Source organism: Nicotiana tabacum, chromosome 12 (assembly GCF_000715075.1).
Source record: "Nicotiana tabacum cultivar K326 chromosome 12, ASM71507v2, whole genome shotgun sequence".
In the NCBI taxonomy this organism is placed as follows: Eukaryota; Viridiplantae; Streptophyta; class Magnoliopsida; order Solanales; family Solanaceae; genus Nicotiana; species Nicotiana tabacum.
In genome coordinates, this window is record NC_134091.1 from 5665528 (window position 1) to 5737616 (window position 72089).

Sequence of the window (72089 nt, forward strand, 5' to 3'; positions counted from 1 at the left end):
TATGATATTATGGGATCGTGTGGCACGCCATCCACTTATATATGATATTATGGGATCGTGTGGCACGCCATCCACTTATATGTGATATTATGGGATCGTGTGGCACGTTGTCCAATTATATATGATATTATGGGATCGTGTGGCACGCCGACCACTTATATATGATATTATGGGACCGGAAAGGTCTTTTAGCGACCAGAATGGGCTTTATTAGTGTTGTTCTGTTTTTTAGCTCATTTTCACGTTTTTCTTGTGAATGAACACGGCTTGGGGCGATTTTTGAGCAAGAAATCATGGGAAATCTTGAGGTAAGTCACTTGTGATCATTTCTACTCCATAATATTGAATTATCATCGAATAATCCGACTAGATTACATGTTTTTGAGGAGTAAATTGGGGATTTAGGCCTAGGGATTTGAAAATTTGAGGGTCGAGTTGATGTCCGATTTTGGTAAATTTTATATGTATAGACTCGTGGCGAGATAAGGAATCCGTTGATGTTAATTTTTCTGAATTTCGAGAAGTGGGCCTGGGGCTCGGATTTTGCCAAATTTTGGGATTTTGATGTTTTTCAGTTATTTTCGATTGGGTATTGTTCCTACAGCACAATGTGACATATTCGTTCTGATTTTGGATAGATTCGATGCATGAAGAGGCCAATTCGAGAGGCAAGGGCATAGCGAGCTAGACTTTTGGCCGTTTTGAGGTGAGTAATTGATGTAAATGTGTCACGACCCCAACCCCGGCCGTGATGGCGCCCAACACAATGCTAGGCAAGCCCGACCAACTAACATCCCACAATCTCTTTCCTTATAATTCAATACCAATTTTTGATATTTAATACCAATTTAATATAAATAGAAGTATGAATTTAACAGATGAAATGTGCGAAAACCATAATCATGAAAAATCTCTGTAAAACAGCCCACTGATCCAGTGTCACAAGTCTGAGCCTCTAATACAAGGTTTCAATAATCTAATACAGAAATATGCCTAAAATACGGAATAATAAGTGGAGATAGAAGGAGAAATCGGGTCTGCGAACGCCATGCAGCTACCTCAATAACTCTGATGAAACCAGAACGGCAGGAAAGCTTGCTCTATGCCTCAGGAATACCTATACCTGCACACATGGTGCAGGGAGTAATCTGAGTACTCCGACCCAGTGAGTAATAACAATAAATAATGACTGACAGTATGAAATCACGTAAAGACACTAAGCAGTTCTATATCAAAACAGTAAAATCATTTAAACATCAGTGAATAAGGAAATCATGTGAAATTCTTTTAACCAGGTAAAACAGATATAATCAGTATAAATCGCCTCCACAAGCATTTTAGTTCATCTATTCGTTCTTATCCTCAGTTCTCAATTCATATACTTCTCACGATAACCGAGTGAATAAATATATATACCGTTGTGGCGTGCAGCCCGATCCATATATCGCTGTGGCGTACAACCCGATCCATAATAATAACAGTCGATTGCTCTCACTAGAGGTGTGCAGACTCCGGAGGGGCTCCTTCAACCCAAGCGCTTTATAATTATTGCGGTGTGCAGCCCAATCCATATAAGTAGTTATTGCGGCGTGCATCCCGATCCATAATATATAATATATATATATATATATATATATATATATATATATATATATATATATATATATATATATGTTACGGCGCGCAACCCGATCCATATCAAATAAAATATCCTCACTATTGGGTCCTCGACCCCTCTCAGTCATTTAAAAATCACAGCCTCCCGGGCATAATGTACGGTCGGGATCTCGGCCCTCATATCTCTTCCTATTTATGGTTAACATTTCAAAATTTTGGTTCATATCATTCTTAAACAATTGGAAACATGATTGAGGATATAAATTCTTTAACAAAGTAAGTGAGGAAAACCAGTCAAAAATCCCCTAAGGGTTCTATAGGTCGGCACAAGGCCCCAAGCATGGCAACAAGCCCAATTCACAACAATAAAGTATATGTCTCAATCAAAAATGTAGTAAAATATCATTCGGGATGGACCAAGTCCCAATCCCCATAGCATTGAACCTCATGCTCGTCACACAACGTGTATCTCAACCTAGTATAGAACTACGTTGTGCAAATCCGGGGTTTCAAACCCTCAGGACATCATTTAAAATCATTACTCAACTCAAACTGGCCAAAACTCTAGCTCGCTATGCCCTTGCCTCTCAAATTGGCATCCACGCGCGTCGAATCTATCCAAAATCAGAACGAATAGGTCACAATATGCTAAGGGAACATAGCTCAAGCGAAAACATTCGAAAAAATATCAAAATCTCGAATTTAGCAAAACCCGAGCGTCGGGCCCATGTCTCGGAATTGGGTAAAATTTACATTTTCAGAATCCTCGTACCTTCACGAGTCTAACCATACCAAAATTATCCAATTCCGATACCATTTGGTCCTTCAAATCATCATTTTACATTTTTGAAAGGTTTCACAATATTCTTCCCAAATTCCATCTCAAATCACGAATAAAATGATCAATTCAGTGATAGATTCATATATTCTAGCCAAATCTGAGTTAAAATCACTTACCCCGATGAATTTCTTGAAAAACCTTCGAAAAATCGCCAAAATCCGAGCTCTCTGGGTCAAAATATTAAATAAAACCCAAAACCTCATATTTATAGGTACCCCTCAGGTATCAGCTACCGCGGGCCGCGCCACAACTCACGCGGTCCACGCAAGCCAGTGCGGGCCGCGCAAAGGCAACATGCGGCCGAACAGGCCTCCCTTTGCAGTGACAGGCTTTATTTTTTTGGCCATAACTTTTGCTACAGATGTCCAAATTGCGATATCTTTATCTTTCTGAAACTAGACACGAAGGGCTACAACTTTCATTTTTGGATTATCTCAAAATTCCTTGTAGATTAAAAGATATGAGCTTCCGAAGTAGGACCAATGGATCGTTCCCCACCGCGACGGCACACCATTTTGTGCGGTCCGCATGACACCTACCGCGGCCGCACACCACTTTGTGTGGTCCGCACATCACTCAACGCGGGCGCACATATTTTTGTGCAGACCGCGTGAGTGAGTTCCGGGGCCTGCAACCCCTGTAGACCTGCTACAGCTATGATTTTTGTACTAAAACATCCCGGAACCTACCCGGAACTCCTAGAACTTCGAACCAATTGCACCAACACATCCCATGACATCGTTCAAACCAGAATTTGTGAAAATATCAATTTCTCCAATTCAAGCCTAAATCTTCTCTACAACTCCAAAATCCATTCCGATCACGCTCATAAGTCACAAATCACCTCCCAAAGCTAATCGAACCCTCGGAACTCACTTCCAAGACTTCTAACACATAAGTCAACATCCGGTTGACTTTTCCAACTTAAGCTTTCTTAAAAGAGACTACGTGTCTCATTTCTTACCATATCCTCTCCAAACTCGAACTAATAAACTCGATAACATAAAACACGGACAACGAAGCGTAAAGAAGCTGAAATGGAGCGGTAACTCATGAGACAACTGGCCAGGTCGTCACAAAATGATATCCTGAGGGTTTGAAACCCCGGAATTTCACATCATAACGCTATATTGAGGTGACTTGCACGCCGGATAACGGGCGTGGGGTAGAGCACCATTGGGAATTGTGACTTGGTCCGTTCTGAGAGATGTTTTTACCGTGTTTTCTACTTGAACTAAATTGAGAATCATCCCTACTTAGATTTGATTGTTACATTTGGGCTTCTTGCCAATAATTTGAATCCTTCAGGGATTGATATTACTCTTTTCGCATATTTTGCATATCATTTTATCTCAGTCCAAGGTTTTAAATACTGTTTTGCAAACTCAGCCATCTTTCTAAGATTTGAAAACTTAAATGATATATCTAAATGATATTTTGGGTTGAGAACTATTATTTTAAAAATGCCCAAGGGGCTTATGATGATTTCTGGACTGAGCATGGATCGAGCTGCGCGCTGCAACAATGTTACATTGATATTGAGGCCGAGAGCCTGGTTTATTACATTGATATTGAGGTCGAGAGCCTGGGTGATTATACTGATATTGATATGAGGCCGAGGGCCTAGATTTGATGCCAAGAGATGGCCTGATGTTGCGCTTGGGCTGTAGGAGCCCCTCCGGAGTCTGTACACACCCCCAGTGAGCGCCGTCGACAATAAATAAATATGGATGGCTCGGGCTGCATGCCGCAGTGGGTACCAGAGTGTACCGTCAAATGCATTGCATTGCACTCATGCATTTATTCCTTATCTGCATTATCTGCCATAATAATTATGTGCTCTTATTTCATTGATTGGTTGCTTCATACTGTTCTGAGCCTGAGGGGATGATACTGTTCTGAGATATTGAGCCCGAGGGGCAGATTTCTACTTATTATTTTGATACTGAGCCCGAGGGGCAGATTTCTAATTACTATTTTGATACTGAGCCCGAGGGGCAGATTTCTACTTATTATTTTGATATTGAGCCCGAGGGGCAGATTTCTACTTGTTATTTTGATACTGAGCCCAAGGGGCAGATTTCTACTTGTCGTTTTGATATTGAGCCCGAGGGGCCAATTTCTACTCGTCATTTTACTGCCAAATTACCTGTTTTACTAGTTTAAAAGAAATTTCACATGATGTTTCACTGAATTGTTATTTTAAATGATTTCACTGCTTCTGTATATAATGTTGTGTGCCTTAACGTATTTTCTTACCTTCAGTCATTATTTATAATTATTACTCACTAGGTCGGAGTACTCACATTACTCTCTGCACCATGTGTGCAGGTACAGGTATTCCTAAGGCATAGAGAGAGTTTTCTGCTGTTCAGTTTTCATCGGAGTTATCGAGGTAGCTGTATGGCGTTCGCAGACCCGTTTTCTCCCTTATCTTCTGTTATTTATGATATCTTCAGACTTTGTTCCTTATTCCATACTTTGTATAATTCTAGTAAACTCTGTAGTAGCTCATGACTTGTGACACTCCGGTTAGGGCTGAGTTGGGTTGAATTTCCGTATTTTATCTATACTTTTTGCTATTGGATATTATTAAACCAGTTTATACTATAATTGTATTAACTAATTGTCTTAAAAGGATGAATTGGGTTGAATGGTTGGTCTTGTCTTCATGAGAGGCGTCATCACGACCAGGTTCGGGATTTGGGTCGTGACAAAACTTTGGAGAAAAAACTCAGGAAAATAATAAAAACATAATAAGAACACTAGAACTAGTGGAAGCATTACAAACTAAACAAAGGAAGACTCTAGAAAAATTATAACAAAATTTAGATTTCCTAAAATCACAAGAACTAGAAATAGACAGAAAAATACAATTTCTGAACAATAAGTTTAATCTAGAAAAAATACCTACAAAAAACGAAATAGAAAAATTAATTAAAACTATTACAGAAAAGCCTAAAGAATTAGAAATACAAACAACCAGATTAGTAGAAAAAATAACACATCAAGTAGAAGTATTAAAAAGTGAGATAAGTACCTTAAAATAAAAGATAGACACAATAAAAGAAAGCTCTTTCATGAGTGATTTACAACTAGAACTAGATCCAGTATATGAGGAAGCATTAAAATTCACAGAAAGAATTCAACCCAATCGAGAAAGACTGACTAGTTATACTCCTCAAGGGAAAGCGGATCAAACAATAATAAAATAGAATAATACTTTAATAATATTACTTTTAGAAATTAATAGAAAGCTAGATAAAATTATTAAAGAAAAGGAGATAAAAACTGAAATTCCAAAAGTAGACGATTTAATAGAACAATTAAAAAGAGTTGAAATTACACCACAAAAAGATAAAACAAAAATAACAAAATCACAAAAATGGACCTTTTTCCAGGTGGGTCAAGAACAACAAACGAAGAAAGAACACGAATAAATTTTTCAGATAATAGAATAAGTAATAATATGTTAGCAAGAATTTTAACTAGAAAAAGACAAGAAGAAAATCAGAAATTAGACGAAATAATTGATATAGACAAAGACATACAAATTTTTCAACAAAATCAACTAAGGTTACTTAATCCGAAAATATTATATAATACGGGTTATTTTTCAAATAATTCTCAATTATATAGGCATTACAGAGAAGAGCAATTATCAACCATAGGAAATAAAGTGGCAACATTGAATTTAATTAACCCAGAATCAGTACGACAAATAAAAAATTATAAAAAGAATTTAATGCATATAGGATTAATAGTAATAGGATTAAAAGGACTAATTAGAAAAAAATTAGGAACTAAAGTACTAGTAGTAGTATATGATGACAGATGGTCAGATCAAAAGAAATCTATAATAGGTTTAACAGAAGTAGACATGACCAATAATGGAGGAATATTTTATATTAGCCCAGACTTCATGATAAATTTAGCAGAATTTGAAAAAAATATTAAAATAGGAATACAAACTAAAGGATATGAGGAAATGAATAATGGAAATAATCTACTGATATGTGTAGGTTTCATAGGAAAAATGGCAACTAATAGTAATACAAAATTTAAAATTAAGGTAGACGATGTAGTTGAAGTAATGGAAAATAAGGGGATAAAATTAATAAAACTTATTAAGATAAACCCAGAAGAATATGCTGGATTAGAATGGAACCTAGAAGATTTTGCAAAGCCAAAAATATTTAAACCAGAATCTCATTAAATGTATACAAACTCAAAAGGAGAAACCTCAATTAGATTTACTGATTATAATTATTCTGCCCAAAAAGAAACAGATGATGGAACTGAAAGTACGGTAGAAAATAATGATACTGAATTTATGAATGTCGAAATAGTACAAGATGAATTTGAAGTAGATATAGCATTAGAAAAAGCAAGGAGACTAGTTAAAGAAAATAAAAATAAGACTTTCCAATGTAAAGAATGTAAAATTGGAAAGTTAACCTTAAGCAAAGTAGAAGAACATTTTAAGAAATGCGAATTAAGAATAGATAACTGGGGATATAGAAAGGAAAGTATTTCACAGAAAAAATCGGATAAATTCGACCAAAGTTTTGAAGAAATACAAGATAGTCATGAAGAAACAGAAACAAAATCTCTAATAAGTCTAAAAGAATTAATGGAATTAACTAGTTCTAGTCCAAGCCCATTTCAGAGAACAACTCATCAAAGTACAATAGATACCAGCACGGGAAATGTACCTAGAAAAAGAGTATATAGAGTAGATCATGTGACAGAGATAGAAAATGTAAAACCATCAGGAAAAATGATGGTCATAGAAGAACCTATAAGATTACAGGAAGGAGGAAGTAAGGGTAAAATACTAAATATAGCAGCTCATGACCCACAAATGTGGAACTCAGTAATAGACCTATGGAAACGAATAGTAGTGGCAAACTTTATAAAAACTTATAATGACACAGACGCAGAAACAATGTATAAATATATGAAGACTTTCTTATGATAATTAACAAAGGGCTTATGGGAAGCCTATAAGTCAGAATTTCCACGGACTTTCAAACCTTAATAGCAATTGGGCCAAATCCTTATAATTTTATAAATAAAATACATAGCTTAATCACAGGCGAAGATCAAAATAGTGGATTACTAGTATTACAGAAGAATGCTTTAATAAAATTAGAACAATTAAGTAAAAGCAGTTGGTTTCATATAGAAAAAAATTTAAATGATTATTTTTATTATTGTACTATTAGTGGAAATGCTTTTGATCAAGACTTAGGTAAAAAATTATTTAATAAACTACCAGGAGTCTTAGGAAGAGAAATAGAAGAACGATGGTATAAAAGAGAGGGAGTAATACAAAATCCTTATGCAAAATGGTCTATATGACACAAAGTACAACATATAATGGAAATACTACAAGAAAAATGTACTCATATACAAATACAAAAATAACTAAAACAGAGCAATATGAGTTTCTGTAGATCAACTGTGTATACAACACAAAGTTATGACAAAAATGAATATAAAAGGAAGAAATATAGAAAGTATAAACCTCAATACAATAAGGGATATTATAGAAAAAGTTATTATCTTAGAAAATCATCAGCTAGAAAACCATACCTAGATAGAGATAGACATGTTAGAAAGTATAGAACAGATAGAAACTATAAAATAAACTAGAATGCTTTACTTGTGGTAGTGTAGAACACTTAGCAAATACGTGCCCAAAAAGAATTAATAATAAAACAAGAAGTTTACAGTTAATAGAAGATTTTCAAGAAACTCTAATAAATGTAGACGAATATATGTCAGATAATGAAAGCATATACTCTGTAGTAAGTGTAGATATAGAAGAAAAAACTCAAATAGATACTTTAGAATCGAAGGAAGAAGAATTAACAAATGAAATAGGATTAGAAAAATTAGATTTAGAAGAAAATACATTTGTAAACATATCAGAAGAATGTACCCATAATTTTGAAAGAAATAAAGGATTAGATAGTAACCAGTATTTTTTATATGCAAATGGTACCCTAGTAGAAATAAAAGAGCTAAATGTAAACTATGCTATCTAGAAGGATGTATTGCATGTATAGAAAAAGATTTTGAAACAAAAATAAATAAAGAAGAAAAATACCAAGAAATAAATGATTCAACCATGAATTTGAGAATAATGATGTTAGAAGCTAGAATAAATGAATTAGAAAAAAGAATACAAAAAATGGAAAAGGGAAAAGAGAAATTGGAAGATATAAAAGAAACAACAGTAGAGGAAGAACTAATGAGTACAGAAAATTATGATGCGCTTGTGACGACCCGGCCAGTCGTCTCATGAGTTACCGCTCAGTTTCCCCCATTTCAGCTTCTTTACGCTTCGTTGTCCGTATTTTATGTGATCGAGTTGACTAGTTCAAGTTCGGAGAGGATTTGGTAAGAAATGAGACACTTAGTCTTTTTTAAGAAGGCTTAAGTAGGAAAAGTCAACCAGGTGTTGACTTATGTGTTAGAAGGCTCAGAAGTGAGTTTCGATGGTTCGGTTAACTTCGGGAGGTGATTTGTGACCTAGGAGCGCGATCGGAATGGGTTTTGGAGTTGTAGAGAAGATTTAGACTTGAATTGGCGAAATTGATATTTCGGCAAATTCCGGTTGATAGGCGAGATTTTGATATTGGGGTCGGAATAGAATTCCAAGAGTTGCAGTAACTTCATTTTGTCATTTGGGATGTGTGTGCAAAATTTCAGGTCATTCGGACGAGATTTGATAGACCTTTTGAACGAAAGCATAATTTAAGAGTTCTTGGAGTTCTTAGGCTTGAATCCTATGTTAAATTGGTGATTTGATGTTGTTGTGAATGTTCCGAAGTTTTGAGCAAGTTTGAACGATGTCATGGAATGTGTTGGTGCAATTGGTTCAAAGTTCTGGGAGTTTCGGGTAGGTTCCGGGATGTTTTAGTGCAAAAATCATAGCTGTAGCAGGTCTATAGGGGTTGCAGGCCCCGGAACTCACTCACGCGGTCTGCAAAAAAATAAGTGCGCCCGTGTTGAGTGCTGTGCAGACCGCACAAAAGTGGGCGCTGTAGGCGTCGCGCAGACCGCACAAAAGCGGGCACGGCCGCGGTAGGCGTCGCGCAGATCGCACAAAAGTGGGCGCGGCCGCGGTAGCTGAAACCTGAGGGGTACCTATAAATACGAGGTCTTGGGTTTTATTTAATATTTTAACCTAGAGAGCTCGGATTTTGGCGATTTTTCGAAGGTTTTTCAAGAAATTCATCGGAGTAAGTGATTTTAACTCAGATTTGGCTAGAATACATGAATCTATCACTGAATTCATCATTTAATTCGTTATTTGAGATGGAATTTGGGAAGAAAATTGTGAAACCTTTCAAAAATGTAAAATGATGATTTGAAGGACCAAATGGTATCGGAATTGGATAATTTTGGTATGGTTAGACTCGTGAGGGTATGAGGATTCTGAAAATATAAATTTTACCCGATTCTGAGACGTGGGCCTGGGGCTCGGGTTTTGCTAATTTCGAGATTTTTGATATTTTTCGAAAGTTTTCGCCCGGGCTTTGTTCCCTTAGCATATTGTGTCATATTCGTTCTGATTTTGGATAGATTCGACGTGCATCGAGGCCAATTCGAGGGGCAAAGGCGTCGCGAGCTAGAGAAATAGCTAGTTCGAGGTGAGTAATGGTTGTAAATGATGTCCTGAGGGTTTGAAACCCCGAATTGCACAACGTAGTGCTATATTGAGGCAAGATACACGCTGGATGATGAGCGTGGGGTCTGTCACTACTGAGGATTGTGACTTGGTCCATCCCGATTGATGATTTTACCGAATATTTGACTGAAATTCATTTGTTATCATCATGATTTGGGTTGATTGGCATATTTGGGCTTCGTACCAACTATTTGAACCCTTCGGGGATTTTTATCACTGTTTTCCTCACTACTTGACTTATTATTTGAACTCAGTCCTATTGATATCTACTATTTTACAAACTCAGCCACTTTTACTCAAATTTGAAACTTAAATGATATTTCTACATCATGTTTTGGGCTGAGAACTACTATTTTACTAATGCCCAAGGGGCTTGTGTTGATTTTGGATTGAGTGAGGCCGAGGGCCATATGTAAGGATATGCTGAGTGATATGAGGTCGAGGTCCTGAGATACTTTATATGCCACGAGGTGGCTTGCGTGATGTGAGGCCGAGTGCCGAGTGATGATGCCACGAGGTGGCTTGATATAGCGCTTAGGCCGTAAGGGGCCCCTCCGGAGTCTGCACACCCATAGTGAGCGCGGGTACCCATTGTTCTGAGTGATTGATGCTATGCCTAAGGGGCTGATATGAGTGATTGTGAGGTAGCCTGAGGGGCTGATACTATTCCGAGAGTGAGCCCGAGGGGCTGATACTGTACTGAGAGTGAGCCCGAGGGGCTGATACTATGCTGAGCGATTGATATTGTGCCCGAGGAGTGGATTTCTACTTGTTATTTACCTGTTAAATTACCTGTTTTACTTGTTTTAAAAAGGAATATCATTTGATTCTTCACTGATTTACTGCTTAAAGTGATTTTACTGCTTAATATGGAATTGCTTTATGTCTTTACGTGTTTTCATACTTTCAGCCATTATTTATAATTGTTACTCACTAAGTCGGAGTACTCACATTACTCCCTGCACCATGTGTGCAGATTCAAGCATCGCGGAGTCCGCTCCTGAGTGCTAATTTCTCCCAGTCCAGGCAGTGATTTGGAGACTATGAGGTAGTTGTTGGTGTTCGTAGCCCCGTGCCTCCCTTATCCTATTATTTCCATGTTTTTTTTGAACTATTGTATTGGATTTTGTGTTCAGTAGACTTGTATCCGGACTTCTAGTTGCTCATGACTTGTGACACCCCAGTTTGGGCTGTGTCAGGATGGTTCTTGCTGTTGTTAATGTTAAAATTCCGCAATTTATGAGTGTTATATTATATGTTGTTACTGTTTATGATGATTAACTGTTTAAAAGAGGTATTCCGTTTTGGTCTGGCTGGCCTTGTCTTTACGAGAGGCGCCATCACGACCGGATTCGGGGATTGGGTCATGATAAGTTGGTATCAGAGCCTAGGTTACTTAGGTCTCACGATTCATGAGCAGGTTTAGTAGAGTCTCGCGAATCGGTACGGAAACATTTGTATTTATCCTCGAGAGGCTGCAGAACCTTTAGGAAAACTTTGTATTCTTGAATTCTTATCGTGCGTCCTTGATTCAGCTTGAAAAAGTAACTCTTGAAATTCCTTTCACGCGTTCGTATGTGCGTATGAGCGCTTAGTATCAGATATGCCTTGATGGCTTGTGATTCCCTGGTCGAAGGGCGAGATATGATCTTTGTGAGTTTGATGTTGGACCAGTCTAGAGGACTTGAGGCCGGATCTTTGCCTACGGCTTGAGCACCGAGGTGCTGATTGTGTGAGCAAGTGTTCTGAACTTATATGTGCGGTATTATCCATGTTAGTAGAAGTGATGGCTGACAACTATGTGATGAGTATGTTGGTATTGCGAGAGGTATCTATATGATTTGGAAGTGACAAGGAAGGTCTGATAGATGATAGATGAACTATTAAGCGTTTGATTTCCATTGTGGTTGGATGCGTAGCCCCGAGTTATGGGCACGTGAAGAATCTTTTCATGTCTCCTAGTTGGAGTGAAGTAAATTTCATGTTGCGGTATGAGTTCAGATTCAGGAAAAAAAAATAATTAAGTGACTGCGTAATGTGTATGACGGTGGAAGGTATATAGAAATGTTATATTGAGGCGAAACAAGCGGGTTGTCTCCTGCGGTGTTCTGAGATTGTATTATCCTTATGCTGCTTGTTAGAAGATCTCATTCACAAGTGAAACATATGTGTTGAAATTTAAATTTGGGTCACTTGGTAGAGTGGGCTTAACTGTTACGAGAGTGAATGCGAGATTTGCATAGAGTTAAAGTACCCGATTGTCGGTGTTTCAAGAGCTTATGAAGGACTGAGTCTAATCTCACTATGGTATTATGGAAGCAACAAAGTATACGCGTTATAAGTTATGGTGCGTGTTTTGATCTATGGCTTTGAGCCCAGAGGGGGAGGTCGACCAGAGGGCAGTCAGGCCCATTTCTATGTACTTCCTGGCAGGCCAGATGCTATTGCTTCAGATGTTGTCATTACAGGTATTGTTTCAAGCTGCCAGAGAGATGCCTTTGTATTATTTGATCCCGGTTCCACCTTTTCTTATGTGTCATCATACTTTGCTCATTATTTGGGTACGCCCCGTGAGTTTCTTGCTTTACCTATTCATGTATCCACCCCAGTGGGCAATACTGTTGTTGTAGACCGTGTATACCGGTCATGTGTGGTGACTATTGGGGGTCTGGAGACCCGAGTGGATCTATTGCTATTGAGCATGGTGGATTTTGATGTCATTTTGAGCATGGATTGGCTATCCCCATGTCGTGCTATTCTAGACTGTCATGCTAAGACAGTCATTTTGGCTATGCCAGGTGTACCGCGGATCGAGTGGCGTGGTATGACTGATTATATCCCTAGTAGAGTGATCTCTTTCTTGAAGGCCCAGTGTATGGTTGGGAAGGGTTGCCTTTCATATCTAGCATTTGTAATTGATGTTAGAGCTAAGACTCCTAGTATCGATTCTGTCCTAGTTGTGAAGGATTTTCCCGATGTGTTTCCTGCAGACCTGCCGGGCATGCCACCGGATAGGGACATTGATTTTTGTATTGGCATGGTGCTGGGCACTCAGCCCTTTTCTATTCCGCCATATTGTATGGCACCAGCAGAGTTGAAAGAATTGAAAGAACAACTTCAAGAACTCCTAGATAAGGGGTTCATTCGGCCTAGTGTGTCCCCTTGGGGTGCACCGATTTTATTTGTGAAGAAGAAGGATGGCACGATGAGAATGTGCATTGATTATAGGCAATTAAACAAAGTAACAATTAAGAACAAGTATCCTTTGCCTCGCATTGATGATTTATTTGATCAGCTTAAGAGAGCGAGGGTATTCTCCAAAATTGATCTCCGTTCGGGTTATCACCAGTTGAAGATCAGGGATTCAGATATTCTTAAGACTGCTTTCAGGACCAGATATGGTCATTGAGTTTCATATTATGTCTTTCGGGCTAACCAATGCCCCAGCAACATTCATGCATTTGATGAACAGCGTGTTCCGGCCTTATCTTAATTCGTTCGTGATAGTATTCATTGATGATATCCTTGTGTACTCGCGTAGTCAGGAGGAGCACGCGGAGCATTTTAGAGTTGTGTTGCAGAGATTGAGGGAGGAGAAGCTTTATGCAAAGTTCTCCAAGTATGAGGTTTGGCTCAGTATAGTGGCTTTCTTGGGACACGTGGTGTCCAGCGAGGGTATTCAGGTTGACCCAAAGAAGATAGAGGCTATTCAGAGTTGGCCTAGACCGTCCTCAACCACAGAGATTCGTAGCTTTCTTGGGTTTGTAGGCTATTATCTCTGTTTTGTTCAGGGATTTTCATACATTGCATCGCCCTTGACCAAGTTGACTCAGAAGGGTGCTCCATTTGTATGGTCGGACGAGTGTGAGGAGAGCTTTCAGAAGCTCAAAACAATCTTGACCACAACTCTAGTGTTGGTTTTGCCATCAGCTTCAGGTTCATATACTATGTATTGTGTTGCTTCGAGAGTTGGGATTGGTTGTGTGTTGATGTAAGAGGGTAGAGTTATTGCTTATGCTTCTCGTCAGTTGAAGCCCCATGAGAAGAACTACCCCGTTTATGATTTGGAGTTGGCTGCCATAGTTCATGCATTGAAGATTTGGAGGCATTACTTATATGGCGTATCTTGTGAGGTGTTCACTGATCATTGCAGTCTTCAGCATTTGTTCAAGCAAAAAGATCTTAATTTGAGGCAGCGGAGATGGTTAGAGTTGCTTAAGGATTATGATATCACTATTCTGTACCATCCGGGAAAGGCCAATGTGGTGGCCAATGTATTGAGCCGAAAGACAGTGAGTATGGGGAGTTTGGCATATATTCTAGTTGGGGAGAGACCCCTTGCAGTTGATGTTCAGGCCTTGGCCAATCGGTTTGTGAGATAGGATATTTCGGAGCCCAGTCGGGTGTTGGCATGTGTGGTTTCTCGGTCTTCCTTATATTATCGTATCAGAGAGCGCCAGTATGATGATCCACATTTGCTTGTCCTTAAGGACAGAGTCCAGCATGATGATGCCAGAGATGTGACCGTCGGTGATGATGGTGTGTTGAGGATGCAGGGCTGGATTTGTGTGCCCAATGTGGATGGGCTTAGAGAGTTGATTCTGGAGAAGGCCCATAGCTCGCGGTATTCCATTCATCCGGGTGCCGCTAAGATGTATCAGGATTTGAGGCAACACTATTGGTGGAGAAGAATGAAGAAAGATATCGTGGGATTTGTTGCTCGGTGTCTCAATTGTCAGCAAGTGAAATATGAGCATCAGAGACCGGGTGGCTTGCTTCAACAGATGGTTATTCCCGAGTGGAAGTGGGAGAGGGTCACCATGGATTTTGTGAGTGGTCTTTCTCGGACTTTGAAGAAGTTCGATGCTATTTGGGTGATTGTGGATCGGCTGACCAAGTTTGTGCACTTCATCCCTGTGTGTACTACCTATTCTTCAGAGCGGTGGGCAGGGATTTATATCCGGGAGATTGTTCAGTTGCATGGTGTTCCGGTCTCCATCATCTCAGATAGAGGTACTCAGTTTACTTCGCAGTTTTGGAGAGCCGTGCAGAGAGAGTTGGGTACTCAGGTAGAGTTGAGCACAGCGTTTCATCCTTAGATGGACGGACAGTCCGAGCGTACTATTTAGATATTGGAGGACATGTTTCGTGCTTATGTTATTGACTTTGGAGGTTCATGGGATAAGTTTCTACCGCTTGCAGAGTTTGCTTACAACAACAGCTACCAGTCGAGTATTCAGATGGCTCCATATGAGGCTTTGTACGGGAGGCGATGTAGATCTCCGGTTGGTTGGTTCGAGCCCGACGAGGCTAGACTATTGGGGACAGATTTGGTTCAGGATGCCTTAGAGAAGGTGAAGGTGATTCAGGAGAGGCTTCGTACATCGCAATCACTTCAGAAGAGTTACGCAGACCGGAAGGTTCGAGATGTGTCCTACATGGTCGGTGAGAAGGTCTTGCTGAAGGTTTCGCCCATGAAGGGTGTTATGAGGTTTGGGAAGAAAGGCAAGTTGAGTCCTCGGTTCATTGGGCCTTTTGAGGTGCTTCGGAGGATTGGGGAGGTGGCTTATGAGCTTGCTTTGCCACCTAGCCTGTCGAGTGTGCATCCGGTATTTCATGTTTCTATGCTCCGGAAGTATATTGGGGATCCGTCTCATAATTTGGACTTCAGCAAGGTTCAGTTGGATGATGATTTGACCTTTGATGTGGAGCTAGTATCTATTTTGGGTCGCCAGGTTCGGAAGTTGAGGTCAAAGGATATAACTTCACTGAAAGTGCAGTGGAGAGGTCGGCCCGTGGAGGAGGCTACCTGGGAGACCGAGCGGGAGATACAGAGCATGTATCCTCATCTGTTTGAGGCTTCAGGTATGTTTGTTGACTCATTCGAGGACGAACGTTTGTTTAAGTTGGGGAGGATGTGACGACCCGACCAGTCGTTTCATGAGTTACCGCTCCGTTTCGCCCATTTCAGCTTCTTTATGCTTCGTTATCCATTTTTTATGTGATCGAGTTGATTAGTTCGAGTTCGGAGAGGATTTGGTAAGAAATGAAACACTTAGTCTCTTTTAAGAAGGCTTAAGTTAGAAAAGTCAACCGGGTGTTGACTTATGTGTTAGTAGGCTCGGAAGTGAGTTCTGATGGTTCGGTTAGCTTCGGGAGGTGATTTGTGACCTAGGAGCGCGATCGGAATGGGTTTTGGAGTTGTAGTGAAGATTTAGGCTTGAATTCGCGAAATTGATATTTCGGCAAATTTTAGTTGATAGGCGAGATTTTGATATTAGGGTCGGAATAGAATTTCGAGAGTTGCAGTAGCTTCATTTTGTCATTTGGGATGTGTGTACAAAATTTCAGGCCATTCGGACGAGATTTGATAGACCTTTTGATCGAAAGCATAATTTAAGAGTTCTTAGGCTTGAATCCTATGTTAAATTGGTGATTTGATGTTGTTGTGAGCGTTCCGAAGTTTTGAGCAAGTTTGAACGATGTTATGGGATGTGTTGGTGCAATTGGTTCAAAGTTCTAGGAGTTTCGGGTAGGTTCCGGGATGTTTTAGTACAAAAATCATAGTTGTAGCAGGTCTATAGGGGTTGCAGGCCCCGGAACTCACTCACGCGGTCCGCACAAAAATAAGTGCGCCCGCGTTGAGTGCTGTGCAGACCGCACAAAAGCGGGCGCGGCCACGGTAGGCATCGCGCGGCCTGCACAAAAGCGGTCGCGGCCGCGGTAGGCATCGCGCGGACCGTACAAAAGTTGGTGCGACCGCGGTAGCTGAAACCTGAGGGGTACCTATAAATATGAGGTCTTGGGTTTTATTTAATATATTAACCTAGAGAGCTCGGATTTTGGCGATTTTTCGAAGATTTTTCAAGAAATTCATCGGGGTAAGTGATTTTAACTCAGATTTGGCTAGAATACATGAATCTATCACTGAATTCATCATTTAATTTGTGATTTGAGATGGAATTTGGGAAGAAAATTGTGAAACCTTTCAAAAATATAAAATGATGATTTGAAGGACCAAATGGTATCAGAGTTGGATAATTTTTGTATGGTCAGACTCGTGAGGGTATGAGGATTCTGAAAATATAAATTTTACTCGATTTCAAGACGTGGGCCCGGGGCTCGGGTTTTGCTAATTTCGAGATTTTTGATATTTTTCGAATGTTTTTGCTTGGGCTTTATTCCCTTAGCATATTGTGACGTATTCGTTCTGATTTTGGATAGATTCGACGCGCGTGGAGGCCAATTTGATGGGCAAAGGCGTCGCGAGCTAGAGAATTAGCCAGTTCGAGGTGAGTAATGGTTGTAAATGATGTCCTGAGGGTTTGAAATCCCGGATTGCACAACGTAGTGCTATATTGATGCAAGATACGCACTGGATGATGAGCGTGTGATCTTTCACTACTGGGTATTGTGACTTGGTCCATCCCGATTGATGATTTTACCGAATATTTGACTGAAATTCATTTGTTATCATCATTATTTGGGCTGATTGCCATATTTGGGCTTCGTGCCATCTATTTGAACCCTTCGGGGATTTTTATCACTGTTTCCCTCACTACTTGACTTATTATTTGAACTCAGTCCTATTGATATCTACTGTTTTACAAACTCAACCACTTTTACTCAGATTTGAAACTTAAATGATATTTTTACATCATGTTTTGGGTTGAGAACTACTATTTTACTAATGCCCAATGGGCTTGTGATGATTTTGGACTGAATGAGGCCGAGGGCCTGAGATACTTTATATGCCACGAGGTGGCTTGAGTGATGTGAGGCCGAGTGCCGAGTGATGATGCCACGAGGTGGCTTGATATAGCGCTTGGGCTGTAAGGGGCCCCTCTGGAGTCTGTACACCCATAGTGAGCGCGGGTACCCATTGTTCTGAGTGATTGATGCTATGCCCGAGGGGCTGATATGAGTGATTGTGAGGTAGCCCGAGGGGCTGATACTATTCCGAGAGTGAGCCCGAGGGGCTGATACTGTACTGAGAGTGAGCCCGAGGGGCTGATACTATGCTGAGCGATTGATATTCCTTCTTGCTGTAACACCACAATTTCCTTAGCTTAGGCTTATCACACGAAACCCAAGCATAAAGCTACATCGTCTAAGGCTCCTAAGCCGCTGAATACTCTTTAAGTGTTCCCCAAATCCATTACCTTCACCTTTCCGATACTGATATATAGAATCCCATAATTAATATAGAAAATACCACAAGTCTTACCATCTTCCACTGAAAACTCAGTTTCTATCCATAAGTACAACTTAGAAGCCTCCAATTATTGCATGTAGAGTTTTGAACACAATAGGACCATTCTCTAGAGTCATCCACACTACTCAAACCGTAGTTAGATTGATTAAATGAATCGAACAACCTGTGCTTCATTAGCACTCCGACACTGTAGAATGTGACCTCATTCCAATGTAACCAATAAACTTCTTGCCCTATGCACCGAGCATTCCTTACCAACCACAACTCAAGTCATTCCCCGATTCTCGTACACCCATAAAGCATAACATAGCCTTTATTGAAATTTCCTTTACTCGAGCCATAGCTGATTCACAAATGTGCCTCGAACTGGGACCATTAGAGCATATAACCGTGCAATCAACTATTCAATAGCGGACTCCCCCACTTGGCTCAAAGCCATAGGTAAAACACGCACCATAACTCATAACACATATGCTTTATTACTGCCATAATACCATAGTGAGATTAACTCAATCCTTCATAAGCTCGTAGAACACATACCATTTGGTACTTCATATCTTCTACAAATCTCGTATTTACTCTCATAACAATTAAACCCACTCTCTTAAGCGACCCAAATTAAATTCACATATATATATTTCACTTGTAAATGGAATCTTATAACGGACAACATAAAGATCACACAACTCCAGAACACTTTGCAGGAGATAACCCACCTGCTCCGCCTTAACTAACATTTATGTATACCTTCCACCATCATAAACTGTACGCAGTCACTTAGTCTTCTTGAGTCTGAACTCATACTGCTACATGGATTTTTTTTAATTCACTCACAACTGGGAAACATGAAAAGATTCTTCACACGCCTATAACTTGGGGCTATACCTCAAATCAAGATGGAATTCAAGCACCTAATAGTTCTTTTATCCTCCAGCAGACCCCTCTTGTCGTTTCCAAATCATATGAATACATCTCGCAGTACTAACATACTCATCACATAATTACTCAACCGTCACTTCCACTAATAGGGACAATACCGAATATATAAGTTTAAAATACTTGCTCACACAATCAGCACCTCGGTGCTCAAGCCATAGGGTCTGGCCTCAAGTCCTTCAGACTGGCCCAACATCAACTTACAGAGATCACACCTCGCCCCTCGATCGGGAAATCACAAACCATCAAGGCACATATGATACTGAGCGATCATGCGCGCATACGAACGCGTAGAAGGAATTCAAAGAGTTATATTTCAAGCTGAATCAAAGGACGCACGATAAGAATTCAAGAATGTGAAGTTTTCCTAAAGGTTCTGCAGCCTCTCGAGGATAAATATAGACGTCTCCGTACCGATCCGCAAGACTCTACTAAACCTGCTCATGACTCGTGAGACCTATGTAACCTAGGCTCTGATACCAACTTGTCACGACCCCAAACCGGCCTAGTTGTGATGACGCCTCTCGTGAAGACAAGGCCAGCCGACACAACACTCACCTTAACCCTTCAAGCATTAAGAGTCATTTTTAAGTCTTTAAATTAAACAATGTTTCATAATAAAATCCTAGAATAATAGTGCGGAATAAAATACCAGCCTGACATCGGGGTGTCACTAGTCATGAGCAACTATCAAGGTCTGAATACAACAAAAGTCTAAAAATGTACTAAATACAGTAACAACAATGAGGGGAAGGAAGCGGTGCTGCGAACGTCATGCAGCCACCTTGCTAACTCTGATGACTCCACGGCTGAGCTATCAACACTCGCTACCGGGTTCCGATATACCTAAATTTGCATACGAGATGCAGGGAGTAATGTGAGTACTCCAACTCAGTAAGTAATAAGAGTAAGTAAAGGCTGAGCAGTAGGAAACAATGAATCCACATTTACGCTGGGTTCAATAAACACAACATACTTTCAAATCATAATACGAGTCAATATTCCCTTTTAAAATCCAGCTTTTAGTAAAAATCATCTTGAAATACTTTTCTCTCCTTACTTTCCCTCCTATATTTTTATTTTTATTAAAAACATTGACCCCACTAATAATTTAATAACTCTTTAATATTTGACGTAGAAGGTTCTGTCACTCTCTCTAAACTCTCAGTCTCAAAATTAAACCTTGAACACCGTCTCTCTCAACCTCAACCTAGAACACATCGACCTCACCATCAATGGACTCTGTCGGCCAGCTCCGGTGACGGACGGCAACTGCCGGTGATTGACGACCAGTTTCGGCTAACATACGAGCAATCTCCGAGGTAGGCTATCGATTTTCCCCTGTTTGATGTTTGTATAACTATTCAATTTTCTCTTTCTTTTTTCCCTTATGTTTTCTTTAATTTGGCGTTTGGATTTCTTCTCCTTAAGAATAGGAGCGCCTTTGGCCTCAGTTGCATCGTCGTTTTCGACTCCAATGGCGTTGTTGTTATTGTTGTTGTTTGAAGGTCTTTGCTTCTGCTTTGTTTGTATTACATGATACATTTGTGATTCTAGTTTGCAAAATTGGGGGATTTATTTGTTAGGTTTTGATTTTCTGTTTGAAACCATGAGATTTTCTTTATTCGATGTTTGCTATCGATGTTTGCTTTCTTGGTTATTCAATAACATTGTTTCGCTGCTCTTTTTTTGCTTTCTCTGGTAATATTTTGGGGGCTTTTTTCTTTCTCGAGTAATTTTTTCTTTCGCTGCTCCTATTTTTGCTGCTCCTTTTTCTTTCTCCGGTAATATTCAGAAAAATCATTTCGCTGCCCCAATTTCTTTATTCGATGTTTGCTGTCGATGTTCGATCTTTGCTGTGATTTCTAGTTTGTAAAATTGGGGGATTTATTTGTTAGGTTTTGATGTTCTGTTTGAAACCATGAGATTTTTGTTCGATGTTTGCTATCGATGTTCGATCTTCCCTGTTCGCTTTCTTGGTTATTCAGAAAAATCTTTTCGCTGCTCCTTTTTTCTTTCTCTGGTAATATTTTTGATAAACATATTCTTTTACTTCTGTTCAATTATGCTTGTGTTGCTTTCACTTAAAATTGTGAGATTCGTTCATGTCTGTGCTTTAGTCTAATGGGTAAGTGTTTGCCTTCACGTCTATTAGACATTGGGGTTATTCTTCTCAGACAAATTGCTTGCCTTTCTGAATATACAGATTCAAGAAAAATTGATACAGATTGAAGAAAAATTGCTATTTGAATGATGATGCAATTTTTATTTGTAAAAAGAAAAGGAATTATATATTGATGTCCTTTCGTCATTTCAAGAGTGTTTCTACCTTTTCTGGTTCTTTAATTTATGAACCTTATTTCCAAAATCACTTAGTCAAAGCTTCACTTAAATAGTATCGAAAACTTTTACAAAATTATTTTACTACATACCTTATGATACACATGCAACGCACGTGCCGAGAGACTAGTCATACTATTCTAAAAGTGGGAAGGTCCTAAAATCAAAGTTGAATTATCAAAATATCCATCAAAAACTAAATGGCTATTTTACCCTTCTCTTAATTTTATCCAACAAATTATTAATAAGGCTGTTATCAGCCAAATAGTCTGAATGAGGGTACTAAAGAGTTGTAACAGATAAGGGTAACGAAGAGTTGCATCATAGCTAAGAATCCAATAATTGTCCCCTTGTTCACTTCTGTACATCGAGTCTCTGATTTCTTTTACCAGAATTCTGTCTTTCTAGCTTATTTTGCTTGCTAAGTTTCACCTGTTGCTTTCTTAATTTGTCTCATCTTCATTGCATATTCTTTCTTATTCAGTGAAGAATTGATAAAATCATAATTGCTCAATAGCTTGCATGACTGCATAACCAACAGTAGCATGGAAAGCATATAAATTTTCATGCATTTTCCCTTGATGACATTGCCTCTAAGGAATTATAAACTTACTGGAGTATCTCCAACGACAACAATGTTCACTCTTTGACCAGTGACCTCACAAAGTGATTATGTTCTCTTCTTTTTTTATCCTTAATGTCTATATCAATTGAATCATTTGGTTCAAGATTCTCAGGAGTTCCTTTATATGATCTCTGCAGTTTTAATTAATTTAAATTGTTAATATAATGGGGCATGATCTTACAATTATTTGTCTTAAAATAGAAATAGTAAGGTTTGAATATTGTAGAAAAGAGTAATCAACCTTAAGAAGACAATTATACCAAGCTAACTGATATCAGAATGTATAAAGGATATGGAAAGATCACAAATAGCTAGAAGAACAGACATAGAGTTGGTCGAAAAATCTATTTTTTTTATTTTATTCAGAAAATATCTGAAGATTACACGAGAATACTAGCTTTTGGTACATTTATGTCTTTCCTCTCTTGGACATCATCAAACCTTTGCCTTCTTATTTTTTCTCAGGGTGCTGCTCGCAAATTAGCTACATCATCAAACCTTTGCCTTCTCTTGGACATCGTTCATGTCTGTGCTTTAGTCTAATGGGTAAGTGTTTGCCTTCACGTCTATTAGACATTGGGGTTATTCTTCTCAGACAAATTGCTTGCCTTTTCTGAATATACAGATTCAAGAAAAATTGATACAGATTGAAGAAAAATTGCTATTTGAATGATGATGCAATTTTTATTTGTAAAAAGAAAAGGAATTATATATTGATGTCCTTTCGTCATTTCAAGAGTGTTTCTACCTTTTCTGGTTCTTTAATTTATGAACCTTATTTCCAAAATCACTTAGTCAAAGCTTCACTTAAATAGTATCGAAAACTTTTACAAAATTATTTTACTACATACCTTATGATACACATGCAACGCACGTGCCGAGAGACTAGTCATACTATTCTAAAAGTGGGAAGGTCCTAAAGTCAAAGTTGAATTATCAAAATATCCATCAAAAACTAAATGGCTATTTTACCCTTCTCTTAATTTTATCCAACAAATTATTAATAAGGCTGTTATCAGCCAAATAGTCTGAATGAGGGTACTAAAGAGTTGTAACAGATAAGGGTAACGAAGAGTTGCATCATAGCTAAGAATCCAATAATTGTCCCCTTGTTCACTTCTGTACATCGAGTCTCTGATTTCTTTTACCAGAATTCTGTCTTTCTAGCTTATTTTGCTTGCTAAGTTTCACCTGTTGCTTTCTTAATTTGTCTCATCTTCATTGCATATTCTTTCTTATTCAGTGAAGAATTGATAAAATCATAATTGCTCAATAGCTTGCATGACTGCACAACCAACAGAAGCATGGAAAGCATATAAATTTTCATGCATTTTCCCTTGATGACATTGCCTCTAAGGAATTATAAACTTACTGGAGTATCTCCAACGACAACAATGTTCACTCTTTGACCAGTGACCTCACAAAGTGATTATGTTCTCTTCTTTTTTTATCCTTAATGTCTATATCAATTGAATCATTTGGTTCAAGATTCTCATGAGTTCCTTTATATGATCTCTGCAGTTTTAATTAATTTAAATTGTTAATATAATGGGGCATGATCTTACAATTATTTGTCTTAAAATAGAAATAGTAAGGTTTGAATATTGTAGAAAAGAGTAATCAACCTTAAGAAGACAATTATACCAAGCTAGCTGATATCAGAATGTATAAAGGATATGGAAAGATCACAAATAGCTAGAAGAACAGACATAGAGTTGGTCGAAAAATCTATTTTTTTTATTTTATTCAGAAAATATCTGAAGATTACACGAGAATACTAGCTTTTGGTACATTTATGTCTTTCCTCTCTTGGACATCATCAAACCTTTGCCTTCTTATTTTTTCTCAGGGTGCTGCTCGCAAATTAGCTACATCATCAAACCTTTGCCTTCTCTTGGACATCGTTCATGTCTGTGCTTTAGTCTAATGGGTAAGTGTTTGCCTTCACGTCTATTAGACATTGGGGTTATTCTTCTCAGACAAATTGCTTGCCTTTCTAAATATACAGATTCAAGAAAAATTGATACAGATTGAAGAAAAATTGCTATTTGAATGATGATGCAATTTTTATTTGTAAAAAGAAAAGGAATTATATATTGATGTCCTTTCGTCATTTCAAGAGTGTTTCTACCTTTTCTGGTTCTTTAATTTATGAACCTTATTTCCAAAATCACTTAGTCAAAGCTTCACTTAAATAGTATCGAAAACTTTTACAAAATTATTTTACTACATACCTTATGATACACATGCAACGCACGTGCCGAGAGACTAGTCATACTATTCTAAAAGTGGGAAGGTCCTAAAGTCAAAGTTGAATTATCAAAATATCCATCAAAAACTAAATGGCTATTTTACCCTTCTCTTAATTTTATCCAACAAATTATTAATAAGGCTGTTATCAGCCAAATAGTCTGAATGAGGGTACTAAAGAGTTGTAACAGATAAGGGTAACAAAGAGTTGCATCATAGCTAAGAATCCAATAATTGTCCCCTTGTTCACTTCTGTACATCGAGTCTCTGATTTCTTTTACCAGAATTCTGTCTTTCTAGCTTATTTTGCTTGCTAAGTTTCACCTGTTGCTTTCTTAATTTGTCTCATCTTCATTGCATATTCTTTCTTATTCAGTGAAGAATTGATAAAATCATAATTGCTCAATAGCTTGCATGACTGCATAACCAACAGAAGCATGGAAAGCATATAAATTTTCATGCATTTTCCCTTGATGACATTGCCTCTAAGGAATTATAAACTTACTGGAGTATCTCCAACGACAACAATGTTCACTCTTTGACCAGTGACCTCACAAAGTGATTATGTTCTCTTCTTTTTTTATCCTTAATGTCTATATCAATTGAATCATTTGGTTCAAGATTCTCAGGAGTTCCTTTATATGATCACTGCAGTTTTAATTAATTTAAATTGTTAATATAATGGGGCATGATCTTACAATTATTTGTCTTAAAATAGAAATAGTAAGGTTTGAATATTGTAGAAAAGAGTAATCAACCTTAAGAAGACAATTATACCAAGCTAACTGATATCAGAATGTATAAAGGATATGGAAAGATCACAAATAGCTAGAAGAACAGACATAGAGTTGGTCGAAAAATCTATTTTTTTTATTTTATTCAGAAAATATCTGAAGATTACACGTGAATACTAGCTTTTGGTACATTTATGTCTTTCCTCTCTTGGACATCATCAAACCTTTGCCTTCTTATTTTTTCTCAGGGTGCTGCTCGCAAATTAGCTACACAGAGAAAGAATATAGAGGTCGTTGAATCTGTTGGTGTAGCAGCGAAGCGAGTGAAGCTGCCAGCCTATTTAATTAAAAAAGAAGGGATCTTTGCACTTTTATTAAAACACGACCAGCAGCAACAGCGACTAGCGTTCCCTTTTCAACTTCAACAGAGATTCAGTGGCAACAGGTATGTGATGATTTCTTCCTCCTCCTTCTTCTTCTTCTTCTTATTCTTCTTCAGCGTCCAAATAGCAGTGAAATACTGGCGAATTTTTTTTTACCTTCGATTCTTCTTTCTAAGTCTTCTCCTCTTCGCTAAAATGCTGCCTAGTTCTTCTTTCATTGTTTTTATGCCGCCCAGTTTTAACAGAATGGTATATTGCCCTTCCTCTGAATATCATAAGGAGGTTCAACTTCGGAATTCATGGTTAGGAGCAGTTTTCTAAGTATTTCCCACTGATGATATGTATCTATTAAGTTATTATTTTCTGGGGGTGAACTGGGGTGCAAAAGACACTATTCATTACTAACTAGTAAAGGGCTGCAAGATGAACTAGGGTGCAAAAGGCACAATTTCTCAGTTGAAAAGGCTACCTAAATGCACAACCACAGGGCCTTTGAGCTTACTAATCCCAAAAGCTGGTGTACATATCAGAAAGGTGAAAAAGCTACAAGTATGCTTAAAAAAAGTGGCTTTTAAGTATAAGGGCTTAAAAGCACTTTTTAAGTGCTGGAGCTTGTTTTATAAATAAGCAGTTAAATGTTTGGATAAAAGTGCCGATACTTAAAAAAAGTTATTGAAGTGTTTGGTAAATAAGTGCTGGTAAGCACTTGTTTCTATAAAATGACTGAAATATCCTTAAAGCTGTTAACACTATAAAGAAAATGATTATGATAATATTTTATTCTAAATTAATACATATACAAAAAAATTATAATTTAGTTCATTTTCAATTTAAACTGATTGCCTAAATATAAATTATTTATTTAAATAATATGCAATAATCTATTATTTCACCAAAATATATTTTTTCGTCTCATAGCTTCAAATTCTTTGTTAACATGTAGACTCATTGAAAATTTTGATTTAGAATATAGTTTCACCAATTTAAAAAAATGAGGGATTCAACAACAATCTTTTTAAAAAAAATGTTATGGAACCAAAAAACAAAACGAAAACAAAACAAATAGTTCGGCGGTGATGGAATTTGGAAGGCACAAATTGGAAATGGCAAAGGAAAGGAGAAAAAGAAAAGATTATGGAATTTGGAAGACAGGGATTGAAAATGGCGGAGGAAAGGAGAAAAAGAAATGATTGGGTATTTTGGAAATTATACATAAGTATCAGGGACAGTAGTGTAAAATACTTGGTTAAAGAGGGGTGGCTTTTAAGCTAGAAAAAAAAAAGTTGGGATTACCCAACTCATCACTTTTGGCTTAATTTGGACCTTTTGACTTAAAAGCATTTGACCTTTAAGCTGATTTTAAGTTTGCCAAACATCTCAACCAGCTTTTAAGCCCATCCAAACAGGCTCTATATTTGGGTAAATTTCGACCCATTTAACCGATCCGACCCTCTTTTTTATGTGGATTAACTCTCAGTACAGTGCGACTGCCGTGAACAGTAACGCAGTCGTGCTTTAATGCACACTGCTCCGCCGTCCGTCGGTGACAAGCCACCGGACCACCACCAAAAGATGCGCCTTCCAAATGCGCACTATCCTCAGCAAACCATTTCCCAAAAACATTCCCCAGCTGCTACAGATTTGCAAAATGGTGTTGGGATTACTGTAGCACAAAATCGCCTGGTCACTCGTTTCTGGGTCAAATTGAGCCATTCCAAGCACTGGGGATTCTTCTCCAGGTCCATGAGCCCGTTTGGATTGGCTTAAAAAAGTGGCTTTTAAGTATAAGGGCTTAAAAGCACTTTTTAAGTGCTGAAGCTTGTTTTATAAATAAGCAGTTAAATGTTTGGATAAAAATGCTGAAACTTAAAAAAATTTATTGAAGTGTTTGGTAAATAAGTGCTGGTAAGCACTTATTTCTATAAAATGACTGAAATATCCTTAAAGCTGTTAACACTATAAAGAAAATGATTAATATTTTATTCTAAATTAATACATATACAAAAAAATTATAATTTAGTTCATTTTCAATTTAAACTGATTGCCTAAATATAAATTATTTATTTAAATAACATGCAATAATCTATTATTTCACCAAAATATATTTTTTCGTCTCATAGCTTCAAATTCTTTGTTAACATGTAAGACTCATTGAAGATTTTGATTTAGAATATAGTTTCACCAATTTAAAAAAATGAGGGATTCAACAGCAATCTTTTTAAAAAAAATGTTATGGAACCAAAAAAAAAACTAAAACAAAACAAATAGTTCGGCGGTGATGGAATTTGGAAGGCACAAATTGGAAATGGCAAAGGAAAGGAGAAAAAGAAAAGATTATGGAATTTGGAAGGCAGGGATTGAAAATGGCGGAGGAAAGGAGAAAAAGAAATGATTGGGTATTTTGGAAATTATACATAAGTATCAGGGATAGTAGTGTAAAATACTTGGTTAAAGAGGGGTGACTTTTAAGCTAGAAAAAAAAAGTTGGGATTACCCAACTTATCACTTTTGGCTTAATTTGGACCTTTTGACTTAAAAGCATTTGACCTTTAAGCTGATTTTAAGTTTGCCAAACACCTCAATAAGCTAAAAAATGACTTAAAAGCTGGTTTGACCAGCTTTTAAACCCATCCAAACAGGCTCTATATTTGGGTAAATTTCGACCCATTTAACCGATCCGACCCTCTTTTTTATGTGGGTCAACTCTCCGTACAGTGCGACTGCCGTGAACAGTAACGCAGTCGTGCTTTAATGCACACTGCTCCGCCGTTCGTCGGTGAAAAGCCACCGGACCACCACCAAAAGTTGCACCTTAGAAATGCGCACTATCCTCAGCAAACCATTTCCCCAAAAAATTCCCCAGCTGCTACAGATTTGCAAAATGGTGTTGGGATTACTGTAGCACAAAATCGCCTGGTCACTCGTTTCTGGGTCAAATTGAGCCATTCCAAGCACTGGGGATTCTTCTCCAGGTCCATGAGCCCGTTTGGATTGGCTTAAAAAAAGTGGCTTTTAAGTATAGGGGCTTAAAACACTTTTTAAGTGCTGGAGCTTGTTTTATAAATAAGCAGTTAAATGTTTGGATAAAAATGCTGAAACTTAAAAAAAGTTATTGAAGTGTTTGGTAAATAAGTGCTGGTAAGCACTTATTTCTACAAAATGACTGAAATATCCTTAAAGTTGTTAACACTATAAATAAAATGATTAATATTTTATTCTAAATTAATACATATACAAAAAAATTATAATTTAGTTCATTTTCAATTTAAACTGATTGCCTAAATATAAATTATTTATTTAAATAACATGCAATAATCTATTATTTCACCAAAATATATTTTTTCGTCTCATAGCTTCAAATTCTTTGTTAACATGTAGACTCATTGAAAATTTTGATTTAGAATATAGTTTCACCAATTTTAAAAAATGAGGGATTCAACAACAATCTTTTAAAAAAAAATGATATGGAACCAAAAAACAAACTAAAACAAAACAAATAGTTTGGCGGTGATGGAATTTGGAAGGCACAAATTGGAAATGGCAAAGGAAAGGAGAAAAAGAAAAGATTATGGAATTTGGAAGGCAGGGATTGAAAATGGCGGAGGAAAGGAGAAAAAGAAATGATTGGGTATTTTGGAAATTATACATAAGTATCAGGGATAGTAGTGTAAAATACTTGGTCAAAGAGGGATGACTTTTAAGCTAGAAAAAAAAAAGTTGGGATTACCCAACTCATCATTTTTGGCTTAATTTGGACCTTTTGATTTAAAAGCATTTGACCTTTAAGCTGATTTTAAGTTTGCCAAACACCTCAATAAGCTAAAAAATGACTTAAAAGCTGGTCAAACCAGCTTTTAAGCCCATCCAAACAGGCTCATAATTTCATCCCCACTGAGCTACGTAGACAAATGAAAGAATGCCACATCATTTAATGAGAGGCCCACATGAAGTGCCATTAGTCGCGGTGTAATTTTGACAATAGAATTAACGTCATATATATTTTCAGATGAATAGATGGACGGGATTTTTATAAACCATTTAGCATACGATAGGGCTACTTTAAGCTGTTTTTCAAATAAAGAAATTAGTACTCCCTACTACTGTTTCAACAAGAATTAAATGTACATGTTTTCTATATTAGCTACAATTCCCTATCGCAATTTTGGAACTATTACTAAATAAATCATGAGAAGTCGACAAAAATATCTGTCACGAAAATTTTAAATTCGCAAATCGCAACCATGTAAAATTCCATAAGATTTCAAATATACGATTATTTCATGCATTCTGCGACATATTCTTCCCTTGCTAATCCTGAATATTTTTGTTAATTATAGAAATAATCTGCTCTCATGCAACCAAGTGAAGCAATGTCCGCTGAGCCTGTGCATCACTTCGCGCGCCTCCTTTCAAACTGCATCCGAACTAATGATCTCAAGCTTGGGAGACTCATACACTCTCGTCTGATCAAGACGGCATTAACCTTTAACACATTCCTCGCCAACCGTCTGATATACATGTACTCTAAATGCTGTTCCATAGAGTATGCGCAACAGGCCTTTAATGAACTGTCAGACAAGAACACCCAATCTTGGAACACAATGCTGTCAGCTTACTCTCAAAAGGGTCTTTTTGAGAAAACCTTCCAGATGCTCGATGTAATGCCTGATCCAAATGCTGTGAGCTATAACTCAATCATTTCAAGCTTAACTCATCACGGGTTCCCTAGAAAAGCTATGGGGTTTTTCAAAAGAATGCAAACTCGGTGTGGGAGTGGGTTTTTGATTGACGAGTTCACGGTTGTTAGCGTGGTAAATACTTGTGCAGGTTTGGGTGCATTGAACTTGTTGCGTGAATTGCATGGGTTAGCAACTGTGATTGGTGTGAGGTTTAATCTTGTGGTTTGCAATGCACTTATTGATGCTTATGGGAAATGTGGCAAACCCGGGTACTCTTATTCTATTTTCTGTCAAATGCGCGAGACTGATGTATTCTCGTGGACTTCGCTGTTGGTTGCTTATATACGTGCGTCTAGAATGCCAGATGCGTGCTCACTTTTTGATCATATGCTGATCAGAAATGTGGTGGCTTGGACTGCTCTGATCACAGGGTTTGCACAAAATGGAGAAGGAGATAAGGCTTTGTGTACTTTCAAGGAAATGCTGGAAGAAGGTATTGTACCGCGTGCATCCACTTACGTTGGTGTCCTAAGTTCTTGTGCAGGCATACCTCTTATTGAAAAAGGTAAGCAAGTTCATGGACACATTTTTAGATGTACATGTTTAATTGATTTGCATAATGTTTTTGTAGTTAATGCTTTGGTTGACATGTATTCTAAATGTGGAGACATGATATCTGCTGTGAGATTGTTTGAGAGGTTAGATGGGAAGGATCGAGTTACTTGGAACTCGATAATAAATGGATTTGCTCAAAATGGGAATGGAGTGATGTCTTTGTTCATGTTTGAGAAAATGATTGAAACAGATACAACACCAAATCATGTAACTTTTCTTGGGGTTTTATCGGCCTGTAGCCACTGTGGTTTATTACCTGAAGGATTTCAATATATCCATTCAATGGAGAGGAAATACGGTATAGTACCCCAGTTGGATCACTATGCCATCTTGATTGATTTACTTGGACGGAAGAATATGCTTGGAGAAGCTGCGGATTTGATCAAGAGAGCTCCTTGGGGAAGAGACAATATTGGAATGTGGGGCGCACTTTTGGGTGCTTGCAGGGTACATGGGAACTTGAAACTTGCTAGAAGGGTGGCAAAAAATCTATTTGAGCTGGAACCTGATAATGCTGCCAGGTATATTATGTTATCCAACATCTATGCAGCAGCAGGAATGTGGGGTGATGCCCGCACTCTGCGAAGGTACATCTATGACAGAGGATTGGTGAAAGAAACATCTTATAGTTGGATTGAGATAAACAATATCAGACATAAGTTTATCGCTAAAGACAAGTCCCACAGTCAGTTAGAAGAAATAAAAGAGTTGCTGCTTAAACTCGTAGATCCAATGAAGGATGCTGGATACATATTTCAAATTGAATGCTCATACTTTCTTGTAGATGATGCATTTTGTTGACATAATTAAAACAGGTAGTAACCATGTATAACAGTTTCTAATTTAACAATTAATATGAGCTTTGGTGGTTGGTTACCTGCTTTGCTGAACATTTGGGAAAGGAAAAGTGAGGGAGAAATTTTGTTTTTCAAGATATTACTCCATCAATTACACTAAAGATAAGAAACATGATCATAAAATGTGAGGCACTGTAATTCATGTTGCTTGAAGCTTCAGAGATATTAATGTTACGAGCAACAGATAGATCCATCATTAACGTGCCTGTACTCACCTCTTTGGTGCACAGGTAATGTTTCTGTGCCTTGATTTAGTGCTTTTCATTTTGGTAAGAAAAATCTGAATGTTCTTTCACATGGACCTGTTAACTATCACAACCTATCATATTTTATGAACAACTGGCTTTATGTTGTTCATTCGAAGATCCCATTCCCACCATCCAAATGTTTCTTAAGGGAAAAATGGTATCGATGCCATTCCTACACTTCTCCTCAATCATGAGCTATTTAAAATTCTTAATGTTGTTAAGTGCCTCAACATATCTATATTATTAGAACTATATTCTTTTTGACAACTAATTTTCTCTCAGTCATTGCTATTGATGGCAGGTTACTGAATAGGCATTCCTTGAGTTAAGTGCAAAACCAGTCTGCTCGAAGTTCACTGCAGCAATATTAAGAAGCTGGGATAGCCTAACAGGGAAAATATAAATCATGGGCTAGAATATTCAGAAGGTACGACATGCCACAGAGACAGCTCTGAGGTATACTACCATCTCTGTTTAAATTTTTACTATGACAGTTTCTGAAGTTCTGGTTGATCCTGATCCATCATGCCTCTAACCTTTGCATTTAACATTGAGAGGGAATATCCATTGTGTGGTTCACAATTTTTATAACACTTGAAGCTACTTATCTTCCAGACGTGCAGTTAAAAATCTTCAACTATTAAATACTCATTCTTCAAATGCAAAAAATAACGGCTTGTTAGGTTCTCCAAGCAAGGCAAATTTGGTTCTTAGAGAATTGAGATGAGGATTCTGTAGCAAATAAGGGACGATTTGCTGAAGCTTGAGTAATTTAATAGTAGTTTACCTCTATTAACATTACCTTTAAGACTTGCAATTGCAGAAGTTCCATCACTTTTTAATATTCATTCTTCAAATGCATAAAATATTGGCTGCTAGGTTCTCCATAAAGTGAGGAAAAAAGGTTTTTAGGGATTTGATATGAGGATCTTTTAAGGCATAGGACCATTTGCTGAAGGTGGGTAATTTTAATCATGGTTGAAGAAATTGAGGCATCAAAAACTTATGTTATGTTCCCAAAAGCCGCCCTTGCGTTATCCCCAGTCAAGCATCAATTTGAAGGAAAAAAATCTAAATGTTTGCAATTCTTTAATGTTGCTCCTCTCCTCCATTGCTCTTCACCTCCTACAAAATCTACAGCTCCGATCTCTGAGAACTAGCAGTGGTTCATGACATGCTTGTTCCATTTTAATGGTTTTTATCCATATCATCATTTATGATCCGAATGTGAACCATTGGCCATTGACGCCGACCATTTAATCAAATTGTCTAGGAGATTTTTCTCTACCCATATACTTTAGAAGAATTAATATTAGACATAGAAATCGGATTCTATTCGATAGTAGATTTGGCCGTACATTTTATCTACCTACAACATAATAGTAGTATCTGTTCAGATATATATAGAAAACAACTGCATCTAATATTGTTAATATTATCATACCATCAATCATATCATCTATACCATCTAAGTAGAAGATTTTAACCCCACTAAAGACATACACTAGCATTTTATACTTTAAGACTTTAACTTTAATCCAAAATCCCCTCTTATATTGGTATCAGAGCAAGAAGATTTTCGGACCAAAAAGTTTATGAAACAATATATTTTTGCTAAATACATAAGTTACCATCACCACCTAATATATATTAGTTTTGAGAGCATTAGAAATAACAGAGAATATAGAGAAACATTAGAATCACAACAAAGGCTTTTTGAAAACCCAGAACTAGATATTTTAAATACTGAAAATTTTCAAAATTTCCTTCATTTTGAAATAGAAAGAACTAATATTGAAATACAACAAGAAAAGTATTATATCCGAACCATCAGAAATAAGATAAAACATATTCCATTAGGGTAACATATATGTTAAGACAACATCCTTTAGCTAAAGAAATAGTTTGTAACTATTGGATTTTAGGTAGAAATATATAGAGAAAAGAAGAATTAAAGAAAATACTACGAAAGACCAAGACTCTATTAATATCAACTTTAGAATTAGCTAAACAAATAAAAGAATCAGATCTAAAAATAAATAGAGAACCAAGTTATATAGTAAAACGTAGTATTAGTTCAGAAACCATATCAACTTTAGAGTGAAAAATACAACATATAGAAGGAGAAATATATTTAGAAAATCAAAGAATAAAATTCTTTAAGAACCGAAAAATTTGGATACCATTAGGTTGAACAAAATAGATAAATTAAAGAACCTAGAATATTTAGATTTAAAAATATACCCAGAAAAGAAGTATAGAATATTAAAACATAATACGGTAATAAAGTGTAATTTTAGTAGTGAAGAACATATATTACATACCGAAGATAAACAATACAATACTTTAGTAGATTTAATAATAAACTTGTAACGACCCGACCAGTCGTTTTGAGCTTTTGCGCTTTGATCGCCTGTTCTCGGGCATGACTTGCCCCGTGTTATGTATTATGACTGATGTAGATCGTTGGTTTTGGTTTTCAAGGAAAAAAAATCGGAATGAATTTGAAAGAATAGTCTCAGTTGAAAGCTTTGAATTTGAAAAGTTTGACCAAGAGTTGACTTATGTGTAAATGATCTCGGATCAAAATTTTTATGAGTTGTCTAGCTCCATTAGGTGATTTATGACTTAGGAGTGAGATCGTAATTGGTTTTGGAGGTCCGGTGTGGAATTTGGCTTGAATTGGCGAAAGTAGTATTTTAGCGATTTTCGGTTGATAGGTGAGATTTTGATCCAAGGGTCGGAATGGAATTCCGAGAGTTTTGTAGCTTCATTATGTGATTTGGGATGTGTGTGCAAAATTTCATGTCATTCGGAGGTGATTTGGTCGGGTTTTTCATCAAATGCGTGTTTCGGAAGTTTTGAGAAAACTTAGGCTTGAATTCGATGTGAATTGATGGTTTTGATGTTGTTTGAGGAGTTTTTTTTAATTAGAAAAAGTTTGAATGATGTTATGGGGTGTGTTGGCATGTTTGGTCTGGGTCACATGAGGCTCGGATAAGTTTTGGAAGAGTTTTTGGAAGATTTTTGCCGTTTTGAGCATAAGCACGTAATGATCCAAAGGTCCATTTTTAGTTCTAAAGATTGAAATTTGATTCCGAGACTTCCGAAATTTTGATAATGAATTATAGGATTGATCTGGAAAGTTTGGTCTAATTTCATCAAGTCACAATTGGGTTTTTGACGCGAAACATCTGTTAATTGTTTAACGAGCGAAATGGATATCGCACTGGATATCGCACTGAGCAAACGAGCTCCGAATTGAGTTTCGATTGAAGGACTATGTTCGTATCATTATTTGTGACTCATAGGAACAAGAATCATCGAATTCAGAGTTCATATGGTGGAGTTAGAGTCTTTTTAGTGAAAATAAATGTTGCTGGAGCAGAAGGTTCTGGTGTGCACCTTTAGCGACCAGATTTGGCACCTTTAGCGACCGGAAAGGTCTTTTAGCGACCAGAATGGGCTTTATTAGTGTTGTTCTGTTTTTTTTTAGCTCATTTTCACGTTTTTCTTGTGAAAGAACACGGCTTGGGGCGATTTTTGAGCAAGAAATCATGAGAAATCTTGAGGTAAGTCACTTGTGATTATTTCTACTCCATAATATTGAATTATCATAGAATAATCCGACTAGATTACATGTTTTTGAGGAGTAAATTGGGGATTTAGGCTTAGGGATTTGAAAATAAGATTTGAAGATTTGAGGGTCGAGTTGATGTCCGATTTTGGTAAATTTTATATGTATAGACTCGTGGCGAGATAAGAATCCGTTGATGTTAATTTTTCTGAATTTCGAGAAGTGGGTCCGGGGCTCGGGTTTTGCCAAATTTTGGGATTTTGATGTTTTTCAGTTATTTTCGATTGGGTATTGTTCCTACAGCATAATGTGACATATTCGTTCTGATTTTGGATAGATTCGACGCACGAAGAGGCCAATTCGAGAGGCAAGGGTATAGCGAGCTAGACTTTTGGCCGTCTTGAGGTGAGTAATTGATGTAAATGATGTCCTGAGGGTTTGAAACCCCGGAATTTCACATTGTAACGCTATATTGAGGTGACTTGCACGCCGGATAACGGGCATGGGGTACAACACTATTGGGAATTGTGACTTGGTCCGTCCCGAGAGATTTTTTACCGTGTTTTCTACTTGAACTAAATTGAGAATCATCCTTACTTAGATTTGATTGTTACATTTGGGCTTCTTGCCAATTATTTGAATCCTTCAGGGATTGATATCACTGTTTTCGCATATTTTGCATATCATTTGATCTCAGTCCAAGGTTTTAAATACTGTTTTGCAAACTCAGCCATCTTTCTAAGATTTGAAAACTTAAATGATATTTCTAAATGATATTTCGGGCTGAGAACTATTGTTTTACGAATGACCAAGGGGCTTATGATGATTTCTGTACTGAGCATGGATCGAGTTGCGTGCCGCAACAGTGTTACATTGATATTGAGGCCGAGAGCCTGGGTGATTATACTGATATTGATATGAGGCCGAGGGCCAAGATTTGATGCCACGAGATGGCTTGATATTGCGCTTGGGCTGTAGGAGCCCTTCCGGAGTCTGTACACACCCCCAGTGAGCGCCGTCGGCGATAAATAAATATGGATGACTCGGGCTGCACGCCGCAGTGGGTACCAGAGGGTACCGTCATATGCATTGCATTGCACTCATGCATTTATTCCTTATCTGCATTATCTGCCATAATAATTATGTGCTCTTATTTCATTGACTGGTTGCTTCATACTGTTCTGAGCTTGGGGGGCTGATACTGTTCTGAGATACTGAGCCCGATGGGTAGATTTCTACTTATTATTTTGATACTGAGCCCGAGGGGCAGATTTCTAATTATTATTTTGATACTGAGCCCGAGGGGCAGATTTCTACTTATTATTTTGATACTAAACCCGAGGGGCAGATTTCTAATTATTATTTTGATACTGAGCCCGAGGGGCAGATTTCTACTTGTTATTTTGATACTGAGTCTGAGGGGCAGATTTCTACTTGTTGTTTTGATATTGAGCCCGAGGCGTCGATTTCTACTCGTCATTTTACTGCCAAATTACCTGTTTTACTGGTTTAAAAGAAATTTCACATGATGTTTTACTGAATTGTTATTTTAAATGATTTCACTGCTTCTGTATATAATGTTGTGTGCCTTAACGTATTTTCTTACCTTCAGTCATTATTTATAAGTATTACTCACTGGGTCGGAGTACTCACATTACTCCCTGCATCATGTGTGCAGGTACAGGTATTCCTAAGGCATAGAGCGAGTTTTCTGTTTTCAGTTTTCATCGGAGTTATCGAGGTAGTTGTATGGCGTTCGCAGACCCGTTTTCTCCCTTATCTTCTGCTATTTATGATATCTTCAGACTTTGTTCCTAATTCCATACTTTGTAGAATTTTAGTAAACTCTGTAGTAGCTCATGACTTGTGACACTCCGGTTAGGGCTGAGTTGGGTTGGATTTCCATATTTTACCTATAAATTTCGCTATTGGATATTATTAAACCATGTTTATACTATAATTGTGTTAATTAATTGTCTTAAAAAGATGAATTGGGTTGAATGGCTGGCCTTGTCTTCATGAGAGGCGCCATCACGACCAAGTTCGGGAATTGGGTCGTGACAAGTTGGTATCAGAGCCTAGGTTACTAAGTCTCGCGAGTCATGAGCAGGTTTAGTAGAATCTTGCGGATCGGTACAGAGACGTCTGTATTTATCATCGAAAGGCTGTAGAACCTTTAGGAAAACTTCATATTCTTGAATTCTTATTGTGCGTCCTTGATTCAACTAAAAAAAGTAACTCTTACAATTCCATCCACGTGTTCGTATGCGCGAACGAGCGCTCAGTATTAGATGTGCCTTGATGGCTTGTACTTCCCCGGTCGAAGGGCGAGACGTAATCGCTGTGAGTTTGATGTTAGGCCAGTCTGGAGGACTTGAGACTAGATCCTTGCCTATGGCTTGAGCACCGAAGTGCTGATTGTGCGAGCAAGAGTTTTGAAATTATATGTCTGGTATTGTCCATATTAGTGGGAATGATGGTTTGATAGCCACGCGAGGAGTATGTTAGTACTGCGAGATATATCTATATGACTTGCAGGTGACGAGGAAGGGCGGCAGGATGATAGATGAACTATTAAGTGTTTGATTTTCATTGTGATCTGATGTGTAGCCCCGAGTTATGGGCGCGTGAAGAATTTTTTCATGTCTACTATTTGGAGTGAAGTAAATTTCATGTTACGGTATAAGTTTAGACTCAGGAAGACTAAGTGATTGTGTAATGTTAATAACGGTGGAAGGTATACAAAAATATTAATTAGAAGTGAAACAGGTGGGTTATCTCCTGCGGAGTGTTCTAAGGTGGTGCGATTCTTATACTGTCTATTAGAGGATCTCATTTACAAGTGAAGAATATGCGTTGAAATCTAAATTTGGTCGCCTAGAGAGTGGGCTTAACTGTTATGTGAGTGGATGCAAGAATTGCAGAAGATTTAAAATTCCAAATGATTTGTGTTTCCACAAGCTTATGAAGGAGTGAGTTCAATCTCACTATGGTATTACGACAATAATAGAGTATGTGCGTTATGATTTATTGAGTGCATTTTGATCTATGTCTTTGAGCCAAGTTGGGGAGTTTGCTATTAAATAAGTTGATTGCACGATTATGTGCTATATTGGTTCCAGTTTGAGGCGTGTTGGTGAGTCAGTTATTGCTTACGGGATTTAAGGTCGATCAGGCGGTGGACGGGCCTGTTTTTTTATGCTATTACTTTAGATGCTGTCACTACAGGAACTGTCCAGTCTGCCACAGAGATGCCTCTATATTATTCGATCCCGGTTCCACCTATTCTTATGTGTCCTCATATTTTGCTCATTATTTGGGTACACCCCGAAATCATCATTTGTTTGGATTGGGTGTTGTTGTAAATAATTCGGAATATGTTTAGGAGTTTATATCTCAATTTTGAGGGGTTTTGGTGAAGATTAGACTTGGTTTTGACTGAATTTGAGATTGAAACTCGAAGAAGAAGAAGAAAAAGAAGAAGACATATTTTCAAAAATTGTAGATAAATTGTAGAATTGTAGATCAATTGTAGATTGGGAAGACTAAAACTTCCACAAATCTTCTACAATTATGTCGAAAATGCCAATTATGCTACAATTGAAATGGGAATTGGGATATTAAAATTCAATGTATCCAGTTTGTAGATATCTACAAAAAATCTACAAAGAAACTACAAATCAGTTTACGTATGTATAAAGCAGTATTGTTTTGAAGGGTATCTACAAAATTACTACATTTATAGTACAATTACACTACAATCTATGCTGAAAAAAAATGTTGACTACAAAATTCTCTTTATGTACAAATAAACTACAAATCAATTTTTCCAGGATTGATGAAGAACAAAACAGCAGAAGATGCAGAAGATGGGCCACCGGAGTTGCTCTTTATTCATGGTGGCCATACAAGTAAAATTTCTGACTTCTCATGGAACCCATGTGAATACTGGGTCGTCGCTAGTGTTGCTGAAGACAATATACTACAAATCTGGCAGATGGCGGAAAACATCTACCACGATGAAGATGATATACTCAATGGGTCTCATCTCTGTATTTTTTGAGAAGAAGACGAAATGGAGAAGAGAAAGAAATGGGAGGGGGAAAACGAATATGGTCAGATCTTAGGAATTAAGGGGAGATAGAAACGTGGGATATATGGATACCTTTAATTAAGGAGTAAAAACTGCCCATTAATTAGACCCTTAATTAAGTATGGTATATGATTGGTAATTTGGTATACAGGTTTGTAATTAAATCAAACCTTAAACATTGAGGGTAATAAGGTTTCACATATGGTATAGATAGGTAAAAATCCCTTAATCCAAACTTCCTTGGGCTTTGACATTACTCATTAAGATTATTTCATTTCAGCTATTTCATTATGGATTTTTTCCTTCCTAGCTAGTATAGTGGCCCAATAGAATTAATCCAAACTTCCTTGGGCTTTGTCATTACTCATTAGGATAATTATACCGTGTATATAAGTCAAATATTACTTTACTAAGTTATATAATATAGTTTGTACACTCTTAATGCACTTGTGTGAAGTAATCCAACGGTCTAGAGTGTTCAAAATTTTGTTTGCCAAAACGAAATGGAGACTATTGTGTGTAATCTATTTGCCTCTTTATCAACCAAAAAAAAACTCTTATAAATAACTCTTAAAAACTTAAATTTTGTGTAAGAAACAAACAATGTAATGGAACAAACTAATATTCAACTTAAACTAGCAGTAGCCAACGATATATTAATAACAACTGAACGTTTACAATGAGATTATAGGAATTTAAAGATAGGATTGCAAGAAAGACATGATAGAAATAGCCAGAAGGGGGATGAGGAGACTCAAAAGAAAATGGGATGAGAAATCAAAAACTGCTATAATATCTTGCATCATAATGGATTCATCACAATACTTTCCTCCCGAATGAGAACCTTGTCCTCAATGTTCGGAGGTAGCTGTTCTTCTGTTGACATTGAAATTAATGGAGTTACTCGTTCAGCTGGAGTCCTAACGCACTTCTTAAGCATAGATATGTGAAAGACTGGATGAATACGCGCATCAGCTGGAAGATCAAGTTTATAGGCGGTGCTCATAGCTAAGGTCGTTCCTTGCAGTCGATTAATTTCCTTCCAAAAGGAATGAAGAAACCTCGGATTTCGATCGGATACTATAACCCTCAGAGGACCATGTAGCTTAATAACATGTTCCACGAAAGCTACAGAAACCGAATGGGCCGTGAAAGTGGCTGACAAAGGAATGAAATGGCCATATTTGGACAAACGATCCAGCACTGTCATTATTGTGGCCTTCCCCTTAGAACTAGGAAGACAAGTAATGAAATCCATTGCGATTTCTTCAAAAACAATATTATAAATGGGTAATGGATGTAAGAGGCCAGCGGAACTTCTATTACTGTTCTTCATCTGCTGACAGGTTTGACAGGCAACCACAAAAGCTCGTACATCTCTTTGCATATTGTGCCAATAAAAATTTAATGAGAGACGGTGAAAGGTTCTAGCTATACCAGCATGCCCGCCTATTGAAGAATCATGAAATTCTTATAGAAGTTGAATACGATTAGGTTAATCAGAGGGAATACTGTTTTCACTGAATACATAGTCAGTATAATTCTCAGATTTCAAATCAATGCCTTGTCTGATGGCAACCATTTCAGGGTGTGTCTTGGTAGCCTCACGAGCTGCATCTACCCAATCAAATTTACTAGCTATTATGGCTAGTAAAGAGCCTTCATGTGGCCTAGATAATACATCAGCTGCTTTGTCCATCTTGTCCGGCCGGTAAACCATAGGAAAATCAAACCCCACTAACTTCCCAAGCCACTTTTGCTGCTCTCGTGTTTGAATGAGTTGGTCAGTGAGATTTTTTAGTGACTTGGTCAGTGATAATGGTAAATCATCTTTCCAGCAAGTATTGTTGCCATTTACTCACCGCCTATGTAATGGCATACATTACCCTATGATATGTTGAAGCACGCTGCATTCTTGGACACAATTTCTGACTATAACAGGCTATATGATGGCCTTTTTGGGAAAGGACAACTCCAACTCCAACTCCTGATGCATCTGTTTCCACATGAAATCCTTGAGTGAAGTCTGGTAAAGCTAGAACTGGTGTACAAATAAGTTTTTTTTTCTTCAAACAATCAAAGGCTTGCTGGACAGAGCCACCTCAGAAAAATGGTTCATTCTTTAACAAATCAGTTAAGGTGCTAGCAATTATGGCATATTGTCGAATGAAATGACGATACTACCCCGCTAGACCTAATAAGATTCTACCACCCTTAACATCCTTAGCAGTTGTCCACTGTATAATAGCTGAAAGTTTTGTAGGGTTCACAGCCAAACCTTGCTCAGTAATCACATGACCAAGATAGTCAATTTGAGGTTACGCAAACATGCATTTGGAACGCTTAGCCACCAGTTTATGTTCGCGGAGCCGCTGGAAAACTTGAGTCAAGTGTTACAAATGATCATTCCATGTCCGACTATAGACCAAAATATCGTCAAAGAAAACCAAGACAAAGCGACGAAGGGAAGGGCAAAAATGTGATGACCCAAAAGGTCATCTCTTGTTTTAGAAGTTAAATCTGTGTTTCGAGGCCTTAAAAACCTCCTTTTGTCTCACCTCGATTTGCGGGCATAGTTCGGGCGCGTTTCCGGAAAGCTTTTATGTGAAATTTAAGAAAAATATGGAATTTAGCCTTTAAATTTTATTAAAGTTGACTTAGGTCAATATTTTTGGTAAACGGACCCGGACCCGTGATTTGAGGGTTCCGTAGGATCCATAGAAAAATATGGGACTTGGGCGTATGCCTGGAAACGAATTCCGAGGTCCCTAGCCCAAGAAAAGAATTTTTAAAGAAAATTATTTGCTAGAAAATATAAGGACTTTTGGAAATGAAATGGTGTATGATCTTGATGGTATCGGGCCCGTATTTTGGTTTCGGAGCCCGGTACAGGTTTAAAATAATCATTAAGTCGAATATGTGAAATTTGGTAAGAATCAGAGTTGATTTGATATAAATCGGACCCATAGTTGAGAAAATAAAAATTTCAATGTTCTTAAGAATTTCATGAATTTTGGTGCTAAATTCATAGTTGTTGATGTTATTTTGATGATTTGATTGCACGAGCAAGTCCGTATGACATTTTTAGACTTGTGTGCATGTTTGGTTGGGAGCCTCGAGGGCTCGAGTGAGTTTTGGATAGGCCACGGGGTGATTAGGACTTAGGAAAACTCAGCTGATGCATCTTGTGTTTTGCACAGGCCTCTGATCTCGCAATTGCAAGATCAGGCTTCACAATTGCGAAGTGAGCAGGCTTGGAAAATGCGGCAATAATGTCGCAAATGTGAACCAGGCCTGGGCAGGCCATCCTCGCAAATGCGACACTCTGGTCGGAAATGCGAAGGTCACAGTTGTCGCAAATGCGAAGGCAGCAGAAATTTATAAGATTCGCAATTGCGGTAACTGCGGCATGTTAAGTGAGATTTCAGACGGGAATTTTCATCATTTTTCAATTTCTCAAACCTTAAACCTCCCTAGGCGATTTTTCAAAGACCCAAACTTCTCCACATCATAGGTAAATGATTTCTAACTCATCTTCTTCAATCTAATTCATCTTTTTACATGATTTCACTTCAAAATCTAGGATTTTTCATGAGAAATTGGGTGTTATTGGGTAGAAATTAGGATTTTCAAATTTTGGGGATTTGAACCTCAAATTGAGGTCGGATTTCAAAACCAATTGCATATTTGAGTTCGTGGATGAATGTGTAGTCGGGTTTTGGTTCGAACTTCGAGCTTTGACCAAGCAGGCCCGAGGTCGAGTTTTGAGACTTTGGGGGAAAACATTGGGAAATCTATATTCATGCATTAGAATTGGTTTATTTAGCATCTTATTGATGTTATTAAGTAAATTATGACTAAATACGAGTGGATTGGTGGTGAAATCGAGAGGTAAAGCGGTGATTGAGTGTTGAATTGCCCGTTGGCTTGAGGTAAGTGTTTGGTCTAACCTTGACTTGATGGAATATGAATCCCCGACTTATGTGCTATGTGAAATTCCATGTATGTGGCGTATAGGTGTGATGACGAGTACCTATGCGCCACCAAATTACCATGTTTAGCTGTTTCCTTTTCCCGTTTCCTATTATACTATTTCTTGTCTTAATTACTACCTGCTTATAACTATTTCCATGCCTTAATTGCTACTTGCTCATAAATGCTTCCATGCCTAACTGCTTCATATTAACTGTTGCCCTCTTTATTGAAGTATCTATTTATTTCATGGTTTTACTTTATTACACTGTTGGCTTATATTGGCTTGTTGGTGCCTTATGGTACACCCTGGTTGGTCTCATTGAGTAGTTTACACTAGTGAAAATTTCATAATCGTAGTAATATTCCGTTGTGTGAATTGAAGTATAAGTACATTGGAGGATTTGACTTAATTTGTGAAATACTTATCTTTATTTTTGTGATTGGTGTTGATTTATATATTGGGATCCGGTTGCACGCCGCAATAGTATTGTCTTGTGGGATCAATAAGGGTGGACATGTGGGATCGGGTTGCGCATCGCAACAGGAGGAATAAGGGTGATATGTGTTGAGGAGTAATAAGGGTGGACAGGTGAGATCGGGTTGCAGGCCGCAACAAGGCAGAATAAGGATGGATATTGATACTGTTGTTGATTATATGATAGGATCGGGATGCACGACGCATCAGTTGTTGTTATGTGCCCATATCTATTGAGGTTCATTATTGTGATGTTGAAACACCCTTAAGGATTGATTATAGCTGAATACTAGTAGAACAGTTGGATTCCAGATTTACTTAATGTCAGTTATTGCTTTATTACATTTCGTATTTCCATTCTGTTTAGTATAAACTATTACAGGTTGTATATGTTGTATGCCTCGCGGTAGCCTCGTCACTACTTCGTCGAGGTTAGGCTCGGCACTTACCAGTACATGGGGTCGGTAGTACTGATACTGCACTCTGCACTTTCTGTGTAGATTTTGGAGCTAGTGGCTAATCGTGAGGTTGGTTGCTATCACTGCATACCGAAGACCCAAGGTAGTCATGCTGGCGTCCGCAGGCCCTAGCGTCCCCTTCTATCCCATTTCATTTTCTATTTTATCTACTTTCAAGACAGATGTGAACTTTTTATTCAGACCTTTATTTGTAGTAATCTTAGATGGTTCGTGAGTTGTGGCACCAGTTCTGGGTGGATGTTGCATTGGTTTTCGTTATTGTGTAAAGTTAAGCTTTTAAATTCTTTTTACGCATTTATTTCACTGGTTTATTTTGTTAAGTATTAAATATTTGAAAAATAAATGAAAAAGGTACGATATTCTGAAACATTGGCGTGCCTAACGAGTACAATGTTAAGCGCCATCATACTCCCGACGGCGGGAAATTCGGATCGTGACCAAAAAATAGAATTCGCTGTAGCTTGGAAAGTGGACGGTGCATTTGTTAAATCAAATGACATTACTAGAAACTCATAATGCCCTTCATGAGTACGAAATACAGTCATCTCAACATCCTCGGGTTGAAACCTAATTTGATGATAGCCGAATAATAAATCCAGCTTTAAGAAGTAAGTCGCACCATGTAATTCATCAAAAAGTTCATCAATAGTCGGAATTGGAAACCTATCCTTGCAGTTATGGCATTTAAGACCCGATAATCCACACAATTGCCATATACCATCCTTCTTCCGTATGAGCAGAACAGGGAACGAGAATGGACTGGTGGTAGGATGGATAATTCCCTCGGCAAGAATATCACAAACTAATTTCTCCATTGTTTGCTTCTGAAAATATGGGTAACGGTACAATTTAACATTAACTGGATCTGAACCTGGATGTAGATGAATGGCATGGTCTTGTGCGCGGCCCGGAGGTAAACCTTGAGGTTTTGTAAATACATCTTCAAATTCCTCCAAAAGGGACTGTAAATCCGGTGGCAGAGGAGGAAGTCCCGACTCATCAGTTGTGATCATCATTAAACAAAAATAAGAGGAAACAACCTCAACCTCTAATAGGCGTCGTAATGTTTGTAACTACACTAGTTGGGCTTCAACTGGTAATTCTCTAAGCCAGCTGAGCTTTTGGCCTTGATAAAAATTTTTATCATACGAGCCGAGTAATCAGTCAAGATTGGACCTAGTGATCCTAACCACATAATGCTTAAAGCAATATCCACCCCTTGCATATGCAAGACATAGAGGTCCAATATCAGTTTACAACATTGGATCACTATTGGTGTTTAACAGGCTATGCCCTCACAGCGAAGTGCTAAACGCTGCCAACCATTACCGCAAAAGGCTTTATAGCTTCCACGGGCAGATTGAGAAACTAAGCCATGCGAGTTTGGATAAAATTATGTGTGCTTCCACCATCCACAAGCACCTACACCGGCGAACCCCGTACATGGCCATTAAATCGAAGAGTTGTAGAAGAACTACCACCAGCCAAGGCATGGTATGAGATAGCAGAATGATTCTAAAGTTCTTCAGCAAAGAAATCCTCCGGTGAGAATGACTCAGGTAGTCAGAGGAATTTTCAAGGAGGAGTAACTGGGGAAGTGTTTTGCATTTATTGTTGAGGCTGTATTTTTCATCACAATTGTAATATAATCCTTTCTCACGCCTAGATTGGAGTTCAGTTGTGGACAACCACTTGAAAGGGATTTTTGGTAAATGTGATGAAGAAGCAGTAGGCTTATAACCCGTTTGGCCAAGCTGCAAAAATCAGTTTATTTTGAAAAGTGTTTTTTTTCAAAAGTGCTTTTCTCAAAGTACTTTTGGTGAGAAGCAGTTTGTGTTTGGCTAATTAGTTTGAAAAGCACTTCTGAGCAGCAATTAGTGTTTGGCCAAACTTTAAAAAACTGCTTCTAAGTGTATTTTTCTCAAAAATGCTATTTTTTTCTGCTTCTCCTCAAAAACACTTTTTTTCTTTCCAAAAGCTTGGCCAAACACCTCAAATTGAGGTCAAAAGTGCTTTTGGCAAAAAAATAAATACTTTTGGCCAAAAATAAGCTTGGCCAAACAGGCTATTAGAGACAACAATTGAAGTTGGTCCATGGGTGACGTACAAGGGGTTGGGTCCGAGCGAAAGCTGGACGAGTTGGCTATATCAATTTTTTGCTCCTATAAATGGGTCAATTTAATGGCCTTTTCCAATGTAGTGGGCCCTCGAATTGCCACTTCAGTTTGGATATCCATTTTGAGGCCCGGAATAAAGCAGTCAATAACATGACCTCTGGAAAACGGACTGTTTCATTGGCAATAGCCTCAAAGCGACCCCGAAAGTTCGCAACAATCGTGGTCTGCATCAGCTTTGATAGCCAATCCTCCGGTGATCTGAGTGATTGATCCCCGAAACGAATACGAATCTTCCCAGTAAAACGAGGCCAATCAATTAGTTGTTTGTTGTGAAACATCTAGCGGTACCAGTCAAGAGCTTCACCATCCAAATAAAACGAAGCCAAAGAGAGTTGATAATCCGGAAGAATGTTGTAAAACTCAAAATATCGCTTTGCTTGAAACAAACAGGCTTCTGGATTCAAACCATTAAAACGACTGAGTTCCACAGTAGTTGGTTTGTGCCTGGGAGTGAGTGGAGTAGAAGAGTTGGAACCCGGCGACAAACACACATCAGACAGACGAGTTTGTGATGAACCGATAGGTCATCTCGAGTTTTAAATTCTAATTTCGTGTTTTGAAATCTCAAATAACTCATTTAGTTTTTCTCGATTTGCGTGCACAGTTCGGGTATTTTTCGAAAGGCTTTTATGTTAAAAACTGATAAAATATGAAATTTTGCCCTTAAAATTCTATTTGAGTTGATTTTGGTCAACATTTTGAGTAAAAGGATCCAGATCTATATTTTGACGGTCCCAGTGGGTCCGTATCGTGATTTGAGACTTGGACATATGTCCGGAATCGAATTCGGAGGTCCCTAGCTCAAGTTTTGTATTTTGTTGAAAAATTAAAGTTTGAAGGCTTAATGGATCTAAAAGTTTGGCCAATGTTTGACTTTATTAATATCGGGTCCGTATTTTGGTTTCAAAATCTGGTATAGGTCCATTACTATATTTATGACTTGCATATCGAATTTGGTGAGAAACGGAGTTAGTTTGACGTGATTCAAACGTCTGGTTGTTAAAATAAAAGTTCTAAAGTTTTCTTGAAATTTCATTTGATTTGGTATCCGATTTTTAGTTGTAGGTATTATTTTGGTAATTTGATCACGCGACCAAGTTCGTATGATATTTTTGGACTTGTGTGCATGTTTGGTTTGGAGTCCTAAGGGCTCGGGGTGAGTTTTGGATAGGCTACAGAGTTGTTTGAACATTGAAAACAATGTTGGTGTGCTTCAGTTCTTGTGCAGGTATCTGACCTCGGAATTGCGAGGTCAGTGTTCGCAATTGCGAAGAATTCAATTCCTTCTTGGGTCACAATTGTGAAAAAAATCTTCGCAATTGCAAAGAGGGGTGGGTCAACCTGAGTTCACATTTGCGATCAATGGGTCGCATTTGCGAGATGGCCACTATTCACAATTGTGAACAAATCATCGCAATTGCGATGATAGCAGAAATGCTGGGACTTCGCAATTGCGAGGGGTTTCTCGCATTCGTCGGGTTTGTAATAGCGACATCTGCAACTGGTCAAAAGTTGAGTTAGACGGGATTTCTCTCATTTCTTCAAATTTTCAAATCTAGAAAACCCTAGAGGCAATTTTCCTAAGAGCTCTTCTTCCCAATTCATTGGTAAGTGATTCTAACCTATTTTCTTTCAATCTTCCATTATATTTCAACCTAAAATCTAGGATTTTCATGATGAAAATTGGGGGTTTGGGTAGAATTATGATTTTTTTGTAAAATTGGGATTTAGACCTCAAATTGAGGTAGATTTTCAAAATAAATTACATAATCAAGATCGGGGGTGAATGGGTAATCGAGTTTTGGTCCGAATTTTGGGTTTGGACTAAGCAAGTCCGGAAGTTGACTTTTGTTGACTTTTTCAATAATAACTTAAATTGAATCTTTTGCAATCGTAGGTAGTTCCTAAGGCTTATTTTGAATAGTTTGGTTGATAATTTGCTAGATTTGGTTAGTTTTGAGGCTTGTTTGAAAGGGAAAGCCGTGGTTGATCCTTGAGTTGATCTTTGGAGCGAGGTAAGTGTCGTGGTTAACCTTGACTTGAGAGATTAGGAATTGTTTGCCTATTTGCTACCTGTTTAGATGTTGGGTACAATGTATATGTGAGGTGACAAGTATTTATGCGTTGTTGTTGGGTTAACGCATGCAGGTGGGACTTGTTTCTTGTAATTTATTGCTTTCCTTGATCATGATATATATGTTTAGACTAGTTAGTCACTAAATTGATCGTTCTTTCTGCATTTATGGATTGTCTATGATAACTGGGTATTATTTCTGAAGTTGAGGTTGGTTTTGTTGGACCATTATTGACGTAAAGCTTTTGCTTGTTTATTTCATCTCCCTATTGTTATATGGTAAATGAGAGTGTTAATGCACGAAGGTTGATGTCTTGCCATGTTTGAGAGTTAATGCACGAAGGGTGATGTCGTGCCATATTTGAGAGTTAATGCATGAAGGGTGATGTCGTGCCATATTTGAGAGTTAATGCCGAAGGGTGATTCTGTGCCGTATCTATTGATTTATGATGAAAATGAGAGTAAAAGCACGAAGAGTGATGTCGTGCAGTTTTGTTGATTATGTTTATTTGTGTTACTAGTTAAAGGTTTATTGACTGTTCTGGTTATCATTTCCTGCTGTAGTTATCGTATCTTGTACCTCTTTCGCATGTCCCCTCCCAATAATACATGTTTAGCCGTTAATTGTTGTTATGTTGTACGTGTATTGTTATCTGCACAGGTTTATTTATGTGGGTATCTTGCCATAGCCTCGTCACTACCTCGTCAAGGTTAGGCTCGATAATTACGGAGTACATTAGGTCGGTTGTACTCATACTACACTCTGCATTTCTTGTGCAGATTTTGGTACTGATCCCAACTGCCCGTGAGATGTTTCAGCTCGGAACTGCTTTTGGAGACTCGAGGTAGATCTTCTGGCGTCCGCAGACCTTGAAGTCCCTTCCACTTTCTCCTTATTTACTATTCTTATCATTCGAGACAATTGAACTTATTTAAAACTCTATATGTTGAAACTCTAGAAGCTCGAGAATTGTTACTCCATATCCGAGTTGTACTTAGATATTATTGGTTTTTATGTTATTCCGCACTCAATTTTAGTTTCATTTCAGCTTAATTGATTGTACTTATTGAAATTGATTGAAATTAGCTTAAAGATTTGTCTTGCCTAGCAAGTGAAGGCGCCATCATGGTCCCGAAAGTTGGAATTTCGGGTCGTGATAGGGGTCGAACCGGTTCGATAGCCGCAGATTGAGCAGAGACAGTTGACATGAACTCCTAGAACATGAACTCCTGGACAAGTTGGCTCAAGGTATCAAAACGAGACGATAACTGAGAAACCTTAGAGGAAGAATCAGATGGAATATCAGAATTCTTAAGCTTTGAATCACCCATAGAGCACGAATCAATGAAAGCACCAAATGGAACAAACTAATATTCAACTTAAACTAGCAGTAACCACTAGTAGATTAATAACAACTGAATGTTTACAATGAAGATTACAGGAATTTAAAGATAGGATTGCAAGAAAGACATAAGATAGAAATAATCCCAAAAAGGGGATGAGGATACGCAGAAGAAACTGGGATGAGAAATCAGAAACTGCTACAACAACTTGGTTGCCCACTACTCTAAAACTGCTCGCACATATAACAGATTAAGATAACCTCTATTTTGCTTGACACGTGCCTTCTTTCCCTTTAACTTAACACATAATCTTGTACAAGCTTGTTGGGTTGTTTTGTATGCTGGCTTCTTCTAACAGACCCTGGCCCAACTTCACTCTCGTTTTGCTGGGCTTCAACCTCTTCCACAGTAACTTGATCCAATGGATTCATCACAACTAATTTAAAAAGTTATTTCTTAAATAAAAGTCAAGCTCTACAAAAATTTCTTCAACAGAAGTCCTCTACATGCTACAAACTCTCTCGACTCTCTCTTTTCTTTGGTTTTATACTTACTTTTATTGGTAATTTTTTTGTTATTGTCTTGTCTTATGTTGGTTTTGATTTATAAAATTATAGTTCTATTATAAGTATTTTAATTATTTAGCTAAATATTCCATAATTTAATGTAAAAAAATTTGATGCATCCATTCATCAAAAAAGAAATTATTAGATTTTAAATTTGGTTACACTTAGCAGCGGTAAAAATTGCACGGGGCACCCTATTTGGTCGCCCCCATTTAACTTATACCCATTTTATAAAAAAGTTTTAACTTGTACCAACTTTTTAAACAACTCCAGCCCCCTTTCTCCTCCCCCTTCTCTTCTTCTTCTGCTGTGTTGGTGCTGCTATGAAATTTCAGTTCATAGGGATGAACTTTCTGCTGAAGACTAACGTTTGCTACTTATGTACTTCGACCAACCTAATAACTTCAAACAAATAAATACAGAAAGCTAGCCACATGTCATCTTTGTAGTGAGCTCGTTGTCTTCCAGCACCTTCAATACAGAAAGCTAATGGATGATAGCAAGAGAAAACAACATAATGGACCTCGCAAAAGAAGAAACTCCTTTGTAGTTTACACCCTTTTCAACTCAATATTGTCTTTGTCTAATTGGTCCTTCAACTCCTTCCTCCAATTTTGAATCAGTCTATTCTGCTTGGTTATAAGCTCAGTCTTTATTTTCAACTCGTCTTCCATTTTTGCAATCTCATATTCTTAACTTTTGGTTATAAGCAGCAAAAGTTAAGAATGCTTAAGTTCAGTAAATATAAACAAAAACTTCAGCTCCTAGAATGCTGAAGTTCAGCAAATACAAAACAAACTTCAGTCTTGAAGTTCATTACAAACATAACAAAGCTTCAGCTAAAACATGCTAAAGTTCAACAAATATAGAACAAAACTTCAGCTACTAGAAATGCTTAACTTCAGCAATTACAAACAAAAACTTTAGCCAATACTTGGTTCAACAATTTTTGCTACTTCAGGCCCGTCTACTAGAATGTTGAAGTTTGCGTGATTGCCTTTGCTACTTGAAGGATTGAAATACCCCGAAGAACAATTTAGGTACAAGCAAAAAATTTAGCAAAAGCTATATAGAAGAAATTTATTAAACTAGGGAGATAACCTGTTAGGAGGCTTTTTCACAACTTATAAACTCTTGCAAACCAAAATTGACAAGAATCTAGAAAACTTATTCCTACATGATTTAGGTCGTGAATCCTAATTAGACATAAATTAAATAAACTAGTAAATTCCAAATCCTAGACGACGTAGTGATACTACTTAATCTTGGTTTAATTTCCAACAACCTCCCTTAAACCAAGATATTCAAACTTGAGCATGTTATGAGTAACATCAAGCCTTATAAAAGTCAAGTACCTTAGACTCTCCACCAATTCCCTAAAATATGTTGCATCAACAAAGTCGCGAGTATCATCTTTAGTTAACTTCAATTTCTCTTCAATATTGGCCATTTATGACTTGTCTTTGCTCATGGTATATCCCTTCAAAATATCATCAACATATTTTTTCTCTACTTTGAAACCATCTACTTCTCTAAATGCTTTGTGGGTAGTCTTGTACACCCAATCAACTCCACTTGGCAATTTTATAGGTTGTAGAATAATGTCGTTAATGAACAGTTCGTCATGCAATTTCGAACAATGGCACGAAATCGATTGCATCTTCAGTATCTATAATCATGTGTTGTTGTGTTTCTGGATCCTAAGATATTTCTGCCTCAATCTTGGGTTGATTAATAAAAACTTTCTCTTGATGAACCATCTTGCTTCTTTTATTACTCGGTTCATCTTAAATACCATCAAATAATTTTTCTTGTAAAATATCAACCTCATTTGGACGGGCATCTCTTGCAACTAAATCGTCCTTTTTAACAATCTCAAAAATTTATGCTAGATCAATTTGAATATTATTTGACTTATCTTTGCATTTAATGGAACTATAATAACAAAAATTACATGTACCTTATCTTCTTTTCTCCTTTGTTTCTGAATTTTTGCCTTCTTGATTTATTTTCGTCATCTTTGATGTGTCTTCTTTTTCTTTTGGTTGATCATCTTTTTCTTGTGATGTATCATCTAATGTCTCATCTTTCTGTTGATTCAATGATCTCTCATATGTCACCAATTCGCCTTCTAAATCATCAAGTCTTAGAGTGTTAAGATCTTTGGTAGACTCAAAAGTAACTTTCTTGTTGTTAAACTTTAAACTAAGTGACTGCAATATTTTCTCAATAATTTTAACTTCTTCCAATACTTCTCCATTGGTCCTTAGACCATTGACTATTTCAGTAATTCTTGCAATAAATTCTGTAACGAAGTCTGTTGGTTTCATACAAGCCAACTCAAATTGACTCCTAAACTCTTGCAGTTTCTCTTTCCTTATGTCGGCAACTTTTCGATGTGACTTCACCAAGATTGTCCAAGCCTCCTTTGTTGACTTTGCATGCAAATATTTTTTAGATACATACAAGTTGACCTTTATGGTGAGATAGTAGTGTGCCTTATAATCTAAATGTCTCTTCCTCTCCAATTGTATAATTGCATCACCCGTCAGTGTTGTGCCTTCTGGAGGTTCCTCAAATCATTATCGATGGTGGACCATAATCTAATAGCCTTAAAAAATCTTCATATGCTGATACCAAGTTTCAAAATTATTTTTACCATCAAACACAAAAAGAGGACAATTAGGTAATAGAGTATCCATACTTTTTTTTTTGGATCTCCTACCGGCTCTAGCAGGATCTCGCACAGGCTCTGATACCAATTTGAAGGAAAATATTTTATTATTAATCTCTCTAAAAGCTCTCTACAATTTTTTATTTCCTCCACACATCTCCACACATAAAATAAGGTATCAAAACCCTTATTTATAATAGTATGAAACCTATTTAAACTAGAAACAGGAAAGTCTATTCCTATATTTATTCTAACTGCAAATCCTATTTAGACATGAATTAAATAAATCAAATCCTAAATAACTAAGGTTTTCTACTACAACTTTGAATTAGTTTTCCAACATTCTCCCGTAATTCAAAGTTGTATACGTCTGACTTGTTCATTTTACATTTATTGTGGATCATTTCTCTCCAGCTTTCACTTTTGATGAAACACATGTCTTCATTCCTCAATTTTGTTGAAGCACCTGTCTCCAACTCACGTTGATGCACTTTGTCACCAACCGTTGATGCACTTTGTCACCAACACTCAATTTTGTTGAAGCCCCTGTCTCCAACTCACGTTGATGCACTTTGTCACCAACCGTTGATGCACTTTGTCATTAACACCCAATTTTGTTGAAGCACCTATCTTCAACACCCGTTGATGTACTTTGTCACCAACACTTAATTTTGTTGAAATACAAAATCAACTTCCAACTTTTTTTAAACCTCTCCAACTTTTAGTGAAGAGTTTCTTCATTTTGTGTCATATTTGTTGCATCTCTTTAAACTTATTTTTTTCTTCTTGAATATGTGATGGAATTTTTCATCGAATAACCTAATTTTATCGACAACTATCTATGATTTTACCAACATATTTTTGGCCAGACGGGCGACACCCATTGGCTAGCGCCGCCCGCCGGCAGCGGAAGCTATTTAATTCTCTCCCAAGATCGTGAAAGCTCTGATACCAATTTGAAGGATTGAAATACCCCGAAGAACAATTTAGGCACAAGCAAGAAATTTAGCAAAAGCTATATAGAAGAAATTTATTAAACTAGGGAAAGAACTTGGTAGGAAGCTTTTTCACAACTCATAAACTCTTGAATCTCTTTACATCATAGCTACCTCTATACAATAGAAAATATGTAGTAGCACTCCTATTTATAATACTACAAAATCAAAATTGACTAGAATCTAGAAAACTTATTCCTACATGATTTAGGTCGCGAATCCTAATTAGACATAAATTAAATAAACTAGTAAATACCAAATCCTAGATGACGTAGGAATACTACTTAATCTTGATTTAATTTCCAACACTATTTCAGGCTTGTATGCCTGAAGTTACGTGAAAAATGGGTACACTTGCAATTTTTTTCCAAAGCGGGTATAAGTTAAAACGTGACCCAAAAGGCAGGTATAGATGCAAATGCCCCCTTAGTGAGATTCCTGACTATGCTACTACTCCCTCCGTTCCATTTTATGTGAACCTATTTTCTTTTTAGTCCGTTCAAAAAAGAATGATCCCTTTCTAAATTTAGAAACAATTTAGCTTAAATTTTCAATTCTACCCTTAATGAGAAGCTTTTAGAACCACACAAATACTCTGGGCCCCTTTCTGACATGTTTAGAACCACAAATTTAATTTTTTTTATTTTTTCTTAAACTTCATGTCCAGTCAAATAGGCTCACATTAGGGCTGTTCATTCGGATCGGATATCCGAAATCCGAACCGATCCATTCAATTTCGGATTGGATCGGATTTCGGATTGTGTTTATTAAAATTTCGGATTTCGGATCGGATTCGGACTGGTATTTTAATCCGATCCGATCCGTAATTCGAAATTATTAGGTAATGTATAAATACTACACTTTTATTTCGGATAGCCAGACTTCCTTTGCATCTTCCTCCAAGTTATTACCTTTACAATTGCTAGATTTAGTTATATTGGCATCATAGTACTCTAATAATTGCATAAACATGAATTTTTCTTAATGTATTGCCTCATTTACAAAGAAAATATACATATTAGTTTGCAACTTTGAGGCATAATACGATCCGAAATCCGATCCGATCCAAACTTTAAAATCCGATCCAATCCGATATAATTCGGATCGGATTCGGATTGCATTTTCTAGAATCCGAAATCCGAAATTCGAATTCGAAATGTGCTAAATCCGATCCGATCCGTGTATAGCCCTAGCTCACATAAGTTGGAACAGAGGGAGTATCAATTATTTTTTTGGGCTGGCGGCTATAAGTCCAGGTGTATGGACCATTGGTTTCTACAACACTATTAGAATTCGTTTTTGACTTCATTTTTGGCGCTGGTTGAATTGAATATCTTCTTTCGTCGGCGGATTCGTAGAGCTGTAGTTTAGTCTGTTATTCAAATGAGAAGGAGAACTGACCAATCACGCCGTTTGAAGCAAGGCGTCGAATTTTAACAAGTAACGACTCTCCATATTTCGTTTCCATTTTCTATTTAAGAAATTGATTATTTATCGAAGACTCGCACAGTCTTCATTCGTGATTAAATTGTTCTCCTGCTACACTTTGTATCAATATTTTCAAACTTATAATGTCTTTTTATTGCTATGTTTCTTTCTTTTTTTCATAGGACAGAATGATTTAAGAATAATATACTAAGTCATTGTCTGTGTTGCGTAATATAACGTGTCGTTCTGCTAATAATTGTAGATAAGGATGACACTTTTCATATGCTAGTGGCTAATTTACTTGCTTGATTTGATCATGATCGGATGTCACAAAAAAACAAACAAATTATCAAGTTGTAGAAATTAAATCGTGTAAAAATGATCAATTAGTTAAAGATGTGATCTTTTGTCATAATAAAGTAATTAAATTTGGTATATTAATTAATAAATTAACAAAATTATTCTCACTTAAAATAACTAACTTTTTTTCCCGCTATTATAATAAAGGCACGTAACTTTTAGTGTAACATTAACATCACCTTGATTAGTGTGTTTTTGGTAAGATCCGTGTGGTTTGTTATAAGAGTCGGAGTTAGGATTTTAATTTATAGGGTTTAAATTATAATTTTTTTTATTTGTTGGGTTCTAAATAAATTATTTATACATAATAAATTTTTTAAATATAAATATAAAATATAAGTCAAAATTAGTGAGTTCTACCGAACCAGTACAATAAGCTTTGCTCTGCCATGTTCGCCATTACAGTGAGTAAACTTCAGATACTTTTTATAAAAGTAATTTTGTGACTGTTATTGATTCACCACTACTGTTATGCTTCGTTATTTTTCAAATTCAATGGTCATGCCAACCTTTTATTTTATAAGTTCAGTCAAATTAACCTACATGCCCATCACATGTCTGACAGTTGATTGCTTCCAGATGATTTTTATTTTTCTGATCAATTATTAGTAAGGTTGTCAATGAATATTTAAAAACAACTAAATTAACTTAATCGTATTGTATTGAATTAATTTTTAGGTTTCTTTTAATAAAATCATAGATTTTTACATAAATTTATAATCTTACGATAATTAGGATATAACTTTTATTTTACGAAACTAAATTAAAAAATAGTGAATTATACCGAATAAATTAATATGTAAAAAATATATTTATATATTAATTTTAAAATAATAAAGCACTAAATTCTTTCTTGGTCCTTGGAATTATGAAAACAGTTACAAGCCACAAGAAAATAAACTCAAAATCCTAATTCTCATACCTATTATACTGCTTCTATTGAAACTAAATTATTTTCAGCATATTCACTAGCAAGACACATGGTTATTTTAACGACTATGAGCAACAAACTACAATGTATTGAATGTATTTTCTTTCGTATGATTTAGATTTATCTTTTTGAATATCTAATCTTCTATAGACTTTGTTCTTGAGTCCTAGCTTGGTTAATATCTTTTCACTCGCGTGTTTTATATATTATTCTTTGTATTTGCTTAGTTTCTTTTACGCTGCTTTAAAATAGTTGACGGATATCTTTCATATTTTCTTAATTCATGACCATTTAAACTCTAAAAATGTCTAGAGTGTTTAGATCCTACAAAAGTGCGTATGTTACAGTATTGTGCTTCTACTAGTAACTTTTACATGATTTAAAAAAATACCAAAAATTAACTGAACTGTATCGATATCGAAAAAAATCCGACATAATTGAAACGGTTTCGAAAAATCTAATATTAATTATATATAATAAAATAATTAAAAAATTAATATAATATAAAATTTATAATATAACAAATCCGAACCGAACCATTGACACTCCTAATTATTAACAACACATTAAGATAGTTACGGAGGAAAATTAGGGTTGTTTTAGTCTACTTTACGAAACAGCTAATGTTACTAGGAATGTGCATTTTCTTCCATGAATTCGTTATGACACGTAATTCTTATCCTATAAGTGGGGACCGAATGGATTTTGTGGACCAAATTGACACCATTTTCATCTTACAATTTGGATCAAGGAGAGGCCACAGAAAACGAAACTATAGCACCGGTTTTCAACTTTGCATTAATAGCACCAAATGGAAAATTAATACAGGTGTCAATAGTACAATTTTGATGCGCTTTCAGACATTAAAAGTTTCGTCTGATTATTATTGTAGAATTAACTCAAATAACCGCTCACCTAATATCTTAAATGTTATAATTCATGTGTAATATATATATATATATATATATATATATATATATATATATATATATATATATATATATATATATATATATATAATTATATATAATTGAGTATAATCAATGTATAACGGCTAGAAAAAATAAATATTGAATTTGATCGGCTATTTGTGTCACAACCCCGTCCATAATAAGTGATATTTTGGCCTTTGGTACACCCTTTAAGAAAATAGTAACTCCTAGAAAATAATAAGTATTACGACTAAATTACCCTAAATTATGATTTGCATATTGTTAATCATAACTTTGGGAAGGGTTGGATGACATTGTTCGTAGTATTCCACCTTCCGAGAGGTTATTCATAGGAGGGGATTTCAATGGCCATATTGGGTCGTCTGCAGGTGGTTATACTAAGGTGCATGGCGGCTTTGGTTTCGGGGAACGGAACGGAGGGGGCATCTCACTGTTGGATTTTGCCAAGGCATTCGATCTAGTGATTGCAAACTCGAGTTTTCCAAAGCGAGAGGAGCATTTGGTTACTTACCAAAGTTCGGTGGCGAAGACTCAAATTGACTATCTCCTCCTCAGGAGATGCGACAGAAGGTTGTGCGAGGATTGCAAAGTTATCCCAGGTGAGACCCTTGCAACGCAACATAGGCTCTTGGTGATGGACGTTAGTATTATGATAAGAAGGAAACAGAGGTCAGTACGAGGCCGCCCGAGGATTAGGTGAGGCGCCTTGACTAAGGTTAAAGCCCTGGAAGGAAGGTTGTCGGCAATGGGAGTTTGGAGAAGTAGTGGGGACGCAAACACTATGTGGTCGACAACGGCGGACTATATAAGGAAGGCGGCGAGAGAGGTGTTAGGGGTATCTTCAGGACGCAACGGTGGCCACAAAGGAGACTGGTGGTGGAATGCAGTTGTACAAGGTAAAGTGGAAGCGAAGAAGGTGGCTTACCTGCGGTTAGTGGGGAGCACTAGAGAGGAGGAGAAGAGAGCGAACATTGCGAGATATAAGGTAGCTAGGAAGGAGGCAAAGATGGCAGTGACAGAGGCAAAGACGGCAGCTTTTGCTAGTTTGTATGAGGAACTAGGGAACAAAGGCGGGGAGAAGAAGTTACTCCGACTCGCTAAGGTGAGAGAGAGGACGGCTCGGGATTTGGACCAAGTGAGGTGCATAAAAGACGAGGACGGCAAAGTTTTGTTGGGGGATGACCAGATAAAGAGGAGATGTCAGACCTACTTTCATAAACTTCTAAGTGAGGAAGGGGATCAGGATATTGTACTAGATAAATTGAGGAACGTCGAAAGCCCCCATGTACTAAGTGATTGTCGGGACATTGAGGTCGATGAGGTCATGGAGGCAATGCGTAAGATGAGAAGGGGCAGAGCTACCGGACCAGATGAAATTCCGGTTGAGCTGTGGAGGTGTGTGGGTAGAGCAGGCTTGGAATGGCTTACTAAGTTGCTTAATGTTATATCCAAGACTAATAGGATGCCCGAAGAGTGGAGGTGGAGTACAATGGTCCCGTTGTATAAGAACAAAGGCGATATTCAGATCTGTAACAACTATAGGGGTATTAAATTACTAAGTCATACCATGAAAGTCTGGGAGAGAGTGGTAGAAATGAGAGTGCGAATGACGGTATCTATTTCAGACAACCAGTTCGGGTTCATGCCGGGGCGATCTACCACGGAAGCTATCCACCTTATTAGGAGGGTGGTGGAACAATACAGGGATAAGAAGAAGGATCTCCACATGGTGTTTATCGATCTAGAGAAAACGTACGACAGGGTTCCTAGGGAGGCCTTATGGAGATGCTTAGAGGCTAAAGGGGTCCCGGTTGCCTACATTAGGGTGATTAAGGACATGTATGATGGAGCTAAGACTCGGGTTAGGACAGCAGGAGGCGATTCAGATTATTTTCCGGTTATTACGGGGTTGCACCAATGGTCTGCATTCAGCCCTTTCCTATTTGCCCTGGTGATGGATGCTATAACGCATCATATTCAGGGGGAGGTGCCATGGTGCATGCTATTTGCTGATGACATAGTCCTAATCGACGAGACACGACGCGGCGTCAGCGAGAGGTTAGAGGTTTGGAGACATACCCTTGAGTCCAAAGGTTTCAGGTTGAGCAGAACGAAGACGGAATACCTTGAGTGCAAATTTGGGGCAGAGCCGACGGAAGCGGAAGTGGAAGTGAGACTTGATTCTCAAGTCATCCCTAAGAGGGGTAGTTTCAAGTACCTGGGGTCGTTTATTCAGGGGTCCGGGGAGATCGACGAGGATGTCACACACCGTATAGGGGTGGGGTGGATGAAATGGAGGTTAGCGACGGGAGTCCTGTGTGACAAGAAAATGCCACTGTTACTGAAAGGTAAATTTTATAGGGCAGTGGTTAGGCCTGCTATGTTGTATGGGACTGAGTGTTGGCCGGTGAAGATCTCACACATCCAGAGGATGAAAGTTGCGGAGATGAGGATGTTGAGGTGGATGTACGGGCATATAAGGAAGGATAAGATTAGAAATGAAGATATTCGAGAGAAGGTGGGGGTGGCCCCCATGGAGGACAAGATGCGGGAAGCAAGACTCAGATGGTTCGGGCACATTCAGAGGAGGAACACTGATGCACCGGTGAGAAGGTGTGAACGACTGGCGGTGGTGGGTACGAGGAGAGGTAGAGAGAGACCTAAGAAGTATTGGGGAGAGGTGATCAGGCAGGATATGGCGCGACTTAGGGTTACTGAGGACATGGCCCTAAACAGGGAATTGTGGAGATCGAGCATTAAGGTTGTAGGTTAGGGGAAATTGTGATGTCTTTTTACAGCGCACTAGAGTGAGACTAGCCAGTTAGGAATTAGTCTTAGAATGCCATTGATCAACTACTGATGATGGGCTTTATCTTCTGTGTATTAATACCTTACATCTTTCTCGTATTTCCTATATCTCTTATATTGCTGTTACTTTGTTTTTTATGGTATTTATGTTATGTTATGGATTTTATGGTATTTTATGTTGTTTTATTATGAGTATATTGATAGTACTAATATAGTATCCTTTGTTGCCTTTTCGAGCCGAGGGTCTCCTGGAAACAGCCTCTCTGCCCCTCGGGGTAGAGGTAAGGTCTGCGTACATATTACCCTCCCCAGACCCCACTTGTGGGATTACACTGGGTTGTTATTGTTGTTGTTGTATATTGTTAACTTGATTTATTGAGATATGTAAATAAGGATAAATTTAAAAAATTAAAGTTAATTTATTCTTGATTACGTAAAATTAACATTTATTTTGAACCAAAATAAAAAGTCTAAAAAATCACTTATTATGAAGTGAAAGGAGTATCTTATACCCAACGAACATAACAGTAGTAGTAATGTACACATTCGTCTTTACATATACTGTACAAATGCTACTAGTACCCTATCAAATAATCAAAATACTAATGCGTTTGATCATGGTACTTTCAGCTTCTTGAGCTGTACCTGTGAAATGGTAATGGTTGATTTTGACCATAACCAAATCAGGAGACGAAACTAATTGGCCAGTGAGTTTCGAAGCAGTGCTAAAATCCACAATGAACCGTTCGAAGCAAAAAAAGCTACCAACATTGATCGGTTTCCCATTTCCGGCGAACAGTATAATGGCTACGAGCTCCCGCCGCCGACACGCTAACAGGCCGTCCAAATCTATTTCCAAATAGTGTCCGATCATATTTGGTACGTTTTTCTGGATCGGAGAGAGTAGCATAAGCTGATTGAACTCTAATAAAGTCCTCAGCTGACGAATTCTGCTGAAATCGGACGACGTCGGGATGTAAAATTCTGGCTAATTTCCGGTAAGCAGACTTAATTTCATGAGTAGTAGCACCAGCTTGAAGTCCCAGAACTTCATACAACGATGACTGTGAGGCGATGTTAGAGCTAGTAGTAGTCCTCTCGGCGGTTGAATAAGCGGCGGAAACAGAGAACGATCGCTGCTGCCGGAAGCTGACAGAATTCGGCGGTGTTAGTGGCGTACCGGCGGAAAAGTTGGAGCCGGTAATTGAAGTTGAGAGAAGAAAAGAAGTAGAAGTAAAAGCCATTGGATTGAAATTTTTGGTTCTAGAACAATTTGGTTAGTTATTGTGTGAATGTTTGGATAAGTCATAGGTGAACGAACATATTCCTATTTGTAGTGGTAGTGTCATAGACGGGTGAAGCATTTATTTTTAATATAATTTAATTCAACACAATATCTTTGACACAAGGTCGTGTAAAATTTAATGCGTTTTTTTTTTTGCTTAATTCATCAAATTTAAAAATTGAATATTAAAACCCATGCCAAATAATTGGTTATTATTTTTTTTATTTTTCGCCTAATATTCAATATCTGATTGGGATTTTGGTTGATTCAGATTCGTGTCACGTATGATTAATCAAAGAGAAGCGTTCTCTAGCAGGACAAATACGCCTTAAAGTGGATGGTCTTGAATTTTTATCCCCGCTTACTTCATAGCAATATTTTTAATTTTTGACTTTAAAGTTCTACTTATGGAGGAAGTAAAGATTAAAAGTCAAACACCACCATAAAAATGTTATATTTTCACAATTTTTGTTTCAAATTATTAGTCTAATTAAAAGTATAAGAATCATATTTATACCCTTACTTTGAATCTTTGATAATATTGGACTTAATTGAGACATAGTTTAAAATTTGCCATGTCATACAATTGACCATAGTTTTCTGAAATGCCATGTGATAGCAATATGGTAAAATACGTGTGTGGTGAGGTTCTTGTTTTGGACGTAGGCTTATCCATTGGTGACTCAGCCGACTCTGAGATTCTGAATTTTTGTTGTCTACCTCGTAAGTTGTGCATTAAGTCATGGGACAACTATGAATTACTAGGACTTACTTTGTCCGCAACTGTTTGTTCTTTCCTAATCCAACTTCAATATATTCTGCTTGACTATCAAAATCATCGTGTAAGTACATATGTTTTCTAACAGCTAAATTAAAATGTTTACCTCAAAAAATATGAGTAACAATTAAAGGTGATTTGTGATTTTAAAGATACGTGATGTATTCTAATATTAGTGATTAAACAAGTAATATTGAGCTTAAGTAAGAAGAAATAATAGACCAAATTAACGTTGTTGTAACAGTAGGGGGCCTCGAGCTTGGTTATCCAGGGGGCTCGAGGTCGGTTAAGACCAAAAAAGTATGCACAGTAACGTAAAGGTAATAAAGCTGAAGAATAATTGTTGAGCACGTTAAACAAGGGAAGAATAAGAATGTTCTATTGCAATGAATGATCTGATACGTTACAAATTGATTGGGGTCCCCTTTATATAGGAGGGAAAATTCCCAATGAGTCTGAAACTTAAATAGTGCCAAAAATGGCACAAAATACATTTCTACTTTTATTTTTTTTTACATAAATACATAATACTGCGTTTTATTAAAAAATTAAACTTTTTTAGGAAAACGCACAACAATACTGCGTTTTCCTTAAATGCAGTATTCTACTGCGTTTCAAACTATAAAATTTGGGCCCACCTTAATAAACTTCTGCAGGACTACAAATAGTATTTGTTTTTTTAGTGTAAAACGTAGTATAATACTGCATTTTATACTAATTTTTGGGTCCACCAAGTGTTCTGCAGATAACTGACATAACAATAATTGAAATACATAAAACATGGTAGTATATTGCGTTTTACATAAAAAATTGCACCCCAAGCTCGGACTTGTCTTATTTAAAGGCGTTTGAATTTTATGAAAATCCATTCAAAACTTTCCTTCAAACTTCCGTTCATATTTCTCTCTTCTTCTTATCAATCATTTTTTTATAATGTCTGAAGAGCCAAAAATAAGGGTTCATTATATGGGGGGGGGGGGTGTGAGGTTGTGCAGGAGAATAACTCTGTGAGGTATAACTCACCTCGACAATGTAATGTTAAATTGCCGCTTACAATGGAGTACGATAAATTGGTATCGTTGTTACGTAAAAAAATGAGTGTGAGGAAACGTTCGATTAACCTTAAAGTAACCGGTAGATTTCCGTATTCAGTGACTCCGCAGGGGTTTGCTTATTATTCTGAGTTTAACATCGAAGATGATGAAACTCTTAGAGATTTTTTGCGGATTCCGGATGAATACAGGAAATTTTTTGTAATAAAATTATAAAAAATGTACGTCAAGGTTGAAGACGTTCCCAATAATGAGGGCGTGCATAGTAGGGATAACCCCAGTCATCGGGTGGTTATTCTGGAGCAATTTTTGCCGGACAGATTGCTAATGAAGAGCTTGCCTTGATTTAAACTTGACACCACCGGCGAATGAGCAACCACAAAATAGTTTTTCGACTTTATATAATCCACAAGACGACTGGTAAACTTTAATTTTTCTACGATTTAGCGATGTTTATTTTATGTTTTAATTGGATTTGTATTAACACTCATATTTTTCATAGGGGGTACCATCTGGATATGAATTTTACAAGTTATGACCCCGCCCCTAGTTGGAATATGCGTAGTTCTGGCGTATTGGACCACGGTGGTCCATCCGGGAGTCATCACCAACAAGAAAATATACATCATGAAATGGCTAGACAGTACGACTTGTAAGTAAAGTGATATAGCTATATGTAAAGTATTTATCTAGTTGGGTAGCTTATCATTTTGTTCTTTTTGTGCAGTGAAAACGAGCATCTTGATGTTCCTGACCTCACATAGCTGCCCATAGATGATGTACTAACTCGTGATTTGGCAGATGCGTAGAGTCAGGAAGATGATAGTGATTATGACAACAATTCGCATGAGTCTGGAGATGACACACCCTTCCATGATGAGGGGATGACGAGGAGGAAGTTGATGCCGAACCTGAGCTGACGAGGGAGCATGCTCCTCCACCCCCCGCTAGACCAAGAGTGTACGAGTCCCACGTGCCATTTCATGAGCGGAATATTCCCTACCTTGATAATTTTCCAAGTATGCCGGACGTGGATGCCCTCACAAGGGATGATGACGAAATTCGGTCAGCGATGTGGGATGAGTCTAGACCAGCGGTGCTGGCAAAGGGCATCTATTTCCCCGATAAAGCTCGTCTAATTAGGGTTGTAAAAATCTACAATATAAGAGAGTGCCGTGAGATGACGGTAAGTGAGTCAACTATGGAGGTATACAAGGCTGTATGCTGTAGAGACTTTACGAATTGTTACTGGATGTTGCATGCCAGCAAGAAGAAATCAGGTTTGTGGAAAGTGGGTAAATTTATTAGCACCCACAGATGTGAAATGGACACATTCAATGAGAATCACTTTAACCTGGATGTGGACTTGATTTCTCTAGTATTGATTCCGTATTTGGAAGTGTCCATTATGTTCAAGATTAAAGAGTGTATTACAGTCGTCCACCGGGAGTATGGTTATACTATAACCAAAAGAAAGGCATATCTCGGTCGCAAACGTGCCTTTGAACTTATTTATGGCGACTGAGATAAGTCTTTTTCATCTCTGCCCAGGTACATGGCCGCACTGCAACACTTTAACCCTGGGACTGTTGTTGAATGGAGGCGTGAGCGGAGTCCAGACAGACCCCGAATATATTTTCAACTATATGTTCTGGTCATTTAAACCAGCAATTGATGGTTTTGTGCATTGTCGTCCTGTAATTTCCATAGACGCTACTCATGTCTATGGAAAGTATGATATTAAGCTTTTGATTGCAGTAGATGCCAACGGACAAATATTTCCACTTGCTTTTGCCATTTGTGCCAACGAAAGCGAAGAGACGTGGACGCTTTTTTTGAACCACTTGAAGCAGCACGTTGTCAAACAGCGTGCAGGTATTTGTCTAATATCTAATCGACATGGTGGTATTTTAAGTTCTGTACGGCACTTTCCTGAATGGCAAGAACCCTATGCATACCACCGTTACTGTGTGAGGCACCTGAAGGCCAATTTCCAGAAGAAATATCCTGACAAGGCCTTGTATGACTTAATGTGGATGGCTGCAACTGAGCACCAGCAGTGTAAATTCATGAGGCGCATGGAAGCGATCCGGCAGTTAGATCCACGAGCCTATACTTGGCTAATGAGACATGAGCTTCACATGTGGACATTACATGCTGATGGCGGCAGACGATGGGGAGCCCTGACTATAAATGTGTCGGAGTTGTTCAACGGCTTGTTGAAGTCTGCCCGTGGATTGCCTGTCACTGCCATGGTCCGCATGACATTCAAACAGAGTGCGGAGAGGTTAGTTGAAAGACATGGAGCTGCGTCGGCATTGATGGACAAGGGTGTTCAATTTATTCCAATACCCATGAGAAGATTTGAAAGGTACAGGAGGCGAGCACATTGACATTCATTTTTACAGTACGATCACGACCGGGGTATTTTTGAAGTTAAGACCACTATCCGCGAACACCGTGGGAATAATCTACAGATGGTGAATGAAGCTAACAGGTTGTGTTCATGTGGGAAATGGACCATCTACCACATGTCGTGCGCACATGCCTTGAACTGCTTTCAACAAGTTGGTTTAGGGGCAACCAACTATATTGATAGGCAATATAGTGTTGCTGCATACGTAGACACGTATAATGGGCAGTTGCAGCCATTACGTGCTGAGCATTATTGGCCGCCGGAACCTTTTAAGATGATGTGTAACAAGGACTATTTGCGCAAGCTGCAATTGCAAAAGAGAACGCGTATACAGAACCAAATGGATGTTGGTGACAACGTTTATGCGCGTAAATCTAGCATATGCTTGCAAACAAGACACGACCGTCGTAAATATCCTTCAGGTGGTGTGCGTGGCGGTGGTAATCCAGCTACTGGTGCAAGTTCGTCGAATGTACCCAACTATCAATGATACCCCAAGTCTTTTGTTTTCGTTTTGTTATTTGTAATACGTGTCTGTTGTCACACCTCCTTTTTTCCTACACCCGTAAGGGCGTAAAGAAGTTTTTCCAATTAAAGGACAATCAGAATGAGATTTAATTATTAATGATTCAGAGTCGCCACTTGAGAGATTAATGGTGTCCCAAGTCACCGATTGAATCCCGAACCGAGGAAATTTATGACTCTGTTAACAGTCCGCGAACCAGAAATCCAGGTAAGGAATTCTGTTAACCCGGGAGAAGGTGTTAGGCATTCCCGGGCTCCGTGGTTCTAGCACGGTCGCTTAACTGTTGTATTTAATTGTATCTAATCTTAATACATGCTAGCTTATGTGCCTTTTACTTGTGAAACCGCTTTTTATCATTATTTATTTTAAAAGAATTGCGACGTCGTAAAAACGCGTTTCGAACCATGTCGCAATCAATGCACCCATGGTCGTCAACACATTTCGACTCCGTCGAGATTTGGATTTGGGTCGCATCAATGCGCACCCGAGTTTAACAATGTAATATTATTAAACTAATGCGCCTAAAGCCATTACGAATTTGAAACTTTGCGAGGGCCATGGAATTTTGCTAATGGCACACCTCGAATTCTAGGGAATCGTAACTATGTCACGCAAACATGTACCTGGATTCATACTTGTATCTGAACAACTCATATACTTATATCCGATTAATGAATGTTCCGTCGCCACGTTTACTAATCATACGATATTTTCAGTATGGGAAAGGAACGCCTTGCCCAAAAGGAATGTCTAAGATGATAAGCTTTTAGTTCAAATTTCAGAAACCACAAAGTGATCTAAACCAACAAAATGATACTCGTACACCATTAGGATTCTAGCATCAAACCACATCAACAAATAAGTCGAAGCTACATGATCGGTAGGCATTCTTTCAATTGAACGATTAAAGACCAAATCTAATGTGGACATCTGCTCGTGATACTTTCAGTAATTATATGGAAACCAACACGTAGGATATTTACAACTACAAGGAGCAGATAAACCAAAAGCCAAACCAGATTCCTTAACAGGGCTAACAATGCAGAATTTGCGCTCAAACTGCACAAACTTGTTGCTTAATTAGTGCAAAACAAAGCAGATTTTCAGCAGACTCACAGTTCAAACAAATAACCAAAATACTGCGCGTCATCAGCTCAATCTACTGTTGAAACTGCCTTCTTCAGCAGCTCGAAAGAGCAAGATTATTACAGCAGTAACAAAACAGGGAGGACGCTTAAAACCTTCAAATTCGCCACTGCCTTACCAGGAAACTATTCCAAGTATATCAGAGAAGCAACACAGGAAAAACTATTTCAAACTCGAACCTGATGGTACCAAACCATGTGGTATCAAGCAGAGCGTTGACTGATTTAATAGAATTAGGTGCCAAGGAAATCTCAGTTCCAACAAATGATCCATTTCAATCAAAGAGCAAGAGAAGTACTAAACCTCAACAAGAGAACTACCAAATTCGAACAGCTCTCACCACACATGGAGAATCAGTGATATTAAAAGAAAGGTGAGATATGCCTGAAGTTAGAGTTTTCTGATTAATCAAACCGAGGCAATTACATGGACTGAAACAGAGCAGCAGTTTCAACTAAATCAACACAGCATTCAGGACATAAGTCACACGAGTTTCACTATCGATGCCATTGCTGGAAAGAAACGAAAATGTTGTCTAATCTAGACTCCAACATTATGCTACTACCAGTAAACTAAGAGAATGCTAATCAGCAAGCAACCAAGCAGCAACTTCATGTTATTCCAAACAATCTCATGAGAGCAGATGTTTTGCAATGAAAGGAAACAAACGATATTCAACACGTATTCCTAAAGCACACGATCGATATTCAACACGTATTCCAACTGATGTTGAAAGAAACAAAAATAGATATGAAGTTCAGTCGATCATAACAAATGGAAAGCAAAGGGAAGAAGATAAGAGAGCTAATATTTCATCATAGTAACCAGGAAGTATTCAGGGACATACGCAGACTTCATTCAACTCATTGCACAGGGCTATTCGACATCACTTAATTTCGAAAATGAAACTGGTACCTGAAATCAGCTCTTCAATTAACAAAGTTTGGCGATTACAGCGAATCCCTCGAACCAAAACCAAATGAATCAATGACTGGAATCTACGACGAACAACAATGACAATGAACTCAAAACAGGCTCCTCTCAATCGCATTACACATCAGAACCAAACAATCGAAGAATGAAATTCAAGGATCGAAAGAAAACAAACTCAAACTGAAACTCTTTGATTTTTTGTATTTTTTTAGAAATTCCAGAAAAACAAAGAAGAAGAAGTCACCATTTACTCTCTAAAAATCTATCCCTCCAAAAAATCTTCTCTCCAAAAATCCCCCCTCTCTCAAAAAATCGGATTGAGTCCTTTTATGAAACGAACCCCGGATGAATGTGGGGCTCGGATTGAACGAAATCAATCCAATGCATCACATTAATCCAACGAATCATCTCTAGGACCTTCCAATCGCGTGAGATGGATCAAAATCGGGCGAGTGAGAGGGGAGGGGAATCTCGCGTGGGAAAATCCGTTAGAACGATGAGATGATGGATGGGGGAACGCGTGGGTTGTGGATTTGAGGCTCACTCACCATGGATTTGGACAGGATTAGGGTTGTATTCGGATATTCTTGGGAGAAGAAGCACAGTCGCGGCTGGGGACTAGGGATCTGGGGGGTTGATCCACTGATTGGGCTTCTGAGCGCATATGGACGGGTCAGGTTGGCGGGTGTGGGCGTGTTATTGAGGAGGGGGGTTGGGCTCGAGTTAAAGAAGAAAGGGGTTTTGGGCATTTGGGCTGGTCCGAAATTGGGCACTATTTGGGCATATGATTTGAGTTAAATTGAGATGAGCCCAATTTTGTTCTTGCTTGCTTTCTTCTTTTCTTTTATCAATTCTTGTATTTTGTTTTCCACTTTGTAATTTTGTATTTTTTTTTTGATTTTATAAAACTGTAACAATTAAAATAAAGTCCTAATATATTTCAAAACTAGACTAATTAAATTCTAAAATTATTAAAAACCTATTTTACGCCAAATTTACGGCTAAAACAATTAAAATGCGAGAGTGAGCTATTTTGTAATTTTTCATGTTTGGTTCTAAAACAAACTAACCCCTAATCGGTCCTAAAAATATAAAATTATATCCTAAATGCAAATTCATATTTTTGTGTTTTATATGAATTAACATGCACAAATAAAATGCAAACAATTAACACAAAATAACACCAAAATTCACAAAAATTGTAAAAATAAAGAAAAATTATTTTGTTTGAATTTTTGGGAATTATTCATATATAGGACAAAAATCACGTGCTCACATCTGTACTTGTGTATGTTGCAATATCTATAAAATAAAATTATGTTCCACAATCTTATTATATATTATTTTCTAACATGACATTTTGATATGGTTGTTCAAACATTAAACTTATTGGTGTTAGTAAAGAAGACCAAGATTGTGGAATTAAAAAAAATTACATATTAAATTTTTTTTTAATATGTAAAGCATGGTACAATACTATGTTTTATCAGTTGTCTTGTCGTTCTGAAAATAGCTGAAACGACTACGAAAAGCTGTTTCGTTACAAAAAACTTTAATATGTAAAGCGTGGTACAATACTACGTTTTATCAGTTGTCTTGTCGTTCTGAAAATAGCTGAAACGACTGTGAAAAAGCTATTTCGTTTCAGAAAAACTTTACTATGTAAAGCGTTGTATAATACTACGTTTTATGTGAAATCTTGCCTATAAATAACGAGCGCATTCTAGTTATTTTCTGCGCTTAACAATAACCTATAGCAAATATTTGCATAAAACCAAAGTTTCTCTTTAAGAAATGTCTGAACAACCCCTTTATGTCCCAAGGTGCTATTGCGGAAAAAAATGCAGTATGTACAATTGGTGAAGGTGTACACCGCTACTGGGCATGTATGAACAAGTTTTATAGGCAATCCAACGTACCTATATGCAATTTTGAGGTATGGTTTGATGAACCATGTGAGTAGGAATACTACAAAGACAAGTTGTATCATCTTCATAATGTGTGTACGGGGCAGTGGGACAGAGAGCGCCAATCCAAGCAAGAAATTGCGGAGTTGAAGGCGAAACTCAAGGAGGTGGAAGAAGAGAAAAAAAAGCTGGAAGACCAGCTCAAGTGGTTGGAGCAGAGAATACTAGGCAGTTGTGACTAAACAATGGCATGTACGTGTTGAGCGTAGTAGTGTATCTTTATGTTCCCCTTATCAAGTATTTTCATTACTTGTATTGTTTGTGTTGTGTTAGGTTTGCTATATTTGTATTTGTGTTGTACTATTAAAATAAAATTGTTGTTCAACTACAGTTAAAATAAAATTGTTGTCAAAATAGAATTGTTGCCATTATTTACATAATGTAATATTTACACAAAGTACAAACATAAGTAAATCAATGAGTCCCGCAACCTGTGTGCTTCAGTGCTGCTGTTGTCCTGAGTCGCATCCCCTGTCGCCTGGATACACTATCGGGATCATCATCATCAAGTCGCCTCTTTATGTGAGGATGCGCAGCAACGTCGACAGTACAGCTGGCAGGATCGGTAGAAGAGGCTGTCGAGCCGTCAGCAACCTACAAAACAAGTACTAAGCTTAGCATGTGAAAATGTATATTAGTATTGTACGTGTTAAGTCAAAAACATTTTCTCACCGTGGTTCGTCGGCCTCCTGAGTATATGCATCTGTGGTGTCCTCATCAGCGCATATAGTGGCCTTCGTGATGGGCTGGGACGAAGCCTTAATAAGAAAATTAAAAATTAATTAGTGACAAATCATTAAGGAAAAGAAAACAAATTGAAATTTTACAATAATAAAAGCATACATGCGCCTGTGGTAGATCCGGATCAACCGTCGGGGATGAGGCATAACTCAAACTGCGCCCGCCATCCACGTCCCGAGTCGGCCGATCCTCAGCTGCAGTAGATGGGCCTGAAAATAACTGGTCTACATCTCCGTCGAATGTACCCGTGATCAACAATGTATCTGACGGGGTGACCTGCGAGGCTGGTAGAGA

At 37.7% G+C, this 72089-nt stretch overlaps 2 protein-coding genes across 19 annotated transcripts; one reads left to right on the plus strand and one right to left on the minus strand.

Moving 5' to 3' along the window:
• The first annotated feature begins 20436 nt into the window (after nucleotides 1-20436).
• LOC107789106 (pentatricopeptide repeat-containing protein At2g13600-like) lies at nucleotides 20437-49880 on the plus strand. 18 transcript variants are annotated; one of them, XR_012697171.1, is made up of 7 exons: nucleotides 20444-20633; nucleotides 22742-22822; nucleotides 24126-24206; nucleotides 25509-25705; nucleotides 32325-32498; nucleotides 35957-36024; nucleotides 37298-37620. XR_012697171.1 is itself a non-coding variant. In XM_075226072.1 (6 exons), exons 5-6 carry the CDS (start codon nucleotides 29996-29998, stop codon nucleotides 31736-31738), a joined length of 1677 nt encoding a protein of 558 aa, XP_075082173.1. In that variant the 5' UTR covers nucleotides 20438-20633; nucleotides 22742-22822; nucleotides 24126-24206; nucleotides 25509-25705; nucleotides 29981-29995; the 3' UTR covers nucleotides 31739-31813. The 18 variants fall into 18 exon arrangements, 7 of the variants coding, with proteins under 7 accessions (XP_075082170.1, XP_075082171.1, XP_075082173.1 ...); XR_012697172.1 differs by having other exon boundaries at nucleotides 20445-20633; nucleotides 32344-32469; XR_012697170.1 differs by having other exon boundaries at nucleotides 20446-20633; nucleotides 32344-32498.
• Nucleotides 49881-61422: 11542 nt separating this feature from the next.
• On the minus strand, nucleotides 61423-62275 carry LOC107792867 (chaperone protein dnaJ 11, chloroplastic). Its single transcript, XM_016615115.2, has one exon. It carries the CDS (start codon nucleotides 62193-62195, stop codon nucleotides 61713-61715), a length of 483 nt encoding a protein of 160 aa, XP_016470601.1. The 5' UTR covers nucleotides 62196-62275; the 3' UTR covers nucleotides 61423-61712.
• Between the last annotated feature and the right edge of the window lie 9814 nt (nucleotides 62276-72089).

Coding starts and splice junctions, on each gene's coding strand:
- LOC107792867 (XM_016615115.2), bottom strand. CDS start 62,195: ATGGCTTTTACTTCTACTTCTTTTCTTCTCTCAACTTCAATTACCGGC.
- LOC107789106 (XM_075226069.1), top strand. CDS start 29,996: ATGCAACCAAGTGAAGCAATGTCCGCTGAGCCTGTGCATCACTTCGCG.